We start from the raw sequence: 66703 nt of genomic DNA on the forward strand, positions 1-66703 counted from the left end.
GACTCCCCACTGAGCAGGGAGCCCGATACAGGACTCAGTCCTGGGATTCCAGGATCATGAACTAAGCCGAAGGCAGACGAAGGCAGACGCTTAACCGATTGAGCCTCTCAGGCGCCCCTTCCTTTCTTTCTTTCTTTCTTTCTCTTTCTTTCTTTCTTTTTCTTTCTTTCTTTCTTTTTCTTTCTTTCTTTCTTTCTTTCTTTCTTTCTTTCTTTCTTTCTTTCTTTCTTTCTTTTTAAAACCACATCTTCTTTATCCATCCATTTGTCGATAACACTTAGAATGTTTTCATGTCTTGGCTCTTGTGAATAATACTGCAACAAACAAGGAATACATATATCTTTTCAAGTTACTGTTTTGTTTTCTTTGGATAAATACCCAGAAGTGGGATTAGCTGGATCATATATACCTACTTTTAATTTTTTGAGGGGCCTCCATACTGCTCTCCACAGTGGCTGAACCAATTGGCTTTTCCACCAACAGTACCCAAGAGTTCCTTTCCACATCCTCGCCAACCCTTGTTATTTCTTGTCTTTTTGATTCTAGTTATTCTGACAAGTGTGAGGTAATATCTCATTGGGTTTTTTTTTTTTTTAGATTTTATTTATTTATTTGACAGAGAGAGACAGCCAGCGAGAGAGGAAACACAGCAGGGGAGTGGGAGAGGAAGAAGCAGGCTCCCAGCGGAGGAGCCTGATGTGGGGCTCAATCCCAGAACGCTGGGATCACGCCCTGAGCCGAAGGCAGACGCTTAACGACTGCACTACCCAGGCGCCCCTCATTGGGGTTTTATTTGCATTTTCCTGATGATGAGTGGTGTTGAGCACCTTTCATGTACCTGTTAGCCACCTAGATGTCTTCTTTGGAAAACTGTCTGTTTAGGTCCTTTGCCTATTTTGTGGGTGTCTGTTTTTGTGTGTCCAACTCTATGGATCTATTATTCTGTCTGACGTGTCCTGGCTTGTCTGTGTCTCTGTGTGCGTCTATGTATTTTCACCCATCTCCGTGTTGTATCTGTGTATTCATGAGGATATCCGTCTGTCTTTCTTTATGCCTGTCATGGTCAGCCTGCATGGTTGTCTCTGAACCTATGTGTCCACAAGACAGAACTCATATTCATTCTCACACCTCAACAGAGACAAAACTCTTCAGAGATTGGGCTGGGGAGAAGAAGCCATGGCCAGGCGTGATGAGAGCCCTGGGTGCAGGTAAAGATAACACATCACACCTGAAAGTTTAGAACGCAACAGAAATGAAAGCATTGAATAGCCAAACCCGTGAGCTGCAGCCAAAGCAGTTCTCAAGGGGAAATTCGTAGCCTCCAAATGCATTTATTAGGAATAAGAAAGATTCAAAACAAATAGCACGTTAGCTTCAGATGAAGAAAGAAAGAGAACAAGGGGCCCTTGGAGGCTGAGTTCAACTTCACAGATATGGAAACTGAGGTCAAGAAAAGTTAAGCCACTTGCCCAAGATCACAAAATAAAGCCATTCCTAGCAGAGCTGAGAGCCAGAGCCAGGTGTTGTCCCTCCTAGGCCGTTGTTCAAAGACTGTGGAGACTTTGGGCATCGCTTGCTTTTGAAATCAGTTTTCTAGAAATTGTTTCATTAAAAAAAAAAAAAGGCCAACAACAATCTGTCATGAACTCAAGACAAGTGCTTTTTGTTCTCTTCACTGAGTTTTCTGGTTGCTCAAATTTATTGTAAAGCGTATCTTTTGCTTAAAGAGCTGTCCCTAACCCCCAGGAATGGTGCCTTGCAAACATGATCCTTGATTCCTGGATTGGGGGAAGCAGGGATTCAGCCCCGGAGACTCTTGGGTACCCACTCCCCAAAAGCAGGAATCAGGGGACTGAAAAACTGGGTAGAAGCAGCAGAGAAAGGGGCAGGCAACCCCCCTCCTGACCTCTCCCTGCCAGGAAGGAATTTTGCAATTCTGACCACTCCCTTTCCCCTGCCTGGCTCAGGTCCAGCCACTGACAGGAACAGGGAACAGGATGTGGGTGAGGACTTCCCTGGGGTGGGTGGCCCTGCCCCCAGTCCTGGCAGATATAAGGCTACCTTACCAGCAAAGGGTACACAGATGGAAAAGAGAGAGGCCGTCATGTCCTCTTGGAGCCCAGAGCGAAACCAGAGGTAAGCCCCCACCCCGCCCATGGTGGGCAGACCTGGATACTAGACAGTTCTGTCTGATGCACTGAAGTCACAGGGTAAACGTAGATCTGCAGGCTGGGACGGACGGACAGGCTGCAACTACAGACAGACACGCTCTTGTACACACACTCACTACAGAACTCCCAGGTGCTCCCCAGGTCAGACAGAGAGCTGGAGGCCCGCCAACACCACCCGACTGACACCCCATCAGGGGCCCACTGGAGGGACCGGGAGGGCAGAAGTGCCAGCCCTCCAAGGATTATGGTTCCCACTGTAAACCACCCCATCCCCAGGCCAAATGCCTGTCCCAGATCTGCACAAAGCAGGATGCACTTTCCACGTTCAGAGTTCCTTCGGGAGCCCTGGGTTGTACCCAAGCACTTCGGAGTGAGACGGAGCTGCAGCTCCATCAGAGAAAGAAACATAACCTTGTTTGGACGAAAAGAGGAGGAGGCCAGAGGGGAAACCTTGTGAAAGTCAGAGAGAGCTTCATGGGAAAGGGAGTATTGGGGCTGGGGCTTTGCAGGATAAGTAGGAGTTCACTGGCCCTGGCTTCAATATGTGGAGCCAGAGAGATAAGGAATGACCCAGAAAACAGGCCAGAACAGAAGAAATTAGCAAGAAATTAGCAAATTTGACTGTAAATAATTAACAGCTGGGTGGGGCTGGGCTGGCCATGAGGAAGGGTAGCATTTATGGGTCAGACTGAGAAACTCAGTTTTCGGAGAGACTGCTCTCTGGAACAGCAGCTACTTCTGGCGGCTGCGGGGGGCGGGGTGAGAATGGAAGCCAGGAGAGGAGCAGGGGGTGACTGCACGAGACCGGGGGAGCCATGGGGTGGGATCTTCCAGGGCGCTGGAAATGGAGACAGGAAATAGTTGGCTGAGTCTGGGGACGCTTTCACCAAGCAAGGCGTATCTTCTATCATTGCCTGCAGCCGGGGACGCCTGAGCTCCCACCTTTCTGGAACACTGTTCCTGCTGCTGCTATGCGTGGCCTCAGCCCAGGATGTCACCCCAAAGCATGACACCTGCTTGGTGTTCGAGTCCAGCAATGGCAGCTCTGTCTCCTGCCACCCACCTGCCAAACTCCCTCACCGCTTCCCAGCCGACACCGTCTACCTGGTGGTGGAGTTCTTCAACCTCACGCAGCTGAGGCCAGACACCCTCCAGGGTGCGTCTAGGCTCCAGGAGCTGCACCTCTCCACCAACCAGCTGCAGAGCCTCTCGCCCAAGCTCCTGCTGCCAGCGCCTCTGCTGAGGGTGCTCGACCTCACCCGCAACGCCCTGACCCGGCTGCCCCCCGGCCTCTTCCAGGCCTCAGCCGCTCTCCACACCCTGGTGCTGAAGGAGAATCGGCTGGAAATCCTGGAGCCCTCGTGGCTGCAGGGGCTCAAAGCCCTGGCGCATCTGGACCTATCCGGGAACCGCCTCCAGACACTGCCCCCGGGGCTGTTGGCCAATGTCACCTCCCTGCGCTTCCTTGACCTCAGCGATAACCAGTTGAAGACTTTGCCCCCTGACCTTCTGAGGGGCCCCCTGCAGTTGGAAAGGCTGCACCTGGAGGGCAACAGATTGCAGGTGCTTAGAGAGGGGCTCTTGGCACCCCAGCCAGACCTGCGCTACCTTTTCCTGAACGACAACAGGCTGGCCACAGTGGCAGCCGGCGCCTTCCGAGGCTTGCAGCAACTAGACATGCTCGATCTCTCCAACAACTTGCTCACCAGCGTGCCCCAGGGGCTCTGGACATCCCTGGGGCAGCCCACCCGGGACATGAAGGACGGCTTCGACATCTCTGGGAATCCCTGGATCTGTGATCAGAACCTGGACGACCTCTATGGGTGGCTCGTGGCCAACAGAGACAAGATGTTCTCCCGGAATGCCACACGCTGTGCTGGGCCTGAAGCCTCAAAGGGACAGCTGCTCCTGGAAGCAGCTGAGTCCCACTGAGGCCTGGGGCTGGGGTGGGGAGGCAGGCCTGTCATCACACTGCACGGTACTTAGCAAATAATTCCCCTTCGGCTTTCTAGAGTGGCTTGGCCCACGCTGCCCCAAGTGCACATTGGGCTCTCCAGCCTCCTTGTACCCTCTTCCAAGAAGGTCTTTCCCTGGGGGCACCTGGCTGGCTCAGTCGGTAGAGCATGAGACTCTTAATCTCAGGGTCGTGAGTTCAAGCCCCACGCTGGGCATGGAGCCTACTTAAAAGAAAAGAAAAAGAAAAGAGAATGTCTTCCCCTGTTTTCCAGACCTCTTGGTCTCCAGGCTCCCTCAACCTGCGCCTCCCTCTGGCCCAGCGCTGACTACACTGGGGGGTTGTCTCTGTCTGGTTCTGCCTCCCCCACTTTGGGGGGGGGGCCTCTCCAAATGCGGGGCTGGGTTCCCTCATAGCCAGCATCATTCAGTTTGGGGTCGGGCCCGAGGGGTTAATAAATAGCTGTGGAATGGAACTGGAGTGCTGAACTAACTCACTGTGTTCAGCACATCTTCCAGGCTGACTTCCTAGTCCTCCCCAGGAGGAAGGAAAAGGAAAAAGAGCCCTGACCCAGGGCCTGGGGTGCAGGACATGAGCTTCCAAAAGGATGGCAGTTGGGATCTGATGGCCCGTGGCTCCTCCTCCCCCTCCCCCCACCCAGGACTTAACTGGAAATAAAACACTGACCATTGCCCAGAGTATCATTTTACCGGTGGATTCCTGCCAGAGCTCGTGTCCTGGGGAAGGTTTAAATTAAACCAGATTGCTTCAGGTCTCCAAACAATTTGTCATGCTGGCCTGTGACAACCCAGGGGATAGCCACCTAGGGCAGGCCTGGGAAGACTGGGTGGAGCCGAAGGCATAGGAGCCTGTGTTCTTCCAACTCAGAACCTTGGGCCACCTGCTGACACGGTGCTGGGCATATTGGGAGCCAGAGTCAGATCTGGGGGGGACCTCTGGGTGTTTGGGGGAATGCTCCCTGGAAGAAGGGTCATGCCCACATTGGTGGTCATTCCAAGCATGATAATGAAAGCGAGGGAGGGGCTTGGAATCTGGCAGAGCCGGGTTTGAATTGGATCCCTCGATTTACTCATCTGTAAAATGGGGATCCAAGGGATTGAGCCGGCCTGAATCCTGGCTGAGTTAAATAGCAGATTTTTAAAATAACAAGAAAGACCTTGAGGACTCGTCCAAGGTCACTCCTCGGTGAGGCGGTGGGGGCTGGGACCATCCTCCACTGTCTCCGCGTCAACAGCAGGGTGACAGGTGGCCAAAAGCGGCCAACGGAAGTAGCTCAATCCTGGGGCATCCAGCGTTCTTAAGTAACTATGACAATCACAGAGGCCATCCCGAGCCCGAAAGAAACGCGCGGGTTGGGGAGGGTGGGCTGGAGCCCCGCCCCTAGGACACGCCTCCGCACTGCCCCGCCCCATTGGTCAGTCCCCGAAGGCCCCTCCCCCCGAGCCTCTATAAGGCGGGCGGGGCCAGCGGTGGGCGGAGACTGGAGCCCAAGTCTGGGGTCTGCAGCGGTACTGGGGGCTGCGGCTGCGCGTGCCCAGGTGAGTGCCACGCGGAGGGCGTCCAGGAGAGCCCCGCAGGTTTGGGATTTCCAGATCAGGTGGGCGGGAGAGGATCCGGCAGCGTGAGAGGGGAGGGGGATGACGGGTCGGAGCAGGTGGCCGAGACCCTTGGCCCAGTTGGCTGAAGCTCAGGACCCAGTTGGGCGGGGACCAGGGCTCTGAGGGCACAGGGTGGGGATAAGAGAAGAGCTGCGAGCGAGGAGTCTCAGGTCGAACTCCCCACTCTGAGTCTGCTTAGATGAGTGGCCCTGGAAACACCATGGACCTGCTGTCCGCCTCAGTTTCCCTGTCAGTCTGTGGGTTTATCGGGATTCTGCAGCTACCACCTCCACCCCTGCAGGGGCTGCGTGTGCAGTTCTGTCCAGGAAGGGTGAGTCGGGGGGAGGGCAGGGGCAGCAGGGACCTCTTCTCTTTCGCAGAAGAGGAAACAGCTCAGAGCGGTGAAGGCACTTGCCCAAAGTCACACAGCAGGTAATGGCAGGATTTGAACCCAGGTCTTTCTCTCTCCAGAGTCCATGCTTTGAATCACTACAGTATCCCCACCTTGCCAGACCTCTCTAGTGTGCACCTACTGTGTGCAGAGCCCTGTGCCTGCATTGTCCCTGTCCCTCAGGACACTGTGAAGTAGGTATTATCATTACCCTATTTTTTTTAGATTTACTTATTTATTTGAGAGAGGAGAGAGAGAGAGAGAGAGAGAGTGTGTGTGTGTGTGTGTGTGTGTGTGTGTGTATGCAAGCGGGGGAGGGGCAGAGGTCAAGGGAGAAAAATCTCAAGCAGACCCCCTGCTGAGCACAGAGACCAACACAGGCCTCAGGACCCTGAGATCATGACCTGAGCCAAAACCAGGAGTTAGACATTCAACCAACTGAGCCACCCAGGCGCCCCATCATTACCCTATTTTGAGGGAACTGAGGCCCCAAGAGAGAACAATACTTGCCCAAGTCACAAAGCCCAGGGGGACAGAACCAAAGGCCTGGGCAGGACCCAGGAGGGCTGGTGTGTAGAGGCCCGTCTCACTCTGTCCTGCCCCTCAGGGTGTTGGCAGCAGGCATGTCAGAAGATGAGGCTGCTCACCCCCCCAGAACCAGCTTGTGGGAACAGAACCAGCAGGTGAGAGGCTGCCCCACCCATGGAGCAGGGGCACAGGCCAGGGCGGGGGGATATCCCTTCTGCGACAGTGTCAGACCAGGTACCCCCTTTCCTTCCTATCCTTGCTGGACCATGGAGGGGGTGGCATCGGCTACCCATTTCCCAGAGGGGCACAGTGATGCCGGGGGCGGGGAGCGTCTCTCCCTCCCCTGCCTCTGAGTCTCTGCTGGTACCTGTCCCTGTGTCCACCACCGGGGCACTGTCCTCAGCAGCAGCACAAGCCGCAGCATCGCCATACAGACTCTGCACCGGTCCCTGCTCCCTGCACTTCCCGCCCGTTGGCTGTGCGAATCTGCCAGCCCTAGAAACCCATTTTACAGATGGGGAGGCCAAAGCCCCAAGTTACGTGTGCAGTCTCCCCAACGCTCTCACCCCGCCTCGTCATCCTGGCCCAGAGAGGGAAGGTGGACTGAGGTGTGGCTGAGCTCCCCACACCCCCGGGGGCCCCTCTGATGCCGCCTCTTCCCGCAGAACGTGGTGCAGCGTGTGGTGGCCCTGCCGCTGGTCAGGAGCACGTGCAGCGCGGTCTTCGATGCTTACAGCGCGGCTAAGGACAGGCACCCGCTGCTGGGCTCCGCCTGCCGCCTGGCTGAGCACTGCGTGTGTGGCCTGACCACCCGCGCCCTGGACCACGCCCAGCCGCTGCTCAGCCACCTGCAGCCCCAGCGTGAGTCCCCCTACCCAGCCCGTGACCGTGGGTCCTGTGGTTTGTCCCACTGCTTCGTCCTCCCCTGCTCCAGCCGCATGACATGCTCTGGAAGGGACCTGCTGAGCTGGGACCTCCTCAGTCTTACCTACCGTGTATGCCATTAGTCCGTCCACCTGCCTGTACCCCCATCCACCCGTCTCACCCTCCCCCAGTCCTGCCAGCGCCATCTCCTGTTCTCTGCCTGCCCACCCCCCCACTGCATCCCTCTGTGGTTTGATCTCCTGGACCACCATCCTTAGCTGTTTACCTGGGGCCCCCCTCTTTCTGTCCCCATTCTGTGCGTCTTGATGTCTTCCCTTGTTGAGTGGCCCGACATACCTCAGGTCCCTTTGCCTGTCCACCTCCTTCCCTGTCTACCTCTCTGTCGTTGCCCCCATATGTCCCAAGCCCCACATCTCCCCGGACTCCTGGGGCCAGCCGAGGCGTCCAATCTGGCACAGGGGTGGGGGTGGGGCAGAAAGACCCTTGGATCCACATCTGACCGAGGAAGGGTGTCACCTGAGGGTCCCAGCTCAGGGCCTCCCTTGCCTCCTCCTCTGCCAGTTTGCATGACCTTGAGCCTGCTCGCCAGGGCGTCTGAGCCGTGCATGAGCGAGGAGTCACCTTGGCGCTGGTGGCAGCCCAGTGGCAGGGCTGAGGCAGGGAGGGCAGTGGAGATGGGGTCCAGCCTGGTCCCCCACCCACACCCTCAGGGTCCCCAGCCCCTCGCAGGGCGGCCCAGGCCTCCCTCTACCTCTCCCTACCTGTCTTGCCCTCACTCCCTGCCTCTCCCCTCCAGTGGCCACAGTGAACAATCTCGCCTGCAGGGGCCTGGACAAGCTGGAGGAGAAGCTGCCTTTTCTCCAGCAACCTTCGGAGACGGTGCTGTGGGGACCCAGGGAGGGGTGGAGTTGGGAGGGAGCAGCACAACCTCCCCCGGGGCCAGCCTGGACACCTGGGCCAGCCAGACCCAGGGTGGGGGCAGGGGGAGGGCTGAGTCAGGTTTTGGCCCAACTTAAAAAACACCAGCCAAATTAAAATAATCAGCACCCGAGTGTATCGAGCGCTTAAGATGCGCCAGTTGGGGCCCATCATCCCCTCAAGAACCCCATGGGGGAGAACGTTTCTTTTCCTCCATTGTATAGAGGGGAAATTGAGGCCCAGAGCCAGGAGGGGCCAGGGACCCCTTGACACCCAGCCCTGGGGAACCGGGCAGAGAGAAGGGAGCCAAAATCTGGAAGGGGCCCCCTCCCACCAGGTGGTGACCTCGGCCAAGGATACGGTGGCCAGTGGTGTGACGGGCGTGGTGGGCCTGGCCCGGCAGAGCCGCCGCTGGAGCGTGGAGCTGAAGCGCTCCGTGAGCCACGCCGTGGACGTCGTGCTGGGCAAGTCGGAGGAGCTGGTGGACCACTTCCTGCCCATGACTGAGGACGAGCTCGGTGAGGCCGGCACCCTCCCGCCCTGGCCTGCCCCTGAATCCTTCTGCCCTGTCCGCATCCCCGGAGGTTACGGGTCAGAGAAGTCCAGGACGTGGGCAGGGCCACACAGCAGTTCATCAGGAAACACCGAGCTGGAGCCCAGGCCTGATGTCCCCATCCACGTCCACGGCCCCCCGACCCACATCCTGCTGGAAGCCAGACCGCGCAGACCCTAAGCGTGTACGGGGCTTAGAGACTCGAGGGCGATGGCCCCAAACTGGTGGCCCTCCTGTTTGTAGTACGGGCCTAGGCAGCGCCTCTAGAGTGTTTACCTCCATCTCATGCATTTAACATCAGTTTGTCCCCTCCCAATCCTGGTTTGTGGCTTGTCCTCCAACACTAAACACTCGGGCTGAATGGCAGCTGCCCTCTCCCGGGGTGTCTGGCCAGCTCAGTCGGGGGAGCATGCGACTCTTGATCTCGGGGTTGTGAGTTCGAGTCCCACGTTGAGGGGTAGAGAGGACTTCAAAAATAAAATCTCAGAGACGATCTGTCTTCTCAACCCCTGCTTTATGAAAGCGCTAGAGGAATGTGCCGAGACACTCCCTCCTCTGCAGGAAGGCTGACGGCGTTTATGAAGCACCTACTGTGTGCCAAGCACTTGTAAGAGAGTCTTCACAGCCCGTTTAGCAGAGGGGTTGAGAGTGCCTGGGCTGGACTCCCGGGTCCGCCTTTTGCATACCATGGCACTCATCTCCCTTTGCCTCAGTGTTCCTCATCTGTAAATGGGGCTAATAGTAGCGCCTACGTCATAGGTTTTGGGGAAGGTTAAGTGAGTTGATATTGGTAAAGGAAAATGATAAATTTGGGAGTCCATGGGCTTGTCAACCCAGAAGGAGGGTGAGCAGATGTGGTGAGGGTGACCATGCTGACACCTCCCCCATCCCATCCTCCAGCGGCCCTGGCAGCCGAGGCTGAGGGCCCGGAAGTGGGCTCCGTGGAGGAGCAGAGGAGACATCAGGGCTACTTTGTACGTCTGGGCTCCCTGTCGGCGCGGCTCCGCCACCTGGCGTATGAACACTCCCTGGGGAAACTGAGGCAGAAGAAACACCATGCCCAGGACACGCTGGCTGAGCTGCAGGAGACGCTGGAGCTGGTGAGAGCCTTCTGTCCCCTCCCGCACCGTGATGCAGGCCAGTAGGCATGAACTGAGTACCAGCTGAGTCCCTGGGCCTGAGCTGGTCTGAAGGGGGAGGCACAGCCGAGCTCAGCTGCCTCCAGTTGTGTGTGTTCCGGGTTGGGGCAGAGCGGGGACACGGGACTGGGACAGCTCAGGAGGGTCAAGGCTCAGCCTGGGGAGACAGGAAGGGTTTCATCCGGTGGCGGCGGGGGGTAGGAGCTGGAATTTATAGGCAGTTAGGGTCATTCAGGAGAGAGAGAAAGTACCCCTTCCCTTGCTTTCCTGCCACCAATCCCAGTCCTCCGCCGCCTGTAGGTCCTAGCCTCTTCCCCCACTGCCCATCCCTCCTACTCCAAAGGAACACGGCAGCTCCCACTTAACTCAGCTTGGTAAGTTCAGACGCCCCTAACCTGCTCCTCCTGCATCTCAACATCCATCCTTCCAGGGGCTCAGGTCAAAACCCAGAGCAACCCTCGACTCCCCTCTTGTCCACCGCTCTTGCTTCCCGCACATCAGCCGGTACCCCAGCTCTGCTCACAGCTCCCCCTCCTCTTCCCCCACCCGGGTTCAACCCCCATAACTGCATCTGATACCTGATACCCGGCCCCCTTCATTCTGGACCCCACTCTGTCCTCCCCACAGCAGCCACCAGAGGGCGCGTGTGAGCGCCTGTGTCGGTTTGTCACTGAGCACAATGTCCTCAAGGTCCATCCACGTTGTAGCAGGTGTCCACATGCCCTTCCTTTTTCAGGCTGAATCATATTCCAGAATGCAGATGGACCACACTGTATTTCTAGTTATCTCCTAATGCCTGCCCTGTCCTGGGCACCGAAGGCACAGTGGCCCCCTCAGGACTTTCACAGCCCAGTGGGGGGATCAGAGTTAGGACGGAGAACATGCCAGGAGCTGTGGAATCTGCCCAGCCAGGAGGGGAGGAGGGAAGACTTCCTGGAGGGGGAGACGTCTACATTGAAACTTAAACTGGAGTGAACCAGGCAGGGGCATGGGGTGGAGGGAAGTGTGTCCCAAAGTGAGTCTGAGCTTCAGGGGACCCACAGGTCGCAGGGTCTGACCCAGAACAGAGGAGAGAACGGGCAGGTGGGCCAGGCTGGATCAGCAGGTGGGGAGGGTTGCAGGAAGATGTTCTCTAAATGTTTATCAAGACCAGATCCAGCCTAGGGTGCTGGCTCCCCCCAGACCCTCCAGCTCTGATCACCACGGTCTCCATCCCCTCAGATCAACCTCATGCAGTGCGGGGTGACACCCACTGCCCCGGCCCGCCCTGGGAGGAAGGTGCACGAGCTTTGGGAGGATTGGAGCCAGTGCTCCCCAGAGAATGGCCACCGGCGCCGCAGCCAGGTAGGGTGGTGGGGAGAAGGTGAGCAGGGGGTGTGTCGGGGTGTTCTGGATCTGCCCAGGGTTGCCAGGAGCCGGGCTCCCGCTTGTCTCAAACCAAGTGTGGAGCTAGCTGTCTGGAGTGTGCATGGAGAAACAGGCGGGGCGCTGGTCCGGGCGCGAGCGCATCCGAGGCCCCTCCCTCCCCCACAGGCAGAGCTGGAGACGCTGGTGCTGTCCCGGAGCCTGATGCAGGAGCTGCAGAGCACCGTGGACGCGCTGGAGACCAGCGTGCGGGGCCTGCCCCCGGGCGCCCAGGAGAAGGTGGCCGAGGTGCGGCGCAGTGTGGACGCCCTGCAGTCTGCCTTCGCGGACGCCCGCTGCTTCGGGGACGTGCCGGCCGCCGCCCTGGCCGAGAGCCGGGGCAGCGTGGCCCGGGCCCATGCTTGTGTGGACGAGCTGCTGGAGCTGGTGGTACAGGCCGTGCCCCTCCCCTGGCTGGTGGGGCCCTTCGCGCCCATCCTTGTGGAGCGGCCTGAGCCCCCGTCTGACCTGGAGACTCTGGTGGACGAGGTCGTGGGGGGCCCTGACCCCCGCTGGGCTCACCTGGACTGGCCGGCCCAGCAGAGAGCCTGGGAGGCCCAGCACGGGGACGGGCCAGCCCTCCCAGAGGACATTCCCCAGGAGGAACCCACGCCCCCCAGCCGCCCCAAGCACACCCTGATGCCAGAGCTGGACTTCTGACCAGATGGGGCCATGGGGCAGCAGAGGCCGCAAGCAGGAGGCGCGCCTGTATCCCGAGATCCCTGCTGCCCCCTAGTGGCCGTGCATACGCACTAACCACCCATGCTGGGGCCTTGACCCAGGTGCTGGGTTGGGGTGGGGGGCTGAATTCAGAATCCTAGACCAGCCTCACTGATCTCAGACCCTCCCCAGTCCTTCCCTTGGGGTCCCACTAGCCACAAGCTGGGTTCATCTGTCTGTGGCCCCCGTCCCTGCACCCCAGGAAGCAGATCAAAACTCCCCACAGAAGCACACATTTTGCCCAATGGCTTCTACTTAGGGTTTTGGAAAGTGAGCACCCTCCACCCCCCACCTCTACACCCTGGACTGAGGGGTCCCCGAAGATATCCAGCTGCATTAGCTGGAACTGCCAGATCCACTTGCTTTGCCCTTTGGGGTTTGTGTTCCAGAATAAAGGTGCTTTGTGTGGTTCAAAGGCCTTTGGCCTCTGTTCAGGCTGGGGTGGGTCCTAGTTGCAGGGTGCCGGGGGCTCAGGTGTATGCCTGCATGGCACAAGCCAAGGGTCGAGATTTGAAGGCAGTGAGAAGGCCTCTCTGACCAGTTTGATATTCCGTCTGGGGTCCCACCACTAGCTCCCTGCCCACTGGTGTTAGGCATCCAAATGTAGCTTCCTGGAACGGAAGCTATTTACACTTTAGTATAAATGAATTTCTTGGAAACTGCAGAGAATGGGATCAGAGGGAAGAAGAAGCCAGGCGGGGCAGCCCCTCCTACGCCAACCGCCCTAGACCCGCAGGGGCTGATCTTGCTGTGATTTCTCCAGCTGCACTGGTCAGGATGGGGCAGACAGAGGTAGGGAAAGGGCCATGGGCCAGTCTCTTGGGGGCCTTCCCGTCCTTTGACCGAATTCTTGGCCGCCCCTGAGACTCCCCTGTGGCTGGGTGGGGTGTTAGGAAACCACAGTGTAATGTGATGAGGTCAGGGTGGCCCCTGGCTTTCCTAGGACCTGGCCCAGGGGCAGCTCTGGGAGACTGAACTAACTCCCACTAGCTAGAGTCACTCCCCGCCCCTGCAGAGGAGCCTCCATGGCTCAGACCAACTATCCAAACTCCTCACCCTGGCATTTGGGAGCTTTCGGTTTCACCGCAGTTGAAACCCCTACACAGATGTTGCCGCATTCCCACCGAACTCTGCATATCCCCCCACCTCCAGGCCTGTGCCCAGGCTGGGCCTGGAGTCCTCTCCCACCCCACCGCCCATCTCTTGGACACATCCCATCCATCTTCAAACACCAGGCCCAATGCCACTGCCTCCAGGAAGCTTTCCTTCACTCCACCCCAGTGGGATAGCTCTGACTCTCCACAGCTCACCTTCTTAGGACTCCAAGCCCCTTCCACCTGGACTTAGAGCCACAGGCAACCTTGCCTTCTCTTCCCCCACAAGGCTGGGGGCCCCCGGAGGGCCAGGTGTGGTGAGGATGGGTAGAGTGGCACATGGGAAGGGCATTTTGCAGAGGGAGCGGCTTGGGCAAAGGCATGGCAGTGGGGAGTCAGTGTGGCAGAGACAGCGGGAAGGGAAAGATAATGGACTGAGCAAAAATCTTGGGATGGATGAGGCCCTGGGGTCGAGTCTCAGCCTGGCCTACAACTGGGTCTGCTTGCCTCCTCCGACCCTCGCTTCTCCTCCGTGGGATGGGTATGAAAGTCACGAGGCCGCGCTCAGTCCTAGGACATGCTTCACACCCAGAAGCTGCCGTTCATTCGTTTGTTCGGTCAACAAACAAATACTGTTGAGCACCTGCTGTGTGCCAAGCAGGCAGCAAACCAGATAAAAATCCTGTTCTCTGGGGGGCGCCTGGGGAGCTCAGTTGTTAAGCTTCTGCCTTCGGCTCAGGGTGTGATCCCGGGGTCCTGCTTGTGTTCCCTCTCTCGCTGGCTGTCTCTCTCTCTCTGTCAAATAAATAAAAATAAAATCTTTAAAAAAAAAAATCCTGTTCTCTGGAACCTTACAATGCAGCTGGAGAGACAGACAACAAACAAGAAAAATACGTAAATTATGTCTTAGTTTTAGTAGATGATGAAAAATATAAAAGGGATGGACGATGGGGAGCATGCGAGGGTAGGAGGAGGGGTGTGTATTTTTAAATAGGAGAAGGGGATCCAAGAAGACCTCTCAGAGGAGGTGACATATAAGCAAAGACTGACGAGCATTCTGGGCAGGAGGCATTGCCTGTGCAAAGGCCCTGGGGCAGCACCAGGGCTGGTGTGTTGGAGAAACAGTGAGGAGGCCCATGTGTCTGGAGCAGAATGAGTCGAGGGGAGAGAGGGAGGAGGGGAGGACAGGGAGGTGATAGGGGCCAGGGTCACGAGGAGGACTAGGGTTTCCCCCATGGAGGTGGGAGCCCTGGGGGCTGTGGGGAGAGGACTTGGGTATTTATGATCACTTTAATTGTCTTTGCGGGGTTTCTCTGCCCTCACTGTGCTGTGGCAGCCTGTGGGAAGGGGAGGGACACACCCAGGGTTTCCCTCCTCCCCTGCCACCTTTGGGAAGCATTGGCTGGGAGGACAGAGTTTGGGGGACATCCTGTTTTGTTCCCCAACTGTTTGGCAAACACAGTGATGGCTCCAAGGAGATGACCTAGGGGTCATCAGGCTGTGTCTGAACCCTCCCTCCTCCCAGCTCAGTGCCCAGAGCCACCAACGGGGTCTGCCTCTACCTCCACCAGCACGCAACTGGGACCCCTGTCCCAGGAGCAGGCATGGGGGAGACTTAGCTCGGTGGAGGGTGTCCTTCCTCTGCTGGCCTGTGCACCTACCCACAGACAGCCCACTCTGCGCACAGCAGAACTGGGTTCGAATCCTATCCCTGCCACTTTCTGGCTCTCACTTCCTCCTCCAGGAAGTCACCCTGGGCTGTCGCAAGCCCACCAGGCCTGCATCTCACTCCCAAGATCTCCCAGCTCTTTTGGCATCCTGTATCCATCTGCATTTGGCCTTAATTTATGAAGGGAAGTCCCTCCTGGAGAGCAAAGCATCCCCTCCCTGCTCAGGAGAGACCCTGTTCCTCTCTTTCTGCCTGGACAATGCTAAGCAAATGTTTGTGGAGTACCTGCTGGGTTCCAGGCACTGGGGTAAACAGGTCACATGCTTGACCACATTTCGCACTCAGAACTGTCCCATGAGTTGGCTCATTTAGCCAAACATTTATTAAATGCCGAGTGTATGCCAGGTACAAATCTGTTGCAGGAGACGTAGCTGAGAACAAAACAGGCCTGAGGGAGGAGAGCGAGGGAGCTGTGTGTTGTGAGGAACGGCCCTCCACCTAGAAGGAACAGCATGTGCAAACATCCTAGGGCAACACCATGCCTGGGGCATTGGAGGAACGGCGAGGAGTCCTGTGCACTGGAGCGCGAGGGGGAGAGAGCTGGAGGAGGTGAGGACAAGGAGAAAGCAGGACCTTGTGGGCCATGGTGAGGAGTCTGGAAGGGTAAACCGAGGCCCAAGGATGTTCACTGGCCGAGGTGTCCCAGCGGAGCAGAGATGAGCATGTAGGCAGTGCCTCAGGGGCATGGGATGGCCTGAGAATCCTCAGCCTGGTGGAGGTGGGTGCCGTGGGGAGAGGCCGCCTGGTGCTGATAGCAGGGGAAAGGTGCTGGGCCCAGGGCCCACGCTGGGCAGGGCAGGCTGCACGTGACTGCCCAGGGCCCTCCCCCAGCCCGCTGGCTGCCTGCCTCTGCCGGCCGGGCCCGCGCCTGCCCCAGACCCTATAAGGCCTGGTAGCTGAGAGCAGAGCCGGCTGCCAGCTGTGCCTCCTGTGGCTCCGAGGGCCCCTCACGTACTCCAGGTGAGCAATGCCAGGGTGAGGCTGGGGCTGGGGGTGTGGTCGGGGGGCTGCTTGGGTTATGGGCGTGGGGCAGGAGGCCTGGGGGGCCCCTAGTCACACACCTTCTCTGTCCCCCTTCCAGCCGCTTGGAGTATTATTACCATGTCTGCTCAAGACGAAGGAGGTCGGGGTCCTCCCAAACCCAAGGGCAAGGTAAGGGGAGGCATGAGAGGGGGAGAGCCCTGCCAGGGCCTGGGAGCCCCCCAGAACCTTGGGAAGGTGACCTTCACAGTACTGGGGCCTGGAGGGGCGTCCCAGGTGGGGTGGGAAGGCTCTGAGAGCCATGGAACACACTTCCATCCTGTCCCAAGCTGGAGGGTGGGGTAGGAGTGGGGGAGCTCGAGCAACCCTCAGCTCCTTCCCCACTGTGTGATCTTGAACCAGGCGGGGCCCCTCTCTGGGCCTCAGTTTCCCCATCTGTGAAATGGGGGCCATGGAAGGAAAAGGTCTTTGGAGACCCAGAGAATGACCTTCTCCTCTGTGTGGGAGGCAGACTGACTCTGCCCATTGCCCAGACAAGGAAACTGAGACTCAGAGAGGCTCAGACTCCTTCCTGGGGTCACCCAGGAACCAGGGCCTGAGGTGACACAGGAACCCAGGGCTGTCTGATGCTTTCCCCCACCTTACCCCCAAGGCCTGCCCCTGCTAACGCTGCCCCTTGCCCCGTGTAGACCCTGGGGAGCTTCTTGGGGTCCCTGCCTGGCTTCAGCTCTGCCCGGAACCTGATGGCCAGTGCCCACGGTTCAGCGAAAGAGTCCCGGCCCGTGGCCGATCCAGCAGGCGCTTCCGGCCAGCCCCAGACTGAGGGTGAGTGGACAGCTCCACGGAGGCAGGGGCTCTGGAGGTGGGCCCCAGGAGGAAATCCCCTAGCAGGGGCTTTTGGCCATTTGGGGGCGGTTCATATATGTCAGCGTCATCTCAATAGACACTACAGGCTGGCATGCTCATTTAGCGCCAGATGGGGAAACTGAGGCATCAGTACGGCAGGTGAGTGGCCCAAAGTAGCATAACCAGCAACAGTGGGGTTGTGAACACAGCCTGTCTCCCTGCAATGTCTCCTACTTTCTTGACGCCTCTCCTGCCTCCCACCCCATTTCTGACGCACCACGGACCAGGGGCTGGGTGTTCCCCATGTCTGAGCTCATTGAAGATTTCCGTCCTCGTTCCCAGAAAGGGGCACTGGCTTACCTGGGGTCACACAGCCTGGGGGGCTCTCTACCCTTCAGGCAGCCCTGGGGCTGCAGAGGGGCTAATGCAGGGGAGCCTGGGGTTGGGGCGGCTCTCTGGACCGGGCCTCACTCTGGGCCCAGAGCCCCGGGCAGCTGACTTCTGCTCCACATACCCGGGCTGCAGCAGGGGTGGGGTGGGGCCCTGAATCCTCTTCCTGTGGCCCCCTCGGGGGAGTGTCCAGCACCCGGGACCCAGGCAGGGAAAACTCCAGAGAACTTCTGCTCTAGGAGCCCGAGACCCTGGAGGTCAGGGGAGCCTCTGGCAGGGCCAGTGACTGCGCCAGACCCATGGCCATGGATGTCACCTCCTGCTGTCCCTGGCAGGGTGGCTGGGACATTCCTGACCTTTCAGACTGTGCCCACCAATTGCGCAACGGGCACCAGGGTGGCTGATGCCAGCCCACGTCCCTCGCCGTTCCCGGTTGCCTGACCACCTCCTGTCCCCACAGCAGCCACCAACCTGGAGCAGACGGCCTGCGGGGAGAAGCTGCCGCCGCCTTCAGATAAGGTGAGAGGTGCTGGCAGAGACTGACAGCCTCCACCGCCTTCTGGGGCCCCTCCCAGGATATTTTGGTTCCTGCCTTCTGAGGGGTTGTCTCAGGCCAAGCAGAGGGCAGACCCCCGTGTGCATCCTGCTGTGAGATTCCAGGCACTGGTTCCCCTCCGAGCTTCTGTTGGCCCATCTGTAACGTGGGCACAGTCCCGCCTCCCTGCCCAGCACAGCAAGGCTCCACATGGTCAACAGAGGGCCCCCTGCTCCCTGGCTCTGTCTAGCATCATGGGCAACTCACCATGTGTCGGGCTTTGGGCTAAGTGCTTTCCGCATGGTGCTTCATAGTTAATCGGCCCCGGGAACCATAGTACCCCACATGGCAGCTGAAGCACAGAGAAGGCAAGACACCTGCCAAAGGTCACACAGCAAGGCGTGGTAGTGTAGTACCTGAACCTTGGGCAGTTGGAGGCTGCCCAGATGACCTCCCGGGCTATCACGTCCCCAAGGCCTGGCCAAGCGGAGAGACTGATGCTGCAGCAGGGTGCCAGAGCCCTGTTACGACTCCTTCACCGAGCACAAGCCCCTACTGTGGAGTCTGACCGACTGCCCTCTGCCCTCAGCTCAGCCAGATGGGGAAAGCAAAAGGGGAAGAATGCCAGAGGCCCTCCAGGCCAGATTAAAACAGACCCTGGCAGGGTCCCCCTCTTCCTCTCCAGGCCTCTCTCTACTCACATTAATTGATCACCTACTACCTGCACAGTGTTTCAGGCATCTTGACTCCCTTCCTCCACAATCCTTGAAGGAGCCGCTGTTTTAGCCACCAGGCTTTAGACAAAGCTCAGAGAGGGGACGTGGCTAGCCTGAGGTCACACAGTGGGGGGCGGGGGGGGGAGCAGAGAGCTGAGATTCGAACTCAGCTCTCCGCAGGCAGGGAGCCCAAATGCCCACTTGAAATGATGCTGGTGGGTGCTGGTAAGAATAAAATTTCTGGGCTCCTCCCCCTCAGCACTCTGGCTGTTTGGAGCCAGATGAGTCCTGGTTGTGGGGCGTCCCGGGCACTGCACGGGGGTGCACTCAATGCCAGGAGCACCCTCTTCCCCGAGTTGCGGCAAGCACAGACGTCTACAGACGCCACCCGGTGTCCCCTGGGGGTAGATTCACCCCAGGGCAGGAGCCCTGGGTTACGAACAGCACACTCAGGCTTGAAACTGCACGCTGGCAACTCTAAACCACCGCCACACTTTGCCAGTTTAACTAACTAGAGAAACCACCCTTCGGGAGGTCAGAAATGATAAGAATCACTGATGGGATCCCAGGACTCAAACCCATTACTTGTCCCTGTCCTTTTGCAGTTATTACTCTTCTAAATGTTGATTCTCCTCTCTTACTTAAAGATGTTCCTTTTAATGAGCGATTTGGTCTCCCCACTATCACGGGGAAACCAGGTTTGAAATCTGCCAAAAGTAAAGAGTAAGCAGGGCGAACACACTATGTCATTCAATGAGTGGCACTGAGCCCAAGTTCAGGGGACTTTGGCAAGAGTTCTGGAGCTGTAGGGACCTGCCATCAGCAATGGGGACCATCTGGCACTGGGACAGGGGCTGGTTGAGGCCGGATACCAGCATGAGAGGAAAGTATGTTGGGGTGGGAGGTGAGCGACAGGGGTTCTGGGGGACAGTACCTCTCCCTGAGGCACACGAGGGATCAGTTTGGCCGAAGTCTGGGGTGCGAAGTGTCTCCAGCTCTCCTCTTGACCACATGTGTCCTTTCTTATCAGATGATCTCTGGGGCAAAGGACCTGGTGTGCTCTAAGATGTCCAAGACCAAGGGTGCCATCTCCTCCGGGATGGCCAACATGGTAGACACAGCTAAAGGTGTGGTGCAAGGAGGCCTGGGCATGACCCGGTCTGCACTCACAGGCACCAAGGAGACTGTGGCCACGGGGGTCACAGGCGTGGTGGGTGTGGCCAAGGACACCGTTCAGACTGGCCTGGACACCACCAAGACCGTCCTGACGGGCACCAAGGACACCGTGTGCAGTGGGATGACTGGTGCCATGAATGTGGCCAAAGGAGCTGTCCAGACTGGCATGGACACATCAAAGACTGTCCTGACTGGCACCAAAGACACCCTATCTACTGGTCTCACAGGCGCACTGGATGTGGCCAAGGGCACCGTCCAGACTGGCCTGGACACCACTAAGACTGTCCTGACAGGCACCAAGGACACTGTGTGCAGTGGGGTGACTGGTGCCATGAATGTGGCCAAAGGAGCTGTGTGGCCAAGGGCACCGTCCAGACTGGCCTGGACACCACTAAGACTGTCCTGACAGGCACCAAGGACACTGTGTGCAGTGGGGTGACTGGTGCCATGAATGTGGCCAAAGGAGCTGTCCAAGGAGGTCTGGACACCTCAAAAACCGTCCTGACGGGCACCAAAGATGCAGTGTCCACTGGGCTCACTGGGGCAATGAACATGGCCAAGGGCACCGTCCAGACTGGCATGGACACCACCAAGACTGTCCTGACAGGTACCAAGGACACTGTGTGCAGTGGGATGACCGGTGCCATGAATGTGGCCAAAGGAGCTGTCCAGACTGGCATGGACACATCAAAGGCCATCCTGAGTGGCACCAAAGACACTGTGTCCACTGGGCTCACAGGTGCACTAGGTATGACCAAGGGCACCGTTCAGACCGGTCTGAACACTACCAAGACCGTCCTTACGGGCACCAAGGATGCAGTGTCCACTGGGGTGACAGGGGCAGTGAACATGGCCAAGGGCACTGTTCAGACTGGCCTGGACACCACCAAGACCGTCCTCACAGGCACCAAGGACACTGTGTGCAGCGGGGTGACTGGTGCCATGAATGTGGCCAAAGGAGCTGTCCAAGGTGGTCTGGACACCTCAAAAACCGTCCTGACGGGCACCAAAGATGCTGTGTCCACTGGCCTCACTGGGGCAATGAACATGGCCAAGGGCACCGTCCAGACTGGCATGGACACCACCAAGACCGTCCTGACGGGCACCAAAGATGCAGTGTCTGCTGGGGTGACAGGTGCAGCGAACGTGGCCAAGGGAGCCATGCAAACTGGGCTCAATATGACCCAAAACATCGCCACAGGCACCAAGGACACCGTGTGCAGCGGGGTGACTGGTGCAATGAATGTGGCCAAAGGAGCTGTCCAAGGTGGTCTGGACACCTCAAAAACCGTCCTGACGGGCACCAAAGATGCTGTGTCCACTGGCCTCACTGGGGCAATGAACATGGCCAAGGGCACCGTCCAGACTGGCATGGACACCACCAAGACCGTCCTGACGGGCACCAAAGACGCAGTGTCTGCAGGGGTGACAGGTGCAGCAAACGTGGTCAAAGGAGCTGTCCAGACTGGCATGGACACATCAAAGACTGTCCTGACTGGCACCAAAGATACCCTATCTACTGGGCTCACGGGCGCACTGGGTGTGGCCAAGGGCACCGTCCAGACTGGCCTGGACACCACTAAGACTGTCCTGACAGGCACCAAGGACACTGTGTGTAGTGGGATGACTGGTGCAATGAATGTGGCCAAAGGAGCTGTCCAGACTGGCATGGATACCACCAAGACAGTCCTGATGGGCACCCAAGATGCAGTGTCTGCTGGGGTGACAGGGGCAGTGAACGTGGTCAAAGGAGCTGTCCAGACTGGCATGGACACATCAAAGACTGTCCTGACTGGCACCAAAGATACCCTATCTACTGGGCTCACGGGTGCTCTGGGTGTGGCCAAGGGCACCGTTCAGACCGGTCTGAACACTACCAAGACCGTCCTTACGGGCACCAAGGATACAGTGTCCACTGGGGTGACAGGGGCAGTGAACATGGCCAAGGGCACAGTTCAGACTGGCCTGGACACCACCAAGACCGTCCTGACGGGCACCAAAGATGCAGTGTCTGCTGGGGTGACAGGTGCAGCAAACGTGGCCAAGGGAGCCATGCAAACTGGGCTCAATATGACCCAAAACATCGCCACAGGCACCAAGGACACTGTATGTAGTGGGATGACTGGTGCAATGAATGTGGCCAAAGGAGCTGTCCATACTGGCATGGACACCACCAAGACTGTCCTGAGTGGCACCAAAGACACTGTGTCCATAGGGCTTACCGGCGCACTGGATGTGGCCAAGGGCACTGTTCAGACCGGTCTGAACACTACCAAGACTGTCCTGACGGGCACCAAGGATGCAGTGTCTATTGGAGTGACAGGGGCAGCAAACATGGCCAAGGCAGCCGTGCAAACTGGGCTCAATACGACCCAAAACATCGCCACAGGCACCAAGGACACCGTGTACAGTGGTGTGACCGGTGCCATGAATGTGGCCAAAGGAGCTGTCCAGGGTGGTCTGGACACCACCAAGACTGTCCTAATGGGCACCAAGGACGCAGTGTCCACTGGGGTGACAGGCGCAGTGAACATGGCCAAGGGCACTGTTCAGACTGGCTTGGACACCACCAAGACTGTCCTGACAGGTACCAAGGACACCGTGTGCAGTGGGGTGACTGGTGCCATGAATGTGGCCAAAGGAGCTGTCCAAGGAGGTCTGGACACCTCAAAAACCGTCCTGACGGGCACCAAAGATGCTGTGTCCACTGGGCTCACTGGGGCAATGAACATGGCCAAAGGCACCGTCCAGACTGGCATGGACACCACCAAGACCGTCCTGACAGGCACCAAAGATGCTGTGTCCACTGGGCTCACTGGGGCAATGAATGTGGCCAAAGGAGCTGTCCAGACTGGCATGGACACATCAAAGACTGTCCTGACTGGCACCAAAGACACTGTGTCCACTGGGCTCACAGGCGCACTGGGTGTGGCCAAGGGCACTGTTCAGACAGGCCTGGACACAACCAAGACTGTACTGACGGGCACCAAGGACACCGTGTGCAGCGGGGTGACTAGTCCCATGAATGTGGCCAAAGGAGCTGTCCAAGGAGGTCTGGACACCTCAAAGACTGTCCTCACGGGCACCAAGGATGCTGTGTCCACTGGGGTGACGGGGGCAGTGAACATGGCCAAGGGGGCCATGCAAACTGGGCTCAATACGACCCAAAACATCGCCACAGGTACCAAGGACACCGTGTGCAGTGGGGTGACCGGTGCCATGAATGTGGCCAAAGGAGCTGTCCAGGGTGGTCTGGACACCACCAAGACCGTCCTCACAGGCACCAAGGACACCGTGTGCAGTGGGATGACCGGTGCCATGAATGTGGCCAAAGGAGCTGTCCAGACTGGCATGGACACATCAAAGACTGTCCTGACTGGCACCAAAGACACCCTATCTACTGGGCTCACAGGCGCACTGGGTGTGGCCAAGGGCACCGTCCAGACTGGCCTGGACACCACTAAGACTGTCCTGACAGGCACCAAAGACACTGTGTGCAGTGGGATGACCGGTGCCATGAACGTAGCCAAAGGAGCTGTCCAGACTGGCATGGACACATCAAAGGCCATCCTGACTGGCACCAAAGATGCAGTGTCCACTGGGCTCACTGGGGCAGGGAGTGTGGCCAAAGGGGCAGTGCAAAACATCCAGAATTGGTTACCTGGTACCCAGGACAGTGTCCAGAGTGGACTCACCAGTTACAGTGCCCCAGACAACGGAGTAGAACAAACTATCCTGAGACCCCAAGAGGCTCTGTCCTCTGGGGTATCCAGCACCCCAGACACTCTGTGTGCAGGCCCAGACCTTGCCAGAGAAGATACTGCCGTGGCAACAGGCACCCATGGGGCCAGCCTGGGCAGGGAGGATGCAGGGCATGTGGCTACCACACATGGACAAGAAGGAGCCATGAGCTTTGCAACGCTCCGGGACGAGCTGGGAGAGCTGGGGGATATCTTCCACCCCATGGATGCCGAGGAGCAAGGTGAGAACAGCACAGCCAGGCCCACCTCCCAGGGGGGCTTGGCTTCTGTAAAACCTAAGCCCTGGATTCTCCAGGGACCTCTAGGATTGAGGAATTCTGTCTTCCTTTACAGCTCAGCTTGCTGCCTCCGAACCTGAGCCAAAGGTGCTCACCGCTGACCGCGGCAGCTACTTTGTGCGTCTGGGTGACCTGGCCCCCAGCTTCCGCCAGCGGGCTTTTGAGCACGCCCTGAGCCACTTGCAGCACGGCCAGTTCCAGGCCAGGGCTGCGCTGGCCCAGCTGGAGGACTCCTTCAAGCTGGTAAGAGCCTTTCCCTCCCCACAGCACCTTCCCAGAATAGCTCCCCAGGCTCCCCCAGCCACGCGCGGTGACCACAAGTATTTACAGCACCCATCGGCCAGGGATCCGCCGGCCCAGGCCTCCCACACCACCAACAGCTGCAACTCACACCACTTCTTCTCTACGCTGGGGGCAGGGGCGGGGGACACCGCCAGTCCAGCAGCAGCCCATGGTGGCTGATGCAGATGGTGAGGAACCCCCAGCTCTGAGGACCTCCTGGTTCCCAAGGTCACGGGTTTTAGATGCTCAGAAACATCAGCCTCACATACATGTGCAGTGAGCAGCCCGGTGATGCTGCCTCAATCGGGATCCCCGGGGTGTGCCCCCCAACTGTGTTTTCAATCAGTGCCCCAGGCTCTCTGGTGAGCCACAGTTTGAAGACCACTGGTCCAATCCAGTGGGGGTCTCGACAGGGATGGTCGGCCCCCGGAACGCTAGGCCATGTCTGGGGGCATCTGTAGCTGTCAAGACTGCGGGAAAAGGTGATACTGGCTTCAAGAGGGTGAGACCGGGGAATGGTGCTCAGCCCCCACCTAGCGCCCAGATGGAGGACTGGCCTGACCCAACAGAGGTGTTGTTAGGGGGTCACTCTGGCTGCTGAAGGGAGAAGGGGCTGGACCTGGGACATCAGTGAGGTTTTCACAAAAATCCTGGCAAGTGACAGATGATGGGGCCTCCAGGGTAGTGTCAGGGGCAGCGAGAGGCACCTGTGTTCCAGATGTGCCTCCGGAGCAGGGCTGCCAGAGTCTGCGGTCGGGCTAGATGTGGGGCACAAGAGAGAGAGGGACTCTAAGGCACCTCGGAGATTAAAAAAAAAAACTTCTTTTTTAAGTACCTTATTTAAGTAACGTCTACACCCAACATGGAACTCAAACTCAAAACCCTGAAATCAAGAGCCGCATGCACGCTCCACCGACTGAGCCGGCCAGGTGCTCTGCCTGCGACCCCAGGGGAGGTGCCGAGCAGGTTGGGGGTGAACAGTGAGAGCTTGGTTTTGGACAGGGGAAACTGGAGGTGACTAGTGGGCCCCAGATGGGAGTCACAGCGGGGTGCGTTGGGAGGGCGACCACAAGTTGGGAGTTCACACCTGTCCCATATGCTGCCCCCACCCCACCAGTTGCTGGGACAATGAAGACTGGTCAACTGGTGGTGGGGCTGGGGAGGCTCCTATGTGCCGGGGACCCAACGATCAAGGAAGAAAAGCTGCCAAAAAAGCTTTATCTCCACCCAAGGGTGGGGGGGAGATAAACAGCAAAGAAACAGACATCTGCAATGACTCAACAGTGATGTGCCTCTGAGGAGAATAATGAAATGTGACAGGGAGGGACTAGGGGCCACTGCACTGGGTAGCTGGGGAAGGCCTCACCTGGAGGACAACCTAGAGCCAAGATTGGATGGGCACCACATGAAAAGGCCAGAAGCATGCTCCAGGCTGAGCAGGCAGCATGTGCAAAGGCCCTGAGGCAGCAAGACAGAGGACAAAATGAGGCCAGCGCTTCCAGAGCAGAGTGTGACAGAGTGTCAGCAGGAGATGAGGTCTGGGACATCCCAGGGAGCAGACAGTGTAGTCCATGGTGAACAGCTGGATTTTATCCAAAGGGCATTGAGGAGCCATGGGAGGGTTTTGAGCTGGGAAGTGACAGTTTGTAATCTGGTCTCTGAAAAGCCCAAGGAGAATATGGATTATTGCTCATCCTGACACAGCTGGTTCTAAACTTGTGGCTTTTCCACCACACCACACAAAGGTCTAGACATGAGGCTCCAAGGCCAGGCCCAGGAATGTCCCCAGGGGAGAGTGTGTGAAAGGACCCTGATGAGAATCCATGATTTCTCTGCTGGGCTCTCTTTCTAGATTGAAAAGGCCAAGCAGGCTCCAGAAGGCCATTCATGGCTGGACCAGAGTCCCAGCAGCAGAGTGGAGGAAGGCACTCCCCAAGAGGTATGTAACAAAGGGCCACGGCTCCCGCTCTTCTCCCTCGACCCCTGCTTACCTTACTGCCTCCCTCCCCCCGCAGGTGCCAGACTCCGGGGCTCTGTCCAGGGCCTGCAGCCTCATCCAGCAGCTCCACGTGGCCTACAGCACTCTGGCCTCCAGCCTCCAGGGTCTCCCCTCTGAGCTCCAGCAGCAGGTCGGGCGGGCGCGCCACAGCCTCTGCGAGCTCTACAGCCTCGTCTCTTCGGCCAGTTCCATGGATGAGCTGCCGGCAGAGCGCCTGGCCCAGAGCCGCGGGGCCGTGGGCCGGGCGTGGCGGGAGCTGGAACAGATGCTGGAGAGCGTGCAGCACGGCCCGCCACTCTGCTGGCTGGTGGGGCCCTTTGCCCTGTGCCCTGCTGGGCAGCAGCTGTAGGTCCCTCCCGCCTACAGAGCACTCCGCGGAGACTTCTCCCCAGCCAGCTCACCAGATAAGCTCCAGCTCCCCGAAGGTCTGGACCCAGCAGGCTGGTGCTGCCTGGCACCCGCGGGGGCACCAAGGACTTTGAGTGCGGCCACAGCACGCACCCAGCTCTGGCCCTGCCTACGCCGTCCACCCTTCCTTCCCAAACACCGCTGGGCCTTCTCCTGGCCTGGGGCCCAGGGCTGCTAAGACCGCTGACAGAGGGCCTTCCCCTGAAGGTCTCAAGCAAGCACTCCAATTAGGAAAGAGAAGTGGAAACATGCCTAGGTCTAGAAGGTTCTCCATTCAGCAACCTCCACTAGGAGCCCCTTTATCTTTGGGGCACCCCAGTCTGGGTCCTTTAGCTATCAGCACAGTAAGTGCTCCTCCAGAAACATACACCCCAGCCCTCAGCAAACCATGTTCCATTGTACCAGAAAGTACCAGAATGCCACTGTCACCTGGGGGCAGGCTCCTACCGCCTCTGCTGATGCCTGGTGTGGCCAAGGGGTTCTGAGAGGGTGAAGCTGCAGCAGCCAACTATGGCCATGCACTGGCCCGGCTGGGGGACCAGACTGCCGCCTCGGCCCACACCCAGAGCTGATGTTTTGTGGTCCCCAAGGCCCCTGGGCTGAGGAAGGAGAGAGAGGGCTTCCCTGTGGGGGATGGGGCCCTAAGGGGCATATGACGATACGTGCTCAACACGGTCCCACGTTCACCCCAGGCTGGAGAACAGGGGCTGGGACACAGGCAGCATCCCTTCCTTCCCAGCCACACCGTCCCTAAATGCCCAGGGCAGCCATACAATATGGGTGGCATGTGGGGAAGCTGAGGCTCCCCCTCACCGGTCCTCCAGCTGGGAGGAGCCCTGTCAAGCAAGACCCCGCCTCCCAGAACCCATATCACACCCACAACTGCCCAATTGGGCTACCTCCCTTCCTTAAGGAGAGCTTGAGATGCCCTCCTACCAGCTCCTTCTCAGAAACGATGGGGTGCTCCAAGCTCAGGACGCAAGGCCAGCCTTCCCCCAAGTGTCACCATTGGCTCCTGGGGGCTGGCCGTGGTGAGACATGGGGGACAGGTCAGGAAGCCTCTCGGGCCTGTCCCTCCTCAGTCTCCACCACAGGCAGAGGCACTGGGCACACAGCCATTCACACAAATGGAGCACAGTCCAGCCAGACCACATGGGGGGACACCAGGCTCCGAAGTTCCACACCGCACCATGGCCTCGGCTGAGATGGAGAAACTTGACCAGGGGCAAGGCGGAGGACACACAGTGGATGCCACTGTTGATGCAGGTGCCTAGCTGGGAACCACACACACGTCTGTCTGAATCCATGTGCCGGCCCTGGGAGCCTGGGTCACTTTACAGGAGGAACGAGAAGCCCAGAGTGGGAGTGCCACTTGTCCAAGGTCACAGAGCAAGGCCTGCCCCCAGTGCTCACACCGTCTGAACGTCAAGGACAACGGCTAGCCCACAGCAACCCCCGAAGGCTGAATGGCTTGAATGCCCCAAGCGCTGCTTCTGGGGACCCCGGGTCTTACCTGCAGCCTGTGTAGGAACAGGAATAGGAGCAAGGCCCTGTAAGAATGCCTGGGCTCTGGGCTGCCGCACGCAGGAGGATCAGACCACAGCCTCCACTTGAGCCTCCGTTACCTCTAAAAACGCCTCCCACCTCCCCTCTCCTTCACTGTCAGCCTTGTAGGCCCAGGCCGGGCAGGGGCAGTGTCAGAACCGAGTTCACATCTGCTGTGAATGGTGACCTTGTGGCTTAAACCCTCTGTCCCTGGACAGGCCCTGGACAGCTAGCTGCACCAGCAATCCTAGAAAACCGAGCCAATAAAAATGACTTTCATTAAAAAAACCCTTTATAGTCATTTCATGTCGGTTGGAAATCACAGAAGTTAGGCAGAAAAACAACCCAGGGGACAGATACAAAGGGACAGCACGACGCTTCCCCAACAGGTCTCTGCTCCGCGGGTGGAGGGCGGGGGCCGGGGCAGGCCTGGGGCATCTACGTGCGACGGGTGGGCCTGGCCGCCTGGGCTCAGCTGTCCTCCTCGTCCAGGGACTCCGAGTCCATCCGCACCCTCACACGCTCCTGCCGCTCCTTCCCGGGCGCGTCCAACTCGGAGCCCTCCCGCATGCTGCTGGTGGGAGCACAGGCAGGTGGGGGTGAGCACTCGGCCTTCCACTGCTGGCAGAGACCTGGCGCCCTAGGAGTGCAGCCCGCGTCTGGAGTCCCCTATGCTGCCCCAGCTGGATCCCTGCCAGGCACAGGCAGGCCTGGGGTCCTCAGCATGGCGACGTCAGCATAAAGCAGCCCACCACGCCAGGAGGAAGCCATCCTCCCACGGGCCGGGCCCAGAGCAGCTCAGAACTGCAGAGCTCCCTCGATGGAGGACCTGAGGGTCAGCGGCAAAGGTGGGGGTGGGAGGCCAGCGTGTGGGACAAGTCCCTGTGGCCATCACCAGAATGAGCAGCCCACACAGTGAAGGCCTTGTCAGGAGGAGGCCCCCGTGGCTGCGGCCCCCTGGCAATACTTACTCGTTGTGTAATGGCTCTTCGGAAGAGCCACACCCCGGCCCCTCCTCGGAATTCTGTCCTTCCTCCAGCTCCTTGTCTTCCGTGCTCTCCTCCTTCTGGGACGTGGCCTCACCGTTCACTGGGGCTGAGAGATCTGGCAGGAGAAAGGCTCATGGGACCCCGTAACCCTGCCTGCTGGTTTGGGGCCAGGGGCCCTAAAGGAGCTGCCACCTGCCTCGAGGGCCCTGATCCTGTGTGCCCACATCCCCCTACCCCTACACCTCCCAGATGGCTAGGCACACAAAAGCCTAAAAAGGGAGGAGACAGTACATGAGGCCATGGGCAATGGGGGAAAAGCCTGCCGGGACAGAAATAAGGCAACGCCCCCTGCGGGCTGCTGAGGCTTCGGCAGAGCCATCCTGCCCCAGTCTGAAGGACCACCTCTCAGCCACTACGTGGGTACCACGTGACCCCAGAAGAAAGGACCGCCCTCCCGTAAGGCAGGGACAGTGGCACTGGGAGACACCCTCTTTCTCCAACCCGAGGCCTGTCCCATGAATGCTCCCACACGTGACCTGCACACATGCATGGCCTCCCATACTGTCTGGCTCTAAAGGTCTATGAGCAGCTCAGGTATGTGTATGCACCAGGCCCTGGCGACCTTGGGGACACAACCGGGCATGCAGAGTGCCAGCAGGAACATGTCACTCTAGCCATGGGGGGGTCGCCAAGCGGTGCCCAAGGCCCAGAGGGCTCCTATCCTGCTCCTCACCAGTGCTCGCCTCGACCTCCGCCCTCTCCACGGGAGCCTCCTCTCCAGCCAGCGCCTCGTCGGCCTTCTCCACCTCGGCCCTCTCCTTCTCCACCCCGGCTCTGGTCGCCTTCTGGATGGCCTCGATCTTTGGTCCCAGGACCCGAGACTTGAGCCGGGTGTAGACCTCTGCGGCCTTCTCCATCACCTCCTTGTTGGCCTTGTAACGGCGGATCTGGCCCGCAAGAGGCCTGGCTCAGGAGATGCAGCTGGTCTCACCCCCGCCACAGGCCCGCCCCCAGTGCCACCACCCCTGGCAGCACCTTCCCACGAGCACAGAGCAGTGGACACTGGCACTCTGGCCTGCCACCGCACCGGTGTCCTCCTGGACCCAGGGCTGCTGTGGCCAGGAACCCAGGCTCCCTGAGCAGACCCCTGCCTCGCCTGCCACCAGCCCCTTCCACTGCTGGGATCCCACCGTACCTTCTTCAACGTGGCCACCACATCTGTGTTCTTCTGGAGGATCTGTGAGGTCACCTGTAGGGTCCCCAGCTCCTCTAGTGCATTCAGACACCTCTTCACGTCCTGCAGGGTGGGGAGGGGGGTGAGGAGGGACAGCACCGAGTTGAGGGGGCCCTACGGGGCTTGCTGGCGGAGGGTGGAGTGCCAGGGAACCCCAGGGACAGTGGTCGGGACACAGCACTTGGAGGGCTGCTTGGCACCACCTGGTGGGGATGTCAAGCAATGCACCGAGGCGGCCAACCTGGGCCCTCTGTGGAAGACACCCAGGAGAACAAATACACTGGATTCGCCTCAGTTTCCTGAGATTTCTAAGGGAGCTCCAGACATGAGGGACAGGGGGCCTGCTTGGCTCAGAGGAAGTGGTTGCGACGTGGCCTCAGTGCCCCGCACAGGGCCTCACCGGATTGTCAACTTTCAGGGCGAACTTGATCTCGCTGTGCAGCTTCTGCAGCTTCTCCTCCACGGAAGGTTCTGGGGCCAGGAGAGAACGCAGCACCTGGGCCTGAGCGGGGCCGAGGGGGCTGCCTGGCCTGGCCCCCCACAACCTACCAACTCCCGCGACCCCGTCGTCAGAGCTGGCCGGGGACCTGCCCCAGCACCACTGTGGTGACAGGAGCGAGCTCCTCGCTGGCTCAGCCTCCTCCCTGCCAGCGACCTGGCCCCTCACCTTTCTTCTTCTCCACCTTCCGGTCAGGCGGGAATCCTTCTGACCGCTTCCGGGTTCGCTCCACCTTCGCGGGCCTGTGGAGTCACACCCCTTAGTCCTGCCCCGGACTGCCGCCCAGCCGCCCCACCCCGGCCACTGCCGTCCTCTGTGTGGTGGGGGACCCGCAGCCACTGTGAGGGAGACCCTCACGGGGTCCTGGAAGCTGGAGAGGGAGGGGAGTCTAGGCAGTCACCTGAAGTGAGCAGGGATGGCAGCCCTCCCTCTGGTTCTCGCCGACAAACAATATCAAGTCTCAGAAGGATCATTATGAACTTACGACTGAGAGTTAGTGACTACTTAACAGAAACCGGAGTGAACGATCACAGAAAGGTACCCCAATCTGACAACAGTCAATGACCGAAAGCCCGTTTCCACAGCTCAGACTCGACATTCTACTTGGCAGCTAGCTGCTGAATTCCCACAGGCAGGTTCACTCACTGACGCCGGAACCTCGCTTGGCCAGTGGGCAGGGAGTGGGGCTGTGTCCCCCACCTTGGTGGGCCTTGGACTTAGAGTCTCAGAACCACTGGCCTGGGGGACGGTCCCTCCCCACACCACTGTTGACATGGGGCGGGTCAGTCTCTGGGGGGCGTCCTGGCCCCCCTTGGTGCCAGGAGCACCCCCAGGGTGACGACCATAGATGTGGTGTGGTGTCGCCTGGGGGCAAAATCACAGTCCTGGAGCAGTGGCTCCTACATAAGCTGATGGGGCCCCAAGAACCGGACACTCGGACTGAATCTATCTCCAAGACCGAATTCGGAAATAGGGTCGCTCCTGTAAAAGGTGAGGGGTGATGGGTCCCCAGGAGGCTGAGAACCGCAGGGACCAGCATGGCGCAGGTGGGCCCCCAGGTAGCTGTGGGAGGAGAGGCAAGACAGGTGCTGACCTGGCTCGGGGCCTCTCCTCGGGGCGCCCTCTCTTCTCCTTCTGGCTGGGTCTCCTTGTGGGCTCTGTGCTTTGTGACTGTCTTGCTGCCTTCTTTGCCTACAGCAGCCAGAGAAAGGGAGGGCTGGAATGGTGGGCAGTGGGAGCTCTCTTATCTTAGGGCATCTTAGGGAGCTCTCTGTATCTTAGAGATACGATACAGCCTGACACTTCCCGTCACCACCTCTGCACTGTTGGGAACTGGTGGAACAGGCAGGATGGGATGGGAAGGACTCCTGTGTCCAGTCCGTCCCTGGGCAGCAGCTTCTCAGGCCCTAAAAGGACACTCCCTTGATGGGTGGGGCAGCCCCACCATACACACTTCTCCTGTGGCAGGGGTTTGGTCCCCATTTTGTGGTCAAAGAAAGAGAGACAGGGAGAGAAAAGAGTGTCATCCTGCTTCCCCCATCCTCCCATCACATACGGCGCCATCTAGAAGGTGACAGGCCTGAAAAGTCAGGCTCAGAATCAGGTGGGCTGTGAGTACTAGGAGAGTGGGGAGTAGATAGGCCTGCAGGACTACACAGCGCATGACGGTCATGGCCGTCATCAGAGGCCTCCTAACTGCTAGCCACTCACCCAGACTCCCTCCCTCCCCACAGCAGTCAGAGGGCGCCTGTGAGCACCCCAGTCAGGTCCTGCTCCTCTGCCCATAGCTCTCTAGGGCTCCTAATCACTGAGGTAAAAGCCCAAGTCCTCCCCTTGATCCCCAAGGTCCCCCGTACAATCTGCCCTGCCCACTTCTTACCCTCCACTCCTCCCTCTCTCCTCCTCACCCACTCTGCTCCAGCCACACAGGCCTCCTGGCTATTCCTTCAACACACCAGGCCCACTGCTGCCCCAGGACCTTTGCATGGACCGTGCCTTCTGCCTAGAGGGCCATTCCCCCTGGGCATCTTCCTAGACCACCTCCCACTTCATTCCAATTCTTATTTAATGGCACCTTCTCAACTAAAGCCTTTAGGGTTAACCCTACCTAAAACAGAAAACCTCACCCAAACAGCTCCTGACCCTCGACCCTGCTTTTTTGTCCTTAGCAATGAACACTCTGGAACACATCTCATGTTGTCCCCTACACCCTGGCCCTTGGGCCCTAGTACAGCATCCAGCACACAGCTGATGCTCACTGAACGGGTAGAACTCAGGAACGGACTTGCTGGAAGGGGTGGGCACAAGGGAGAAAACCCACGGTAACCATCCACCCTGGGACCCCAGGACGCAACCCAGCGGGACGCACCTCTCTCTGCAGTTCAGCCTCGGGCCCGGAGTCGGAGGAGGACTGTGGTCCCCGCCCCCGGCCCTTGCGGCCCCGCTTCCTGACGGGCTCATCCTCGTCCCCGAGCTCATCCCCGCTGCTGCCCCCACTGCCCCCGGGTGGGGCCTCTCCACGCTCGCGCTCGCGCCTCCGCTCCTTCTCCTCCTTCTCCTGCTCACGGAGCCGCCGCAGCTCCTCCTCCTGCTCCCGGCGCCGTCTGGCCTCCAGCTCGCGCCGCCGCTCCTCGTCCCGGCGCTTCCACTCGCTGATGCGGTCCACCTCATCGCTGTCGCTGGGGGTGCGGGCCGGTTAGAGGGCCGGGAGGTTGGGCCCACCCACACAACCCCAGCCCATCACCGCCTGTCACTGCTTACCCGCCTGTCGCTGCTCACCCACCTGTCACTGCTCGAGCTGGTCGGGGGCCGCTCGGGCTTCGGCTTCCGCCCGCGGGGCTTTGGCGGCGGCTTCTCTGCTGCAGGAAAGGAGGGGAACGCCTGTTCTACACGGGCTCTCTCCTGCACAGCAGGCCCCCTGGACAGCCAGAGGTGAGGGGGCACACTGCTGGGACCTTACCTGGCTTCCTGCCCCGAGGAGGTTTCTTTACAGACACGTCCGAGTCGGAAGAGGAGGAAGAGGAGGAGGAAGAGGAGGACGGCGCCGACCTGGCCACTGCCACTGGCTCGCCCTTGGCCCCATCGGATTCTGCTTTGGAGTCGGAGTCGGAGGCTGAGGGCACCTTCTGAGAGAGGCCAGGGCATGGAGGTGAGAAGAACACAGGCCAGCTACAGGCCCCAGGGCCCCTCGCAGCCCCCGACCCACAAACATCTGCCTCCCTCCAACTAGAAACCCTTCACGTTGGCCAAGAATCACAGGCAGCCCCCAACGTGCCTGCAGACACACGATCACCCAGCTCAGTCTGCAGCGTGTGACGTCCCCAGGCCTCATCTCCTCCTTGGTGGAGTGGGGGAGGCAGAGGACAGCCACCGTTTTTTTCTAGTGGTTAGAGCTCTTTCTAATACCAACTATGGCCTGGAGCACTTCACTCCCTTCCAAGGCCAGGGTTCCACCATCCTATTTCCCAAACTGGCCTCTACACTTCTCAGGAGCAGTGGTAGCTTGGTGGTCTCCGGCTCCAGGCAAGTGCTCTGCACACACCGAGCCCAGAAACTGTGGGCTGAAACCATCAGTGGAGGCAGAGGTGGAAGGCGGAAGGTGGCGGTCCCAAGAGCTCCCTGTGGCCTATGACCTACCCTCCTCCAAAAAGGACCGACTCTAACCATGGACAGTGCCTGCTGACCATGGAGAGGATCTGTCAGGGTTTCCCACAGACAGGCAGGTGGGAACAAAACAAAAACAAAACACCTCTACCTTTTTCTTCCGCCCTGCAAGGGGGCCGCGCCGAGGTGCCCGGACCACAGCTTTCTTCTCGGGAGTGAAGTCCTGGGCAGAGAGAAGGGGGCTGAGCATGGCCCCCTTGGCTGACCACTGCTCGGCTCCCATGTGTGTGTCCACCCGCCCACCCACCCATGGACCCAGCCACCTACGCACCTGGTCACTGGTCTTCTCTGACTCAGATGAGCTTTCTGAGTTCTCCTCCTCTGATGGGGACACACTGGCTTGATCCAGGTCACTGGAGGCCTTTCGAGTTCGTTTCGAGACCGACATCTAGAAGGGGAGCAACCCAAACAGATCAACAATCAGAAAGCCTGTGTGGACGCAGAGCTGTCTCCCGCCTGGCCCCTCATACCCCGGAGAAGAGGTGAGGTTCTGGAACCTTTGGGAGGCGGGAGGGACCCTTTTGAGGATCTGATTAAAAACCACGGTTCTTGAACCATGAGGACACTGTGCTCAGCAAGAGAAGCCAGACACAGAAGGACACATCCCGCAGGACCCCACTCCCAGGAGGTCCCCAGGAGTCCCATCCACACAGATGGAGAGGAGATGGTGGGAGTCAGGGTTGGAGCAGGGGGTGGGGAGTCCGTGCTTCCTGGGGGTGGAGTCTTCGTGCGGGGAGATGGAAAGTTCTGGAGACAAGGGTGGAGGTGGTTGCATGACCGTGTGAGTGTGCTTCATGCCACTGAGCTATGTGGTTAAAACGGCAAATGTTATATTATATGTACTTATGCACAATAAAAAAAAAAGAAGGAAAAAACCAAACCAAGTGTCGTTTCCCCAGAAAAAGACGTATGCGTGCGTCCTGGAACCAGACAGAGGTGGCGGCTGCGCAAACGGGGGAGCGGACCACACGCCACTTAGCGGCGCTTTTTAGAACAGCTACTTTGTAAAATGTGAACTTAACCTCATTAAAAAAATGAAAATATACATATACACACATGCATGCATACAGCCTGCATTCAGTTTCAGGGGTTCACGCGTGCCCTGGTGTCCACCCAAAGAGGCCAACGGAAGAATTTTTATGAAGAAAGAACCGAGCTTTAGAAACAGACCTCGACTAGGGATGACCTGGGTCTTCCTAGACGGCAACTGCTGAGTTACACCACACTTTCTCTCCATTTTGTCACACCGGAGAAATGAGTCAGTTCTCGTAACAACGGTCACCTGAGCATCTCCCCTGCTCCATGCCCTGTCCCCCTAAAATTCCTGTGGTGAAGCCCTGACCCTCAGGACCTCAGAAGGGAACAGGGTTTGGAGACCGGGATCTTTAAGGATGTAATTAAGTTAAAATTATGTCACTGGAGGGACCCTAACCCAGTATGACCTGTGTCCTCCTAAGAAGAGGAGGTCAGGACACAGACACACAGGAAGGGACGGCCACATGAGGGTGGTGGGCACCATCCGCATGCCGAGGAGAGGCCTCAGAAGGAACCAGCCCTGCTGACACCGTGATCTCAGACCTCCCGCCTCCAGGAGTGATCCGTGCTACCTCTGTTAGGGCGGCTGGCATACCTGTCCACTCAGGTGTGTCCAATGAAAGATAAGGCCCCTACCGTCACACACCACATGTTTCCATCAGGAGAGGCAAATTGAAACATTCCGTGTGAATCTGTGGTTACTCTTCTTCAGGGGCGGTGGTCACGGAAAGCTGCCAAGAGGCCAGTGGGAAGAGGGACAGAAGAGACAGCAAGTACAAAGCCCCACGGATGGAAGGCAGCATGGCTGGTGAGGGGTCAGGGAAAGGATGGGGATGGGGTCTGGCTGGGGCCAGACCTGCAGGGCTGTGTGGGCCAAGTCTGGAGCCTGGCCCCACTTCACGGGCGGCCAAGCCAAAGCCGGTGCACTGTACACTCCCTGCTCCCTCTGGGGGCAGAGGTACCACATGCTCTCCCTTCTCAGCCCAAGGGTGCAGGACTCTCAACCTGGGCACTCAGGGAGTCCAGAGTTTGCCAGTTTGCATTCTGTCAAGACTCGCGAGGCAGTTCCAGGGTAAGCGCTTCGAGCTGGAATGTGGCCTGGTTCCCCAGACAAAAAGGCAGGAATCACGGGGACTAAGATGACCCAGGATGACGTCCACACGCCAGGGTACAAAGGGAGGCGATGGGGAGGGGCCCCAAGCAGTGAGATCTTGGAACCCCAGAGAGAAGAGACCCCAGGCGGCAGGCAGGGCTGAGCCACCAGGGCTCGGGGCTGGAGTCAGGGTCTGCCGTGTGGTCCTCATGAAGGAAGTCTGCCATGGATCCGTTCAGAGGATAGATAAGACGAGTAGAATGTGGACCCACAAAAACACACCGACAAGTTAATGCTAACTGAAGAACGAGAACATAGAAAGCCAGCCGGGCAGGAAAACCGCAGCCCCTCGTGGATTGGGAAAGGAGAACCACGATGTGCTGGGACCATGGGGCTACCAGGCAAAAGGATTCTTAAGTTCTCCCTGCTGTGGCTAAAAGGCGTTGCAATAAGAACTTAGATCTGTTTAATGCAAAGTTGGCCAAAAAAAAAAAAAAAATCTGAGTAAATACTGACTTAAAAATGGGGGTTTACCTCTAAGGGGTGGCATGGTGGGGGGGCTGTTTTCTACATGTTTCTGTTTAACGTCCCCAGCAACTATAAATAGAAATAATGGGGAACTTTAAAAAATAATGCCATTATGTCATAAAAATTGGGTAAAAACCTAAATGCCCGACAGTCTCGATAATACACTGGGTAGAAACCATCCACATCGTAGACTACTTCTCAGCTGCTGAAGATCACGACTTACTACCGTACATAACGACAGAGAGACGCTCAGCATTTCACACACAGAGCGTGTGCACAATCGCCAATTCTGGGCTTCACGCAGCCGCCCCGTGTGTGAGGCACATGTGGGATCGTGGAGAAACACATCAGGGTGCATCCCGTCCCTGGCACGGAAGCCCCCTGCGCAATGTGGGCATTTTCTATTAGCTTCTCCACACTTTTCACACCTTTCAACTTACAAGAAGCGTGGTTGATCTTTATGAATGAAACCGAAAGCAAATGTTATTTTTATAAATAATAAAAAGAAAGCCTTACTGTGTCAAAGAAGTTGATGATAAATCCTAGTCCTTTCATTCTGTACCCGAATGTTTAAAAGCAGTGAAAAGGCAGACAAGGCAAGAAAGAGACTATCTCCAGGAGAACCAAACACTCTCGTCCCCTCAGGAAGCCACACACACCTGTGCTCCACAGTATGTTCACAGCAGCCGAAGCGGACACAACCAGATGTCCATCAGCTGATGAACGGATACGCACAATGTATCCACCACATACGGGCACGTCACTCGGCCGCAAACAGGAGCCAGGTGCCGACACGCGCTGCCCCAGCAACAAGCCCTTAGCTCACGACGCTCAGGGAGGGAACCAGACACAGAAGGCCACACGGGGTGTGAGTCCACGTGTGTGACACGTCCAGAACAGGCTCATCCACGGACGGGAAGGGGGCTCATGGGGGCTGGGAAGGAACGGGGAATGACTGCTAACAGGGACAGGGGTTCTTCTGGAGTCATGGAATGTTCTGGAATTAGCCAGTGGTGGCGATTGCACAGCTCCATTCATGTACTAACCACCAGTGAATTGTGTATTTTGAAAAGATGAGTTTTGTCGTATGTGAATAGTATCTCAATTTTTAAAAAGCATGTTAAAAAAAAAAAAAAGCATGTTAAACATGCAGAAAAATTATCTGCATGTTCAGGCTAAGGGCATAATTTCAGCTAGCAGGCTCCTGGGAGGGATAAGCCGAGAGCAAGCGCGTGCATTCTAGTTCAGCCAGTATCTGTTCAGTCTGGCTGGTGTTGAGTAAAAGGTCGGGCTAATACAGGAAAGCATTTCAACTTCATACTAGAGAGCCACGCTAAGCACACAGCCTTCCCCCGAGATGATAATCTACAAAGCGGAAACGGTAATATCTACTGGGCAATATTATAAAGGTTAATAAGATGACGCATGTAAAAGAATAACAAATAAAAATAAATAATAAAATAAATCAGAATGAAACCGTGTATTAAACACAAGAAGGCAGGACAGAGAGTGCAGGATGCCAAGGCCTCGTGGGGGAGGAGGAAGGGCCAGACTGTGGCTGGCCTCCCCGCCGCCCCCCCAGACCAGGAGCTCCCGCCCCGCCCCTCCCCTACCTTCAGGGCTGCCGCCTTCCGCTTCAGGCCACTGTTGTCACTGCTTTTGTCTGAGTCTGAGTCACTCTCCATCCTGTCGCTGGCCGCTGTGGCGGTCACGGCTGTGACGGCCATGACCCCTCGGACCTCTTCGTCCTCGCTCCCGCCTGCCGGGTCGGCTTCAGGGGCCTCGCTGTCAGAGGAACTCACCGGCTAGGGGGAGGCGGGAGGTGGGGGACACAGACCATGAGTCACCATCAAGCTGGAGTGGATTTCCCAACCAGGACGGTGACCCAGGGGACAGAACCCATGGCAGGGCTCAAATGTCAGGGTCTGACCTCCTTGCTTTCCAAACTGGGGGCCTACGGCCCAGAAAGCCCCAAGAACAGAGGCTGGAGGGCAGGATGACACGTGCAGTGGGTGCTAGGATTACAGATCAAACCTCAGGCCAGTGACCTAGCCTCTCGATGCCTCAGTTTTCCAACCTGAGCAATGGGGATGGCACCATTTTGGCCTCACAGGGCTATGGCCAGGATGAGGCAGAAGTGGGATGTGACATACTGAGGACAATGCCCAGACTGGCCAGAGGTCCAGCAGAGTCAGCTTTTCTGTTACTAACACTCTCATCGTTATGAACACAGGACCTCCGGGATTGACCTGCCAGGCATGGCGATTTCTGTTTCACCCAGCGTGCCTGCTTAGGGAACAAGAGCCACGGAAACAGCAAATGCTTACAGGGCACCCCTTCTGAACTTGCCCTGCACCGCGCTTAGGACGCACTTGGCCAGCACGTGAGCAGGGGCCTGTGCCAGGCGCCGTGCAGGGTAGCCGGTGAGCCCATACGTGCAAGCACAGCACGGTCCCTGCCCCTGGGGGGCTTACAGTCCAATGGGAGAGGCCAACAGGAGACACTGCGGCAAAATAATGCCACACTGTGGGGACAGGGAGAGAGGACAGCACCGGTACGTGGGTGCTGAGAGATTGGGGAGAGGTGGGTGTGCAGCGGCAGGAGTGTTTTGAAGTGCGTTTTAGGGGAGAAACTTGGAGGGTGTGACGTTTTAGCAGGGAAATTGTCCGAAGCATGCAAAGGGGCAGGGGCTAGATGCATTCTGGAAAGCAGCAACAGCACAAGGGCAGGTGCCCCCACGAACTGGCGAGGTCAGTGTGACTGGTGTGTAGTGAGAGAGAGGAGGACGGGGCAGAAGAAGGGTTGGCGGGCCGGGCTGGGGCTTATGCAGGGTTCCGGAGGGTCTAGGGGACCCAGCAGATGGCACAATGACGGCCAGGCCCCAGGGCTCACTCGGGCCAGTTTCTGAACTTGTTCTGGATGTCTGATGTTTGAGGGAGGAAAACGACGAGCCCTGGTCATTTTCAGCCACCAATCGGTCCAGTGCGTGCTGCGGAACACCCAGCGTATGCAGCCCTGGGCTGAGGGCCGGGGCTAGACGCAGCCGGACGGCATCCCTGTCCACATGCTAACGGGGAACAGGCAAGGAATGCAGAGCTACAACGTGCCACGAGACGGGGTGCCTGTGACAGTCCTGGGGCACCCAGTGCAGCCAAGCCCGAGTATAAAACCTGATCGTGTTATTTCATGGTACTTCTTTACTGAATAACTGATTTTTCTCTTCTTTTTTTTTTTTATGAAAGCGATTGAGACTTTTTCGCAAACAAGGCCAACTTCCACCTACTGACGAACACAACGTGGGTCGGCTACAGAACGGAACACTACTCGGCCACAGAAAGGAACGGAGCTCTGACACAGGCTACCGCGTGGATAACCCTCCAAAACATACTCAGGGAGAGCAGCCGGAGGCGAAGGACCAAATAGGATTCATTTACGTGCAATATCTGCAATGTGCAAATTCACAGAGATAGAAAGTTGATCAGTTCTCAGGGGTAGGGCGCCCAGGCAGCTCAGTCAGTAGCACACACCACTCTTGCTCTCAGGGTTGTGAGTTCAAGCCCCACATTGGACGTGGAGCCTACTTAAAAAAAAAAAAAAAAGTTCTCAGGGGTTACAGGAAGAGAATTGGGGGTGATAGGTAATGGAGAGGGCGTTTTGTGGGGTGATGGAATGCTCTGAGTTAAATAATAGAGATGATCACAAGACACTATAAATGTATAAAAGCCACAGAAGTATATGCCATTTTAAAATGGCTAAAATAGTGAATTTCCCAAATTAAAAAACAACAACGAGAACAAGTCACATTCCCTTGGTGTAATCACAGCCAGGGATCAATGGGTCGGAGTGGGGCATGCACGCTGGCCAAGAAAAAAGCAGGGAGGACAAGAAGGGAATGACAGCACATGTGAGGACCCCTCCAGGGCCACACCGACTGGACACACGAGGCAAGACCAGGACCGAGGAACAAGGAAAAGCAGAAGCGTGGCCCACTGGGAGCCCAGAAGGAAGGAAACCTGCCAATGCTGGACAGAGGACGAGGCAAGGTCTTGGCAGCACATCAACGTGGAAACGCATTAAAAGAACAGAAATGTGGGTGCCAGAGCGGGGGGCGGCCAGAGGGAGCGGACAGGATGGGACCTGGCCCGTCCATGACCTCCTGTAGGAAGGCCCCAGTCCTTCCCTGACTGAGGGGTCCCGAGCCCACCCAGCCTTCACGTGGTCGGGTTAACAGGTGAGAAAAATAAAGGCCAGGTGTTGGCAGGACCTTGCACTCAGCACCGAGCACCTTTTCTCTCCCCTGTAGTGCAGTGATAGGGCTCGATACGTACAATGTTTGACAAGACTGAAGGATGTAACACTAAGTAGGTCAGGCCCCAAACCTAAAATGCTGGGAAAGGATAATCTTGCTTTCTCGATGGACTTCCATCATGCCTCCTGCCAGGGAGCGGGTTCTCTTCACAGCAGCCCTGGAGGGGAGCAGGGAGACGTGACCCCTGTTCTCCATGGTGGGGGTGGCACAGCAGCTTGGAGGCTAAGTGACTAGGCCCACGGCTCTTCTGCAGGAAATGGGTCAGCTTCATGGCAGTCAGAGCTGTCACTGGTTCAGTGTGAGCCCCCACCCCAAGCTCGCCATCTCCTCTGGATGTACCAGATACGAATTGTCACCCTAATTTTGCAGACGAGGAAAAGGTGGTGTGACAGCTCAGGATCACAGAGAATATGTGACAGAGGCGGGATGCCAGCCAGGTCTGCCTTGGCCTCTAAGCCTGGGCCACTGGACGCAGCTACTGCTAATTAAAACTCCTCCTTGCTTCTGCCAAGCTCCCAACTAACTCGGGTCCAACTTGCGCCTCTCACGTCCCCCCAGGTGGCTGAGGCGAATGGGCCTGTCCCACAACTGGGAAAACGGACTCTCCGGGAAGGTAAGTGACTGGCCCTAACCTGTGCCTGTAGATAAAGCCGGGAACTCTGGATCTCCTGGGGTCAGCCCACGGAATCTAACTAGGTTTGGGGAAATTCTGTCCACACAGAGAAGCATGGGGCACAGAGAGGAACCAGGAGACAAAGGCCAAGAGCCAGCTGACCTCCAACCATCCCGAGCCCGATGGTCAGGTAAGGGAGGTGAGCATTCATTTCTCTCACTGCCTTAACGGATCAGGAGGGTGACTGAGGGGGAAAGGAAAGGTCACATCCAGCCTGGCCTCATTTGCAACTAGCACCTTGTCACCTGTTCAACACTGTGCCTGTGCTAGGTGCCTGACGTGCGTTTGCTCACGGGGCTCCCCCAGCAACCCTGTGAGACTCTGACACTACCATGACCCTCTGCCTTAAATGAGGAGACTGAGGCTCAGAGAGGCGATGTGGTGCCCCAAGGTTCACAGTAAGCAAGTGCTAGAGCAGGGACTCGAACCCAGGTTCCTGCCCTCACACCGCAGGGCTCTTAACCCCAGACCCTAAGGTGCAGAGATTATTCTTGGGGCCCTCTCCAGCCTGGGACATGGGAGGCCTGGGCTTTAGTCCCAGCTCACGCTCACCAGCTTAAGAACCGTGGGCAGGTCCCTGTCCCCTTTCCTCTATTGGGGGACAAGCATGTATTTCTAGGATCCTTCTAAGTCAGTGGTTCTCAACCAGAAACGACTTTTGTTCTCTTGGAGGCATTTGGCAATTCCTGGGGACATCTGAGGCCGCCAAAACTGGGGTGCTCCTGGGTTCAAGTGGGTGGGGGCCAGGGATGCTGCTAAACACCCTACAGAGCCCAGGACCCCCCCCCCAACCCCAGTCTAGAATGATCCAAGCACAAATGTTGAAAAACCCTGGTCTAGGTCTAAGAAGTCTCAGATTCTAGCTGGGTCCCTCTGGGCCTCAGTTTGCTTATCTGGAAAATGGAAAAGATGCTACCTGCCCAGGCTACTCTCAGGACTACTGTGTGGACCAAAGTACAATGAAGTTGGAACCACACTCAGATACCACTTTCCACCTCCCACCTTGGCAAGGAGATGCGGAAACAGGGCTTGCGGTCCCCTCTTAGTGGAAGAACCAGCTGAGTTAAGGCTGTCGGAAAGAATGAGTCTGTTCTCTGCATGCAAACCAACAGTCAAGATATATTTTTGGGGCACCTGGCTGGCTCAGTCAGTGGAGTGTGCGACTCTTGATCTCGGGGTCATGAGTTTGAGCCCCATGATGGGTGTAGAGCTTATTAAAAATAAATAAGTCAACTAAAAAAAAGATATATTTTGGAAAACAATAAGCAAAATTAAAAATCCTATGATTTAGAAGGGAAAGCTGCATAGGATTTCCTATGAATACAGAAGCTCAGAGGATGTACAAGAAATGAGTAGCTATGGCTATCTTGACAAAACATCGCAGCAGAGTGACCGGGAGGCAGGGCTGACTTCCCACTATCCCTGCACGCCTTTGTATCTTTTCAATTTTGCACCACAAGTCTGCATTCCCCTTCAAGATGGAAAGAGAAACGAGAAATCTGAAGGCTGAACAAAGAGACCGCTCAGGTACCCGGACAGCGCTGCTTCCGAGAGTGTGCCTGTGGCCTGGCTCCGTCAGAAACATCTACGTTGATGTGTGGTTAGGAACACCTTAACACTTCAGGGGTCCCAGGCCTGAGCCCCTGAAACCCAAACTTCCATGGGTGGGGCCCAAAAATCTACACCTCGAACAGACGTTCAGTTTGGAGCCACAGGCTTGTTAGAGAACCAAAGAGCAAGACAAGCTCTCACACTTAACAGCTACTTCTCAACCTGGGGAGTCTGTGTGGGGCCAGTTTAATGTCAAGGCTGTACCATTTTTGAGTTTATTTCCTCGAGGGCAGGCATCTACACAGCACTTAGCAAGCCGTGGGTGTGCAATAAATATTAAAAGGTGTGATGATTCACCAGCAGTAATAAGCTTAGGACGTAACCAACAGCACTTGAACTGGGGCCAGAAAAGGTTCACACAGAACCCAACTGTCTTGAAGACCTTCCGACCCATTCACCCACCAAGCCGGGAGACCCGGCGGGCAGCAAAGGGGGAACCTCCTTCTCCTGGACCCATCTGAGCAGGTAAAAGCAGACCACCACCAACATCCACTAAACGTGAGCCTGGCCCCCTGAGAAGGGGGTGCCAGACCCTCAGCGCTCAAGAGACACGTGGTGAGCAAACCCTGAATTCTGGACCGTGAGCTCCCAGGAGGCCAGAACTGGGTCTGCTTCATCTTGGACTACTGGTCCCTCGATACAGCAATGCCTACCGGATCAGTGGTGGCTGAGCTCACGCACACCAGACCCTCTCCACCTTCTGCGTCCCTCCCCACAGACCAGACCGCAGGCCCTTTTCTTCCCTTGGCCTCCCAGCCAACCTCACACCCACCCCTCCTGAAGCCAGACTACTCTGCGTCCCCGTGCCTCCTGCAGAAATCCCAAAAAACGGTGGCTGAAAGCAGAGCAGAGAACCCCAGCCCAGCCTCCCCTCATCTGCATCTCTTCCTAAAATGCCTAGAGCAAGATAGCTCTTTGCCACCTTTCTGCAGCCTTCCAAGGCTTTCCATGAATTTCACTTCAACTCATAAATTCTTACTCTGAACATTTCCTGACACTGATTGGCCACTGAGATGTCATCTTTGTGGTCCTTGGCACTTTTTTCCCACCTCAGCAAGAACTCTCACATCTACTAACCATGGCCTTTCCCAAGCCTAAAATCTGGCAGTAACAGGGGAAGGGAGGAGTGTTATTGACAGAAAAAGTTTTTTTCCTGAGAAAACAAAAGGTTTTTTAAGAGCTATAATAATGCTATTATAAATCCAAGCTAACTATAGAGCATTGGGTTTCACCAGGGGTGACCCTCCAGCCCTCCACAACGCCAGGGGTACTCATCAATGTCTGGAGAAGTGTCTGGTTGTCACAACTTGGGGGGGTCACTACTGGCATGGAGTGGGCGAGGCCAGGAGTGCTACTCGACCCACTGTGCCCAGGACGCCCCCGGACACCCCAACAGAGAACGGTCAGCAGTGCCAAGGGGGAATAAGCCCTTGCTCCTTTTCTAAGACACAATCTAGAACCACCTGTGGCACCCAATGCATGCAAGCACTGGGCACGACCTGGGCTCCACAGACACCACACCAGTCATTCTCCATCCCCAGGTACTCACCAGAGGAGCGCTGTAGCTGGCGTGGGGATTGTTCTGGATCTCCCACAGTCCCTCATTGAAGCCTTTCCTCTTGTTGGGTTTCCCGTACTTATCTTTACATTTGTCGTAAGGAAACAGGTCCTTGGGTCCCAGGAAGGCTCTGGAGAAAGGAACCATGGGGCCAGTCCCAGGTGAGTCAGGTCACCCAGGAGGCACCAGGTGGGAAACTCGAGCCCCACCTGTGGACACTTACGTTTCGTGTGTACCAAAGAAGAAAATAGGGTACTTGTTGGGCGGGGGCTTCACGGCACCATCGGCAATGTCATCGATCTGCAGTGAGAGGCAGGTCAGGGGGTGGCTGGAGGACACCTTCACCCACTGACCCAGGAAATCACCAAGAAATCAGCTAAGTTACTTGAGGTAAGCATGCTTCGATTGAGGGAAACACATCACCTTCCAGTTAGGCATCTGCATTCTTCTAGGAAACCCCCCCCCCTCTGTGCACACCTGTCCCCTCCCCCCAGAGTGTTCTCTCTGCCTCCAGGGCAGATGCTTCACCTGAGCAAAGCTAAATATGGTCCCCTGAGCAGCCAGGATGTGGGGCCAAGCTCAGCTTCTCTACACTTCCAGGACCCTCCCACGGGACCCCTCCCGCAAAGAGGCGATCGGTGGTCGGTCTCCCAGAGGCAGCAGCTGGCAGCTCCAAGGATGCAGAGGGTGGGGGGTGGGCTGCAGGAGACAGGCCCTGAGCATCCAGGAAGTCCCACCCTCTCCCTACAGGCCCATGGGCCCCGGCAGCTGTCAGTCACCTCCCCACAGGAGGCTAGCAGCCCCTTCACTTCCAATCAGGTGCTTGGAAATGTTCCGGGCTTAGAGAGCTGGCAGGAGGGGGGACGGAGAAGAGAGAGAAGCTGGTACTCTGGAAAGAAGGGAAGTGCCCGTAAAGTTTCATGGCTCTAGTGTCCCCCAAGAAAATAAGCCGAGCAAATGAGGTTAAAGTGAGTTTTCTGGTCCCCATTAATCCCTTCCCATCCTCCACTATGCCTGGGGGCTACTGGAACCTTCCCTGCCTCCCTCACCCAGCCTCCTTTCTCAGTTCTCTGGGCTTTTCAAAGTCCTTGGTCCCCGGGCATCAGGCATCCATCCCAAGCATCCCACTCCTGCACAGAAGCTTCTCCAAACTTCATCACCCTGAGAACTAGCCTGCCACGCCTTCCAGGCCCAGCTTCTGCTCCGGCCTCACTGAGGACCCGCCTCTGAGCCTGAGGCTCAGACATCCTAGCAGCAGCACCAGCTCCAACTGTTCTCAGGACCGCCCGGTCAGTGTCCCTTCCTGGCCTCCTGTGGCAACCTCTCTGCACCCAGACCCCCAGCTTTGCGTGATGCCCTTCTGCTTACTCCCAACAAGCAGGGAGCGAGGCTGAAATCTCCAGCCATCTCACAACACTGCCTGGGCAACTCCTGTGCTGCTTCAGTTCCAGCCTCATCCTTCCCATGCCCCCTGCTGCTGCCTGGGCCTCCCACCCCCACCCCCCAAATTCCTTCAATCCTGTCATGCATATTCCACCAGCCTAGGTTCTGGGGCAACTTTATCCCTAAGACCTGGGGATGACAACCTCCAGGTCCCTCCTCCACACTGGCCTGCCCTGGGTAGTGCCTGGAACTGCACTCTCTGGGACTTTCAGACTCAGGACGCCCTTCAGACCTGTACCCGTCAGACCCTCTGGGTCCCCTGGATCTCAGCTTCTTCTACAGGGGATCCCCGAAGTCCCCTTGGCTCAACTCCTTCCCTCAGATACTCTCTCTTTCGGGCCTGAGCCCGAAAAGGTATCTGATTCAAGTACCAGGGAGGACCACTCCAAGATCGCCCTCAACCCCACACCCCAGCCAGTCTCCTCCACCAGAGGAGTGGGGAGGGGGTCCTCACAGGGCACTAGCCCCCAGGGTCCCTCAAGCAAGTCTCATTCCAAGCCCTGGTCCCTGACCCCCCACATTGTCAGATGAGTCCTCTCAGCACCAGTAACCCCGTGAACACAGTCGCCAGCACCATTTCCAGCCGCAGCCTCCCTCAGCCCCCTCAGCCTTAACTCTCAACCCCTCTCCCTCACTGCATCCCTCATCTCTAGCCCGCCCTCACACATGGCCTGGGGCCCCACGCTGAGCTCTTCAGTCCCGCGCACCCCCCTCCCATCAGTGTGATTCCTCTCCTTAAACCCCATGTTCCTCAGCTCTCCTCACACCACCAACTCCTTCAAACTTGAACCCTGCCCCCTCAGGCGCCAGGTCCCTCAAACCCCACCTCCCTTGGCTCTGGGCCTCCCGGCGGCTCCCACACCCCCGGCGCGGGGTCCCTCAGGCGCCCGGACCCCAGACCGCCGCGGCGGGCTTCCTCAGGTCCCGGGACCCCGAGGCCCCTGCGCGGGGCCCCTCAGGCCCGGGGATTCCCAGACCCTGGTGCGGCGTCCCTCAGGCGCCGAAATCCCCAGACCCCCGCTCGGGCTCCCTCAGGCCCGGGGACCCCCCAAACCCGGTGCGGGGTCCCTCAGGCTCCGGGACCCCCAACCCCCCGGCACGGGGTCTCTCAGGGCCGGGAACCCCCAGACCCCCGGCGCAGGGTCCCTCAGGCGCCAGGACCCCCAGACCTCCGACGCGGGGTCCCTCAGGCGCCAGGACCCCCAGACCCCCGGCGCGGGGTCCCTCAGGCGCCGGGACCCCCAGAACCCAGGCTCGGGTTCCCTCAGGCCCGGGGACCCCCAGACCCCGGTGCGGGGTCCTTTAGGCCCCGGGACCCCCAGACCCGCGGTGCGGGCTCCCTCAGGCCTGGGGACCCCCACACCCCCGTTGCGCGCGGGTCGCTGAGGCCCGGAGCCCCCAGACGCCCGGCGCGCGAGTCCCTCAGGCCCGGGGACCCCCAGACCCCTGTTGTGCGCGTCCCTGAGGCCTGGGGACCCCCGGACCCCCGGCGCGCGGGTCCCTCAGGCCCGGGGCCCCTACTGCCCCACCCCCCCGCCTGGCCCATCTCCCGCGCGGCCTCACCCGGGCCGGCCAGTGCGGGTAGCCCTTCATCTTGGCGAACACCAAGTCCCCGGGCTTGAAGGCATGCGGCATGCTGGCGGCGGGAGACCGAGGCCGCAGAAAGCGGCGGCGGCAGCGGCGGCAGCGGCGGCAGCGGCGGCGGCGGCTGCGGCGGCGGCGGCAGCGGGAGGCGAAGCCGGGGGCGGGAGCGGGGCGCCGAGGGGGCGGGGGCGGCCGCCTGGGCAGAGGGCCGGCGCGTGCTTATTGGACTGCGCGCCTCCGGAAGTCCCGCCCTCCGGCCTTCACGGGCGGGAGACGCCGTCGCTCAGGACCACGTGCGGGGATAGAGGAGCACGGGGACCAATGAGAAGAGGGGTTGGAGCAGAGCAAGTTAACGGGATTGGGTAACGGGTAGAGCCAAGGGGCGTGACCCAAAGGCCTAATGGCAGCGGGGCGGAGGTTATGGGAGGTGAAAGGGGAAAGGTGGGAGGAGGGAAACGGAGACTTTCAGGGAGTGGTGAGGCGGGTCGCCAGGCTTCTTTGGGGCGGGGCCTAAGGCAGAGGGGCGGGCCATGAACCTCCACAGAAGGAGGGCTTTAAGTAGGAGGCAGGCCATTGGCTACCACCGAAAGAAGGCTAACTCCGTGTAGGGGGCGGGGCACCGAAAGCCTCCCGCTCCCGGGAGCCGGAGCCGAACAGAGAGTCGCAGGCCATTGGCTACCACTCCAGAAGGCCTCAAGGTAGGGAGCGGGCATTGGCTACCACGGGGGGCGGGGCTGAAGCCGCTCTTCGCCATTGGATAAGGTGATAGAGGTTCAACTCAAAATAGGGACGCGCCGTTGCCGGCCCGAGGGGCGGGGCTCGGGAAAGGGGCGGGGCGTGGGGCGTTCTTGGATAAACAGCCACAGAGTCACCGAGGACTGACTTCTTCACTCACGGAAAGGTTTTGAGCGCTGGGTGTCGGAGCCACAAGATACCCGATATGCCTGTTCTTTCAAGAAAAATGTGTTTCGCACCGCGTGGCCGAATTCCTTATCCTCTGTGCCTTAGTCTACCCACCTATAAAATGGGGTTCCTAATGGTACCAATCTTAGAGGGGCGTAAAACGACTTCATCACCCCTAAAGCGTTGTAAACTGTGCCTGGCCATCAGAAATACTGGGAGCACTAGATGCTGTTACCTGCTCTGTTAATTTCGTTCTAATGAAGACCCTTGGTAGGATCTCGAAGTAAAAGAGCCAGAGTGCTTAAGAAAATGCCGAGTAGTGGGGAAGGGACCAGGGAGGGTTTTCTGGGGGATGTAGTTTAACTAGAGACTCGGAGGGTGCATAGAGATTGGCCAGTAGACTGAAGTGGGTACAGAGAGGGCATTTAGGGCGGTGGGAATAGCAAATGCAAACGTCCTAACTAGAGAGAATGGAGCAAGTGAGTGGGGCAGACAGGTAAGGGGTCCATTGAGGACCTCTCCTAGTCCTTTGTGAACTTTGTGAGAAGTTCGGCTCTTATTTTAGCTTCTTGTGAAAACGTTGGAGAGATTTGATCACAGGGTACAAAGATAATACTTTAGTCTGAAGATACATCTTTAGGCGTGTGAAATATATCTCAAAAAAGACTTTTTTTAGAAAGTTAAACATAGACTTAACCACACGCCAATTCCATCCCTAGGTATCTTTCCAAGAGAAATGAAAGCACACTCCCCACAAAAACCTGTACGCTAATAGTCATCACAGCAGGATTCACAACAGCCAAAAGGTGGAACGACCCAAGTGTCCATCAACAAGTGAATGGATAAAACCAATGTGCGATATCCTTAAAAGCAACACTATTCAGCAATGAAAACAAAAGCAGCACTGACACACACTACCACCTGGATGAGCCTCAAAAACACTATATGCAGTGAAATAAGCCAGACAAAAGGTCACATATTCTCCAACGTCATATGCCAGTTGATGGAATGTCCAAAAAAAAAAGGCAAATCTTTCAAGACAGAAAGTAGTTGCCTTGAGCTAGGGGTAGGAATCCAGAGTTAAATTTATAATTTCATACAAAGGGGAATGAGGTTTCTTTCTGGGGTGATGGAAATGTTCTAGATTGCAAATATACAATGAAATTCGTAGAGTTGTATCCTTAAAACAGGTGAAATTTAGGGCATGTAAATTATCAACAAAGCTGTGTCTAAAAATGATTTTTTGGGCTGAGAAGGGCTAGAAGGTAGCATTATTAGATAAAATTCAGAATGCCCAGTTAAATATGAATTGCAGATACACAACAAATACCTTTTCAGTGTAAGTATGTTCTGTTTGTCTCATGCAATATTTGTGATATACCTATACTAGAAAAGTATTTGTTACACATCCGACAACATGCATGAACCTTGAAGACATTATGCTCAATGAAATAAGCCAGACCCAGAAGGACACATCCCGCAGGACCCCACTCCCAGGAGGTCCCCAGAGGAGTCCCGTCCACACAGAGAGTGGATGGTGGGAGCCAGCGCTGGGGCAGGGGGTGGGGAGTCCGTGCTTCCTGGGGACAGAGTCTCCCTGTGGGGAGATGGAAAGTTCTGGAGAGGGAGGGTGAGGGTGGTTGCAGGACGGGGGTGCGTGTGCTTCACGCCACTGAGCTGTGCACTTAAAAATGGTTGAAAGGGTAAATTTTATGTTACATATATTTTACCACAGTAAAAATAGAATTAACAATAAATATCAAATAGAAATACCGGATTCACAGTTCTTTAAAACTTTAAACTTCAAAGTTTAGAACTTTAACTTTAAAATTGTTAAAATTGTAACTCAATGTTATATAGATCCCATTCAAGTGTTTGATTTTTTATAGAAATTCAGATCTAGGGGCGCCTGGGTGGCTCAGTCGTTAAGCGTCTGCCTTCGGCTCAGGGCATGATCCCGGTGTTCTGGGATCGAGCCCCACATCAGGCTCCTCCGCTGGGAGCCTGCTTCTTCCTCTCCCACTCCCCCTGCTTCTGTTCTCTCTCTCACTGGCTGTCTCTCTGTCAAATAAATAAATAAAATCTTAAAAAACAAAAAAAGAAATTCAGATCTAATGGGGGTGTCTTGTATCTTATATTTGCTAAATCACACAGGGGACAAGTGTGGAAGTTGAACAAGGAATGAGGAAGATGGTGTGGAGGAGCCTGAATCAGGTACAGATAGAGAGACTGAGGCCTGAGGCCCAGAGGGGGGCATGCCTTGCCTGAGGTCAGACATGGAGTCCAGGGGCTCAAATGCCACTCCTGCAGGTCCCCCTTTCCAAAGGCCTCCTGATTCTGTGCATACATTTCCCCCAGACCTTGAACCAGGGCAGAAAACCAAACTCCCTACCCAGACCTCATTGTGCTACATTGAGCAGCTGGGAAATGATGAAGCTTTGATGAAAGCTGGGGCCAGCATGCTTCCAGAAGGTGGGGAGGACCCCCCAAGGAGGCAGGCTGAGGCAGGAGAGGATCCCTGTCTTCCTGCCAGATCAGAGGCCAGTGAAGACAATGGTTGAGCCGTTAGTCATCACCTGTGGAGGTGAGGTTACTTACTGTTCCCTAAGAAATGAGGCCTGGCACGTGGCCAGAACAGGCAAGTTGAAGATGGCACTACCACTGCCCCCCCCAGATCTGCAAGAAACAGCCCCCTCTAACCAGGAGCTGGCCTGAGCACCTACTGTGTGCTGCAGGCTTGGTTCCCAGTTTCCTGGGGGACTATCATGAGGAAATATTTACTACCCACTTAGCCAAGTACAATAATGAGTAACATTTAGGGGCGACTGCCTGGCTCAGTCAGTAGAGCACCTGACTCTTGATCTCAGGGTCAAGAGTTCAAGCCCCATGTTGGGTATAGAGATCACTTAAAAATAAAATCTAATAAAATCTTCAAAAAATCAGTAACATTTATTGTGCAGCCAATATGTTCCAGGCCACATTATTACTTTTTATAGTTTTTTAAAGTTTTTTTTTATTCATTTGAGAGAGAGTACGAGCAAGAGAGAGAAAGCACTAGCAGGGGTAGGGGCAGAGGGAAAGGGAGAAGCAGACTCTCCTGCCGAGCAGGGAGCCCATTGTAGGGAGCCGGACTCGGGCCTCAGTCCCAGGACCCTGGGATCATGGCCTGAGCCAAAGGCAGACGCTTAATGACTGGGCCACCCAGGCGCCCCCAGGTACCCCTTTTTATAACGTTTTGAATCATTTCCCTAAATGTTTTTTTCTTTCTTTTTTTTTTTTTTTTTAAAGATTTTATTTATTTATGTGACAGAGAGACAGCCAGCGAGAGAGGGAACACAGCAGGGGAGTGGGAGAGGAAGAAGCAGGCTCCCAGAGGAGGAGCCCGATGTGGGACTCGACCCCGGAACGCCGGGATCACGCCCTGAGCCGAAGGCAGACGCTTAACGACTGCGCTACCCAGGCGCCCCTGTTTTTTTTTTTAAGATTTATTTATTTATTGAGAGAGAGAGAGAGCACAAGCAGGGGAGGGGCAGACGGAGCAGACTCCCTGCTGAGCAGGAAGCCCAATGTGGGCCTCAATCCCAGGACACTGAGATCACGACCTGAGCTGAAGGCAGATGCTTGACTGACCGAGCCACCCAGGCGCCCCTATTATTATTATTTTTAAGTAACCTCTACCCACAATGTGGGGCTCAAGCTCACGGCCCCAAGAGTTGCACGCTCCACCAACTGAGCCAGCCAGGTGCTCCCAGACCACATTATGTAGTATGTTATGAACATAGTTAATTTCATTTCCATGTCAGTTATTTGTCATCCCTGCTTTCCAGATGGGGAAACTGAGGCAGAGGGGTAGCACCAGGGGTTTGGATGGCACGGCCACCCCGAGGAGTGTCGGATTCCACTTACCCAAGACCTTCTCCCCACTTGAGCTGTAAGAGTAACATATTCATCTGTTCCGGGCCTGCTCAGTGCCAGGGGAAGTTCCAGTCCCAACCCAGCCTCCTGTACTCTCACGTGGGGTTGGGAGGTGGGGGAATGGGGATGCAGAGTCATAGCCCCCTCAAGACCTATGCGTCAGCACGTACATTTAAACAAGTTCTCCATGGGACTCGAGTGTGCATTATGATTTGAGAAGTACCTCACTGAAGTGTTATTAAATCTGCTGATCCTGGGTTTGAATCTTCTCTCTGCAAGCTGTGGGGATATGGACAAATGTGTTTGGAACTTTGCAGCCTCCCCTATCAATTGGTGAGAAATATCAGCACTTATTTCTTAGGGTCATACAGCCAAGGGGTTGCTTTCCTTACCTATTGTTTAGGTAACAAATTACCACCAACTTAGTGGCTTAAAATAATGCAAATTTATTTTTACCATTTTGCAGGTCAGAAGTCCAAAGTGAGTCTCACTGAGCTAAAATCCATGTGTTGGCCGAATTGTGCTCCTTCTGGAGGCTCTAGGGGAGAATCCATTTCCTTGCCTTTTCCAGCTTCTGGAAGCTGCCTGCGTTCCTTGGCTCAGGGCTCCTTCCTCCAGCTGAAGACATTTTCCCAAAGAAAACATACAGATGGCCAACAGGTACATGAAAAGGTGATCAACTAATTATTAGGAAAATGCAAATCGAAACCACAAACTATCACCTGATACCTGTTAAAGTGGCTATTATTAAAAAGACAAGAAACAAGTGTTAGCGAGGATGTGGAGAAATAGGAACGCTCGTGCACTGTTGGCAGGAATGTAAATTGGTATAGCCACTGTGTAAGGGTCCCTCAAAAGTGTAAGGGTCCCTCAAAAGATTAAAAATGGAAGTACCAGGGGTGCCTGGGTGGCTCAGTCAGTACAGCGTCTGACTCTTGGTTTCGGCTCAGGGCATGATCTCAGAGTGATGGGATCGAGCCCCACGTTGGCTCCAAGCTTGGCACAGAGTCCGCTTGTCCCCCTCTCTCTCTGTCAAATACATAAATAAAATCTTTTAAAATTAAAAAAAAGTATCATAACCCAACAATTACACTTCTGAGTATCTGAAAAAAACAAAAACAAATTTGAAAAGATACGTGCAACCCCCATGTTCACTGCAGCACGATTCACGATGGCCAACTATGGAAACAACCCAAGTGCCCACCGAAGGTTGAATGGATGAAGAAGAGGTGGTATGGATATACAATGAAGTATTACTCAGCCAAAAAAGAATGAAATCTTGCCATTTGTGACAATATGGATGGACCTCAAGGCATTAAGTGAAACAAGTCAGGCAGAGAGAAGCGAACACTACGATCTCTCTTATATGTGGAATCTAAACAAAGAAAGTAAGAAGAAACACAAAGAACCCCACCGAGCTCATAGATAAGGAGAGCCAGTGGGTGGGTTGCCTGAGGCAGGGGGCTGGGAGAAATGGATGAAAGGGGTCAAAAGAGAAAACAAAACCAAACCAGATGAACCAAAGCTACCACCGTGCCCCTCTCACTCCTAAAATATTAACTATAGTTCCTTTATATGATCTGATGCCCAGACACATCCGCATTTCCCCCGTGGTCTCAAAAATACCCCCCCTTTCCTGTACCTGCCCCCCCTTATGTGATGATGCAAACTGTCCCCAGCCCTCCTTGTTCCCAGCGTCCACCTTTTCTCTCTAGCACTTAACACCATCTGCTCTGCCACAGACTTCACTTATCGCGTTGTCTGTCTTCCCAACCCCATCGAAAACACCACGAGGTCTGCGAGGTCAGGGAATTTGTGTTTTCTTCCCTGCTGGTACAGAGCCGACTCCCAGATATGAAGAGTAAGTCATTATAACGTCTGACATTTATTGAAAGCTTTCTGACGGCATCATGACCCTTACAATGGGGTCCTAGGAGGTGGGTGCCAGTCTTATCCCCACTTCACAGGAAACCAAAGCTCTGCAAGGTTTGTGTGGGCTGCACCGGATTCTTCCCTAAATCCTGTGAAGGCCCTCAGGATGACGTTAGGGCGCCTTGGCCCAAGCCCCGTGGGGATGCTCCACAGTGGGTCCCCGGGCCCTCGCTCGTACGACCTCTCCCACATCCCTCAGCTCGTGTGCTCGAAGGAACCACTGGCGCCGGGCACGGGGACGGTCGCTACGGCCCTGAACGCCCCCACACTGAACTGCATGGGGAAGCCTGGGAAGGCTCTCGCGCAGGAAAAAGGTCAGGACCAAGTTCGGTTGGCCGGCCCCGCCCTCTCGGGTCATCGCTTTGGGGAACGCTGTGCAGGGAGCTCGGGCACCGCCTCCAGCGGGAAGCGCGCTCGTCGCCCCTGGCAACGGAGTCCGGAGAAAGCACCGAGTCGCGGCCCGAGGGTGCAGAGCGGCCGCCGCGGGCCAGCGAGGAGCGGAGAGCTAGAGAGGCACCCCCGGCCGATTGTCACGTGGGCGACCGCCTGAAGGCGGGACTTCCGGCAGCGAAGTTATTTTCTTTCCGGTTGTTGGCTCCTGCCGCCCCACCCCGACTGGGCCCTGCGCCCCCCGCCCCCCGCGGCCCCCTGCCGCCGGGCCCGCCGCCACCATGAAGAAATTCTTCCAGGAGATCAAAGCTGACATCAAGTTCAAGAGCGCGGGACCTGGCCAGAAGCTCACGGAGTCCGTGGGGTGCGTGACCGGCGCTGAGGCTTGAGATCCGGGAGCAAGGACGGGAGGGGGAGGCCAGAGAGAGCTAGGGGCGGGGAGGGGCGTCCGAGCGTCTGGGGGTGGGGAGAGATCTCTGGGGGCGGGGCAAGGGGGGCGAGGGTGGGAGAAGGGGGAGGGGTAGCCTCCGGGGGCGGGGGGCGAGGCCCGGGGGCGGGGGCTAGGGGGCGGGTGCAGAGAGATGGGGGTCAGTGGAGAAACCGCAGGGGAGCATTTGGGCTGGAAAGGGGCCCCGAAGGGGCATCGCCTAGATTTGGGGGAATCTAGGTTTTCCGAGATTGCACACAGAGCCTAAAGAAGCAAGTACAGCTGGGGTCGTAAAGAGTGGGAAGGCTTAGCATCCATGGCGATAGGGGTCTGGGCCCTGGTTCTGGAGCGTGAGGGAGAACGGGGCAAGGGTGGTTAAGGCCAGGGAGGCTGAGGCGGTATTGGAAGAGGTCTCGGTGAATTGGGGGCGCGGGGGTCGGAGTGGCTTAGGAAGGTCTGGGAGGGAAATGGAGGCAGGGTGGTGGTGGAGGTGGGGAGCTGGAGGCATCTGTGACGGGGAGGAGATGGGGACCTTGTAGGCGAAGGTTGAGTCAGAAGGGAGGTCCTGAGGGAGACCTGGGAGGAGAAGGGAGAAGGGAAGGCCAGTGGAGTGCCCATCCAGGCCACTGTGGATCGTCTGGGGAAGAGTCAGAGAAGAGAGGCTCCAGGGGCAAGTCTGGAGACTCAGTGGGGAGGAGTGTGTAGAGCTGGAGCAGGGGAGGATGGGAGGGCTCTGGTGGACTGGGGTGAGTGAAGAAAGTATAGAGGGGGCGGGGCTTTGGGGACTGAGTGGGGTCTAGGAAGGGGAGTGGCTGAAGAAAGATGTCAGTTCTGGGTGGGGTCTGTGGGGAATAATGGAAGGGATTGTGAAGAGGTGGGGCAGTGAGGGGTAGGCAGAGAGGCAGGGAGGCAGCAGGAAGGGAATCATGAGGCAGCGGGGGTGGGTGAGGGAGAGTGGGTACATGACATCAGGGCATCTGTCATGGGGATTGGGGGTTCCTGGGAGTGGGATGAAGGAGGCCCACTAGGACCAAGTTCCTGAGTCGGGGAGGGGAGTGCAGTAGACCAAATCAGGTCCTGGGAGCCTGAGAGAGGAGGGCAGCTTAAGGGAGGGCCAGGGAGAGGGGGTGGACCAGACCAGGGGGTCCGTTCATTTGTTCAACAGGTAGTGGGCGGAGGTGGGTGCTGGTGCAGAGTGTGACAGGAAGGAGATGGGGGCCATGTGGGTGATGGCTGTGTCAGACAAGAGGCCTGGGAGGAGAGAGGAGGGAAGTAGTGTGGAGATCCAGGCTTCTGTGACACGCTTGGGGCACGATGGGTCTCAGGGTGTGTGACAAGCGGTGTCTTGGGTGTCATGGGTAAGAGAAGGTCTCTGCTGTCTCGGGGCTCAGCTTCCAGTGGGGAGATAATGGACAGAAAAGCCAGCACACATGTGGCGAGAGATCAGGTGGTACTCAGGGCCTTGAAGAAAAATAAGCTGGGTCAGGAGACAGCAAATGATTTTGGGGACTGTTAGGGCATCCCAGAACCCCTCTCTGGGAAGGAGACATCTGAGCCGAGAGCCAGAGGAGGTGAAGTTCAGCCATGTGAAAATCAATTTTCTACACACACACACACACACACACACACTCACACTCTCTCTCTCTCAAGCAGCTCCAGCTGCTCCTAGACCTTCTTTCCTCATCCCACAGGCAGACAGAACATTCTAGGTAGCAAAGGCCCTGTGGTAGGAGCCAGTTGGGCCTGTAGGAGCAATAGCAAGAAAGCAGTATAGATCAAGAGGTGTGAAGGGGGGAAGTGGGCAGGTTGCAAAGGGCTGCAGGCGGGGAGGCTTTAGGACTGTGTTGTGCGTGTGGTGGAAGGGCTTGGTGCAGGAGCGACAAGCTCTGGCTTAGCTTTCAGAAGGATGCCTGTGGCTCCCCAGTGGAGTCTTCAAGAGGGCGGGTATGAGGTGTCTTGAAAACAGGTGTTTTTATAGAACTAAATGTCACATGGGGCGAGGGTGGGGCTACGTGATTCATCTTTTCTTCAACGTGAGGTTGTCAGCTGTGGGCAGAGGGGCAGGGATGGCCAGGAAGCAGGTCCCAGAGGCCTTGGGACACGAAAAGCAGTCCGCCTGTGTATCTGGGCAGGCCATGAACCCAGAGCCTTGGCTGCTCAGAAAGTTCTGGAGATGTAGGACAGATCATTCCAAGTCCTGGGGTCGGCAGAGGGTCTTGAGGGAAGGAGGTGAGGCAGGTGAATCAGGGTAGGGTGTGAGGAAGGACTTCCCTGCAGGGGAAAGCCAGGTCACTTCTGTGCCATGTGGATCTGGGAGCATGCATTCCATCCTTGTTTCCCCAGGCGGAGGCGAGAGCAAACCCAGCACCTGCCCTGTGAGCTGGCATACTGCCTGCTGGGTAAACAGTAGGTGCTCTAAATGAAACTGCGCCACCTGGCTGTCGTAGACTGGCAGGCTTGACCTTGCTCAGGGAAGGGATCGAGGACTGACACCTTTGAGTCTCCTGGGTTCCTGAAGGCGAGAGGGCGCTTCTCACTGCTGCGCCGGGGCGGCAGCCATGGGCAGGCTGCTGTTACCTGGTTTAGCTGCCATGACCCTGAGGCCCAGGCGGGTGCAGGACTTGCCGCCAGGGGCAGAGCTGGGAGCAGACCTGCCATCTGCCCCCAGGGGTTCTTCTGTGTTAGAAATATCTAGTGGCTGCGGGTGGCCCCTGGAAAAGAGGGACGGGTCTGTCCGATGGGGCAGAAGTGGGAGAGGGACAGAGGCTCTTCTGTCTGACCCCATGTCACCTCACTTTTCCTCTGTCTCTCCCCAGGGAGAGGGCCCCCAAAGAAAAACCCAACCAGCCCGCACTGAGGCAACCCCGCCAGGGACCCACCGATGAGGCCCAGATGGCGGCCGCGGCAGCCCTGGCCCGGCTTGAACAAAAGCAGCCCAGGGCCCGGGGCCCCACGTCACAGGAGTCCATCCGGAACCAGGGTGAGCATGGCCTGTGCTTGGTCCTGGATGGAAATAGTTACATGACCAGCAACCTTGGGGGCTTTAAAGTCTCAAGTTGAGAGGGCGGAAGGGTGCAGGGTGGAAAGGTGCAAGGTTGCTGGGGTCTGGAAGGCTGAGGAGGGAAGAAAGGAGCCGAGATAGGGCTGTCATCGGGTGGTCAGGGGAAGCCTAGGGGCACGGGGAGGTGGCTCAGGCAGGGGACCCGAGCAGGGAAGGACTAGAACTTGACCCACTCTGGTCTCGGGGGTGTGCCTGGGGACAGAGCAGGGCCTATAACCCGCCCATCTCTGCCCTGTTTCCAGTGAGAAAGGAACTTCGGGCTGAAGCGACCGTCAGCGGGAGCACGGAGGCCCCAGGGACCAACACGGTAAAAACATCCACATGGCTGCAGGACACCCGAGGGGCATCCTGGAGCAGGGAACTGGTTCTTGCCTGCACTGGTCTAATTGGCCATTTCCTTATTACCAGCTGGGTGCCCAGCCCTGGCCTATAAGCACATGGTGCTGGGGTGGGGGACACAGAGGAGACATCAAGGTGGATCTGGCCTTGTGCACAAAGGCAGTTTGGGGAACCCCGCCTGGAACAGTGGAGGCAGGTTGTGGTTGAAGGGGTAGACTGGGACCTTCACACTCAACTCCTGCTCTCGGCTGCTTTCCAGGGAGGTGAGGGGGCTGTTCAGACACTGGTGTCATCAGGGAGGCCTTGCTGGGGGAGGTGGGCTTTCAAGGAGAGCTTGGCAGAAAGGGTGTTCTGAGCAGCGTGACCCTCAAGGTCTCACCGAGTTTTAGAACGGAAGAGGCCCTAGACAGTGCTAGGGACTGAGGTCCAGTGAGCGGTCTGGACTCATCTAGGGCACGGTGACTCCTGACTCGCCCGCCATGGCCTCTTCCTCGTGAGATGAGGGAACCACAAACAGCAGGCGCCATTGAGTGTTCGCCCCACGTCCAGAGCTGCCAGGCACTTTCTCTTCCAGCACGTTTCGTTGTGAGCCGGCCCCACAGAGCAGAGGGCGGGCTCAGGGGACTCCGGTGCGGGGCCAGGGTGTCCCAGCGCTAACCATCAGAGGGGGCGGTGTTGGGCCGGGGGCGGGGGGGTCTCCAGGCTCAGCCGCCCGCACTCCCGTCCCCCAGGTGCCCGAGGCCAAGGAGGAAGGCTCAGCCCATCTGGCGGTCCCCGGCGTGCGCTTCACGTGCCCTCTCACTGGGGCCACGCTCAGGAAGGACCAGCGGGATGCCCACATCAAAGAGGCCATTCTCTCGGTGAGTGGCAGCCCCGCGTCCCGTCCCCCTGCCCCCAAGGTCCTGGTGCCAGAGCCGCTTCAGAGAGCTGGGTGGCACTGGTCCTTGGTAACCCCTCTGCCCGCGTTCGAAGCTCTGAAGAGACTGTGCGTGTGTACGCGGGGTACGACATTCTAAATGCACCAGGGTGGGTAGAGAAAAGCCACCTCTCGGCCACCCTTCCTGGAGGCGACCACTCTCAGTGGTTTCGGGCCCTTTTCAGAGATAGGTCCCAAGTACGTGCAGCTGTCGAACCCCCCGAGCCCAGGGGTCCGAGGTTTCTGTTCCCGGTATGACAAACTGACCAAGCTGCTGGCTTCAGATGGCACCCATGCCCTCCCGTTCTGGAAGCTAGGAGCGTGGCACGGGTCCCACGGGGCTGAAATCAGAGCGGCAGCAGGCCCGAGTTCCTTCTGGACGCTCCAGGGGAGAGCACGGCCCCGCTTTGGCCAGCTTCCAGGCTGTCCGCGGCGCCTGGCTCCGTCTTCACAGCCAGCGCCCCCCGCCCCCCCTCTTTCTCAGGCCGCCTCTCTTCTGTCCTCCCCTAGGAGGGGCCTCGACGTTTCACCCACCAGGATAATCCAGGCTAATCAGCCTATTTTAAGGGTCCCTGCTTAGCAGCCTTAATTCTTTGTCCCTCCTGACCGCATCCCTCGCCGAGTAACATATTCGCAAGACCGAGGGGTGAGGACGGGGGCATCGGTGCGCCTTACCCCGAGTTCCCAGGTGTAACATTTTCCCCTGTTTGCTCTATCACCCCTTTCTAGTTTTTTCTGAACCATCTGACAGAAGTGCTGCGTCATTAGCAGCTTGACCATAAGTCCTGTCGCTGTGTAGCCGGCTCCTTGCTGAGGAGCGTGTGCGAAGTGGCCTGTCCCTAGCGAGCAGTTACGCAGAGCCTCGGCCGCACGGTGCTTTGAGCTGTGGGCTCCGTCCCGTGTGGGCGCGTGTGTGCGGTGTGGACAGCGGCCCTGCCCTCCCAGCCTCCGGAGGGCTGCCCCCGCGCACACTCCACCGCCAGCCCCGCTGGCTCACGGTGCCCACACCGTCACCATGGGCGTGCACACGCTTCGTCTTCACCGAACTGATAGGTGGAAATGTCTCGGGATAGTTGTAATGTGCATTTCCTTCATGTTGGTTCAGGTTGGCCATGTTTTCATAGGAGAATGCATCCTTTGTTGGGTGGTTGGACTTTTTATTTATTTTTTAGGTAGGTGGCATGCCTGGGGTGCCTGGGGGGCTCAGTCAGGGAAACGTCTGCCTTCGGCTCAGGTCGTGATCCCAGGGTCCTGGGCTGGAGCCCCACGTCGTGCTCCCTGCTCAGTGGAGAGTCTGCTGCTCTCTCTCCCTCTGTGTGCACGCTCTCTCTCTTTGTCTCCCTCTCAAAATAAATAAATAAGTCTTAAAAAAAAAAAAGTTGGCTCCATGCCCAGCGCAGAGCCCAGTGCGGTCGATCCCACAACCCTGAGGTCAAGACCTGAGCTGAGACCAGACTGAGCCACCCAGGTGCCCCTGGGCTTTCTCGGAAGTTGATATGTAGGCACTCTTTACATATTAGGTAAGTTGTTTCTTTGCCTGTAATATGAATAACGAATATTTTCTCCTAGTTTTTTTATTTTTATTTTTTTTAAAGATTTTATTTATTTATTTAACAGAGATAGGAACAGCCAGCGAGAGAGGGAACACAAGCAGAGGGAGTGGGAGAGGAAGAAGCAGGCTCACAGCGGAGGAGCCCGATGTGGGGCTCGATCCCAGAACGCCGGGATCACGCCCTGAGCCGAAGGCAGACGCTTAACCACTGTGCCACCCAGGCACCCCTAGTTTTTTATTTTTGGTTTGTGCTCGTGGTCACTTTGCCACGTAGAGCTTTCGGGTCTTCACAATTAAATGTGTTGGTCCTGTGGCTTCTGGGTTTTGTGGCATACTTAGGCCTTCCCCACTTTGGAATTGAAATGATTCTTGCATTGTTTTTCTAGTGGTTTTTTGTTTTGCTTTTTGTTATTTAACATTTAATACTTTGATCAAAAAAAACCCCTCAGAAACCACTTCAATCCAGTTAGAAGCTGTTTCCCTGTAGAGCGTGAGGCATGAAGCCAGTGCTGGTTTTTCCCTGATAGCCACCCCGCTTCTGCCCCCCAGCACCCCCTTTTACTGAAAACACCTGCTTTTTGGTCAGTGCTGTGAAATCTGCCTTTCTCACAAAGTAGGTTCCTGTATGGATTTGGCTCCTCTCTGGACGTTCTGCTCCTTTGTCTACTCTCGGGCCCTGGTCCTGATTTAAACGTGGCCGCAGGTCTCCTGGAAACACCTGCGAGCAGCATTTGGAGCAGTGGCTGTTCCCTGGGGGGATCTGGGAGCTCCCGAGGAGGCTGGGAGGTCACTCAGGCCCGGCCTGGCCACGTCCTGGGAACACCCCCTTCTGGCTGCTGTGTGCCCACCTCTCTGCAGACCTGCTTTCTCTGCCAATCAATATCCGTGTCCCCTTGTCTTACCCTGGCAGCTAAACTGGGAAACTGGGCTGGCAGAGGTCTGTCTGATGGACCCCCAGAGGTGGCATAATCTGGCCTGTGACGCCCCCTCTTCCCTAGAGGTGAGGGCAGGATGAGGCCAGGCTGGAGCACTGAAGGGCTCTCTCCTCTTCCTTTGCTGAGAACGCCCAGTTGAGTTTGTTTCGGGGACAGGCTCCTGGCTTGCCAGGGGACTATGGTCACCGAGGTCGCCTGAGTAGTGAGGCCGGGCTGCTGGGGGGAGGGAAGGGGGCCTGATGCATTTCCCTCCCTCCCAGCACTTCTCCACCGACCCAGTGGCTGCCTCCATCATGAAGATTCACACGTTCAACAGAGACCGGGACAGGGTGAAGCTGGGCGTGGACACCATTGCCAAGTGAGCAGGCAGCTGCCCTCCCACCAGGGTGACACTGACCCCTCGCCCCTCAGGCCCCACCCTGTGCTCCCAAGCCCTCAGGAAAGGGGGTTGGCTTCTCTGGGCCTCAGTTTACCTATAAAACGAAGGGGTTTCCCAAATCGGGGGGTGCCAGCCCTGGCTTTCCTTCGGCATCATCGTAGGGATGCATGAAGGAGGCAGGGTACCACCCCACTCCCCTCATCTGTTCGAACAGGCCTTGGGGAGGTAGGAGTGCCAGGAAGTCCATGTTGCTCCCGAGCCACTGGGGACCCAGAGCCTTCTGTGGCCCGTTATTCTGACTCTGCCGCACCCCACTGCTGTGTGTGTTGGCGCCCTCGGGAGGCAGGACCAAGGAGGAGGCCCGGTGACAGTCCCCCAGCGCGCTGTGTCAGGGGCAGCAGTGGAGGCCGTCAGCACCAGGGGGTGGGTTTCCTGGGGCAGCCAAGGTGCCATAGCGCCTCTGGGGTCCCTTTTACACGAGGCCAGGTGGGGCGTTCAGCGGCTGCTCCCTGTTCCGCCCCAGGTACCTGGACAACATCTGCCTGCATCCCGAGGAGGAGAAGTACAGGAAGATCAAGCTGCAGAATAGGGTGTTCCAGGTGAGGCTGCCCCGGGTGCCCGCTGTGGCTGGGCCTGTGCGTGCACGCACGGCGCCCCGTGGGGGGGTGGAGGCAGCTTGCTGGCCGTCAGGCGGCCCGTGGGGGCCAGAACCAGGCAGCTGGAGGGCTCCTCCAGGGATGGTGGGGTGGGGTGGGTGGCAGGTGGCGGACAGGGAACCGGGGCTTTGTGACCACAGGTCGTGCGTGTGTGGACTTTGCTCCCCGCACCACCCACCGGGGGTTTTAACTTTAATTTGAATGCATCGGGAAGCCGTCGGCACTGGTGAGATTTCTCCCATAAGAGAAAGAGAAATCGGAGGGTCCCGCCACCGTGGCCCGTGCCACCTGTGCCACTGACGGGGGTGCCTGCTGTCTCTTGATGCCACCTGCCCCTTCCTGCCCCCAGCATCACATACAGCCTGTCTCCACCACCTCTGGGACCCTCCTGCTTCACCTGGTTGGTGGCCTCTGCGGGCCACTGGTGGAGGCCCTGCAGCCTTGTTGGGCGAGCGTGCCCGTGCTCTCCTCTGGGGACGGCTTCAGCGGGTTCACCCCATTAGCAGATGCTCCAAGCCCAGGGCACTCTGGGCAGGGTGGTCAGTGAGACTGGTGGCCTCCCAGAGGCCCCAGGGCCTTGTGTGACCTCTGGCTTCACTCCCTCAGGAGCGCATTAACTGCCTGGAGGGGACCCATGAGTTTTTTGAGGCCATTGGCTTTCAGAAGGCACTGCTTCCGGTTCCCGATCAGGGTAAGGGAGGTCGAGCAGGGTCTTGGCAGGGCCGGGAGGAGGGGTCGGGGTGGGGAGCGCTCCCTGCGCCGCAGAGTGACCCCCGTGCGTGCCCTAGACGGCCCCGAGGAGTTCTACGTGCTGACCGAGGCCGCGCTGGCCCAGCCCCAGAGTCTGCAGCGGCACAAGGAGCAGCTGCTGGTCGCCGAGCCTGTGCGGGCCACCCTGGCCCGTCAGCGCCGGGTCTTCCGGCCTTCGCCCATGGCCTCCCAGTTTGACCTGCCCGGGGACTTTTTCAACCTCACGGCGGAGGAGATCAAGCGGGAACAGAGGCTCAGGTCCGAGGCCGTGGAGCGGCTGAGTGTGCTGCGGACCAAGGCCATGCGGGAGAGGGAGGAGCAGCGAGAGACGCGCAAGTACACGTACACGCTGCTGCGCGTCCGCCTCCCTGACGGCTGCCTCCTGCAGGGTGCGTGCGCCGTGGCAAGCTGGGTGGGCCCGGGGGTGCTCCCGGGGCTTCTCCCGTGGACCGCAGCCCCACTGACTGTCCTGCCCACCCAGGAACCTTCTACGCCCGGGAGCGGGTGGCCGCACTGTACGCGTTCGTCCGGGAGGCCTTGCAGAGCGATTGGCTGCCTTTTGACCTGCTGGCCTCCGGTGGGCAGAGGTTGTCGGAGGAGGAGAGCCTGGCCTTCAACGAGTGCGGGCTGGTGAGTGACGGGCTCCCTGAGGGCGGCGGGGCGTCTCCGGGTTTCCCTGCCCGGCAGACTCCCCGTGAAGGCGGCCACTTTCAGCACTGGATGGTGTAGGGGTGGGGGCCGGGCCCCTGGGTTCAAGTCCCACCTTCCCATGTACATGTGGCATCCCCCCAAGTGACGTCTCTCTGCCTCAGTTTCCCACCTGGAGAGTGGGAACATGGCAGGCGTGTTAAAGTTCTCTGAGGAGCAGAACCAAGGCAGATGGATCAGAGATGAGGGACTTACTGGGGAGGAAGCAGGGGCAAGGGTACGGGGGGGGGAGGGGTGGTCAGACCGTCCCACGGGAAGACTGGAGGGCAGTCCTGATGGGTGCCCAGCACGGACACGGCTTCAGCCGGCTGGAGTGTTCGCGAGCCCGCGGGAACGGGCTGATTGTGGTGGCTGCCGTCACTGGCAGGGAGCCGCCCGGGGTGAGTGTGGCCCTGGCTCCAGCACAAGGGAAGGAGTGTGAGGACTCATGTAAGGGCCAGCACGAGGCTGAGGCTTCTCGCCCCACCGCAGGTGCCCTCAGCCCTCCTGACCTTCTCGTGGGACACAGCCGTGCTAGAGGACATCAGGGCCGCGGGGGCCGAACCGGACTCATCTATTCTGAAACCCGAGCTCCTGGTGGCCATCGAGAGGCTCTCGTGAAATAAAAGCAGGGTTGGCTTTAGCCCGCGTGGGTTTGTCTCATGTTCTCCTGCTTCCTCCACTACTACTCCCTGCCACCCGGGCTCCCCCCACCCAGGGTCCCCCACTCCTCCGGAACTGCCCGGCCTGGGCCACAGAGCACTGTGGGCACAGGGAGGAGCGCTGGTCGGCTGCAACACATGCCTGGGACCGCCATCTGGAGAGGGCTTTCGGGAGGTGGCCACCGTATCTGTCCACGGAACCCCCAGGCAGGAGTAGGCCTGCAGGAGTAGGCCTGCAGCATGGGCCCCGTGCCTGCGTGCTGTGGCCCAGGTGGCCGCGGCTGGCCCTGACGCGGAGCCACAGGGTTCCTGGGGACAACGGCAGAGGGAGATGCAGGGCCTGTCAGGACACGGTTCTGTGATTACTAAATTATGAACCCGAATAAATACCATCAGACTAGTCTCCTGGTGCTGAATTGAAGCTGTGCTATGCAAGGCAGGGGCAGGGCTGCGGGGCTGCCTGCACAGGAGGCCTGAGCGTGGCACCCGGGCGAGGGTGGGGGTGAGGATGCTGGCTGGCACCTGCTGAGGGTGGGCCTTCCAGGAAGCGCTCATCTTAATGTGGGGGGGCAGAACAGGGTCCCCACAGATGGCCCATGCTCAGCCCCAGTCCCGTGGTGGTGACTTTATAGGACTAAAGGGGCTGTGCCTGTGATTGGTGATGCCCAGACAGGGAGTATCCTGGGTAGGCAGGTGGGCCCAGTGTCACCACAGCAGTCCTCACACCTGGTAGGAGGCAGAAGATGCCAGGCTGCAGGTGTCAAAGGTGGAGGAGGGGCCACGAGTCTACATGGGGGCCTCTGGAAGCTGCAGAAGGCAGGCATGGCCCCCCTCCAGGGCTTCCAGAAGGAACTGGCCCTGCCCACACCTTGGTTTCTAACCTGTGAGGCCTATGTCAAACTTCTGACTCTCAGAACCATAAAAACAAGTTTGGTTTTAAGCCAAGTTGGGGGTGATG

At 57.6% G+C, this 66703-nt stretch overlaps 5 protein-coding genes and 1 non-coding gene across 15 annotated transcripts; 5 read left to right on the forward strand and 1 right to left on the reverse strand.

Moving 5' to 3' along the window:
• The first annotated feature begins 1983 nt into the window (after positions 1-1983).
• On the forward strand, positions 1984-4358 carry LRG1 (leucine rich alpha-2-glycoprotein 1). The gene is made up of 2 exons (XM_008711267.2): positions 1984-2136; positions 3092-4358. Exons 1-2 carry the CDS (start codon positions 2084-2086, stop codon positions 4101-4103), a joined length of 1065 nt encoding a protein of 354 aa, XP_008709489.1. The 5' UTR covers positions 1984-2083; the 3' UTR covers positions 4104-4358.
• Positions 4270-4342, forward strand: TRNAK-CUU. The gene has a single exon. It is a non-coding gene; the product is annotated as a tRNA-Lys (tRNA).
• Positions 4359-4973: 615 nt separating the features above from the next.
• PLIN5 (perilipin 5) lies at positions 4974-12697 on the forward strand. Of its 7 annotated transcripts, XM_040629548.1 has the most exons (10): positions 4974-5684; positions 5944-6075; positions 6216-6329; positions 6743-6818; positions 7329-7524; positions 8345-8427; positions 8804-8984; positions 9920-10119; positions 11380-11502; positions 11692-12697. In XM_040629548.1, the coding sequence occupies exons 4-10, from the start codon at positions 6759-6761 to the stop codon at positions 12220-12222; spliced, it is 1374 nt and encodes a 457-aa protein (XP_040485482.1). In that variant the 5' UTR covers positions 4974-5684; positions 5944-6075; positions 6216-6329; positions 6743-6758; the 3' UTR covers positions 12223-12697. The 7 variants fall into 7 exon arrangements, with proteins under 7 accessions (XP_040485482.1, XP_040485485.1, XP_040485481.1 ...); XM_040629551.1 differs by lacking the exon at positions 5944-6075 and having other exon boundaries at positions 6216-6333; XM_040629547.1 differs by lacking the exon at positions 5944-6075.
• Positions 12698-16186: 3489 nt separating this feature from the next.
• On the forward strand, positions 16187-28310 carry PLIN4 (perilipin 4). Its single transcript, XM_040629559.1, has 8 exons — positions 16187-16257; positions 16776-16911; positions 17783-17841; positions 19604-20012; positions 20228-23731; positions 23844-24031; positions 25923-26009; positions 26086-28310. The coding sequence occupies exons 1-8, from the start codon at positions 16207-16209 to the stop codon at positions 26416-26418; spliced, it is 4767 nt and encodes a 1588-aa protein (XP_040485493.1). The 5' UTR covers positions 16187-16206; the 3' UTR covers positions 26419-28310.
• HDGFL2 (HDGF like 2) lies at positions 28297-48361 on the reverse strand. 4 transcript variants are annotated; one of them, XM_040629557.1, is made up of 16 exons: positions 48221-48361; positions 45438-45514; positions 45206-45344; positions 38677-38868; positions 34679-34795; positions 34499-34570; positions 33704-33869; positions 33527-33602; positions 33113-33416; positions 31838-31935; positions 30913-30986; positions 30646-30716; positions 30207-30308; positions 29745-29958; positions 28994-29126; positions 28297-28596 (listed from the first exon to the last, which is right to left on the reverse strand). In XM_040629557.1, the coding sequence occupies exons 1-16, from the start codon at positions 48290-48292 to the stop codon at positions 28494-28496; spliced, it is 2010 nt and encodes a 669-aa protein (XP_040485491.1). In that variant the 5' UTR covers positions 48293-48361; the 3' UTR covers positions 28297-28493. The 4 variants fall into 4 exon arrangements, with proteins under 4 accessions (XP_040485491.1, XP_040485490.1, XP_040485489.1 ...); XM_040629556.1 differs by having other exon boundaries at positions 28297-28593; positions 33113-33422; XM_040629555.1 differs by having other exon boundaries at positions 33113-33422.
• Positions 48362-55549: 7188 nt separating this feature from the next.
• Positions 55550-65726, forward strand: UBXN6 (UBX domain protein 6). Its single transcript, XM_040629560.1, has 10 exons — positions 55550-55745; positions 58625-58788; positions 59112-59176; positions 59940-60068; positions 62872-62969; positions 63514-63589; positions 64253-64337; positions 64435-64785; positions 64878-65026; positions 65576-65726. Exons 1-10 carry the CDS (start codon positions 55663-55665, stop codon positions 65702-65704), a joined length of 1329 nt encoding a protein of 442 aa, XP_040485494.1. The 5' UTR covers positions 55550-55662; the 3' UTR covers positions 65705-65726.
• The last annotated feature ends 977 nt before the right edge of the window (positions 65727-66703 follow it).

This window comes from Ursus maritimus, unplaced genomic scaffold (genome assembly GCF_017311325.1).
Source record: "Ursus maritimus isolate PB19 unplaced genomic scaffold, ASM1731132v1 scaffold_14, whole genome shotgun sequence".
In the NCBI taxonomy this organism is placed as follows: Eukaryota; Metazoa; Chordata; class Mammalia; order Carnivora; family Ursidae; genus Ursus; species Ursus maritimus.

Coding starts and splice junctions, on each gene's coding strand:
- LRG1 (XM_008711267.2), top strand. CDS start 2,084: ATGGAAAAGAGAGAGGCCGTCATGTCCTCTTGGAGCCCAGAGCGAAAC. Junction 2,137..3,091: donor AGCCCAGAGCGAAACCAGAG/GTAAGCCCCCAC, acceptor CATTGCCTGCAG/CCGGGGACGCCTGAGCTCCC.
- PLIN5 (XM_040629548.1), top strand. CDS start 6,759: ATGTCAGAAGATGAGGCTGCTCACCCCCCCAGAACCAGCTTGTGGGAA. Junction 7,525..8,344: donor CAGCCACCTGCAGCCCCAGC/GTGAGTCCCCCT, acceptor TCTCCCCTCCAG/TGGCCACAGTGAACAATCTC. Junction 8,428..8,803: donor TCCAGCAACCTTCGGAGACG/GTGCTGTGGGGA, acceptor CCCTCCCACCAG/GTGGTGACCTCGGCCAAGGA.
- PLIN4 (XM_040629559.1), top strand. CDS start 16,207: ATGTCTGCTCAAGACGAAGGAGGTCGGGGTCCTCCCAAACCCAAGGGC. Junction 16,258..16,775: donor CTCCCAAACCCAAGGGCAAG/GTAAGGGGAGGC, acceptor TGCCCCGTGTAG/ACCCTGGGGAGCTTCTTGGG. Junction 26,010..26,085: donor AGGAAGGCACTCCCCAAGAG/GTATGTAACAAA, acceptor CTCCCCCCGCAG/GTGCCAGACTCCGGGGCTCT.
- HDGFL2 (XM_040629555.1), bottom strand. CDS start 48,292: ATGCCGCATGCCTTCAAGCCCGGGGACTTGGTGTTCGCCAAGATGAAG. Junction 45,515..48,220: donor ACCCGCACTGGCCGGCCCGG/GTGAGGCCGCGC, acceptor CTCTCACTGCAG/ATCGATGACATTGCCGATGG. Junction 30,987..31,837: donor GAGGAGAGGCCCCGAGCCAG/GTCAGCACCTGT, acceptor GTGACTCCACAG/GCCCGCGAAGGTGGAGCGAA.
- UBXN6 (XM_040629560.1), top strand. CDS start 55,663: ATGAAGAAATTCTTCCAGGAGATCAAAGCTGACATCAAGTTCAAGAGC. Junction 63,590..64,252: donor TGCAGAATAGGGTGTTCCAG/GTGAGGCTGCCC, acceptor TCACTCCCTCAG/GAGCGCATTAACTGCCTGGA. Junction 64,786..64,877: donor TGACGGCTGCCTCCTGCAGG/GTGCGTGCGCCG, acceptor CTGCCCACCCAG/GAACCTTCTACGCCCGGGAG.